The following is a 72089-nucleotide window of genomic DNA, read 5'->3' on the forward strand; positions in this document are numbered from 1 at the left end:
ACAGGGATAATGGTAGTTGGGGCTAGTTCATCTGACGGATCAGGTACTAGTTAACTGCTCTAGTGGCAATCCGCAAAAACCTACTTCAAGATCACGTCCCCGGACATGATCCCGGGATACTGGTGTAAACTTCGACGAGTGCCGCTTAAGGTCTTACCATTCGTCGAGTCCCGGTCAAATTTATCGGGTACCTAACGCGTCCGTTAGGATTTTTCTTCGTATCCGTTGATACGGATAAAAGTAGCAGAGCGCAGTCTTTGGCGATGCCACGCCCAGCAGAACGGATCTCGGGGTCTTACCTTCGCATATTTGCGGCATTCGGAAATTGATCGCAACTTTGGCGTTCGAGAATATATTGTCGAGTGCTTTTCGCCTTTGGAATAGCACATTTTATTGAGTCATATTTGATGACTTTATTTTGTCTTCTCGATGGGAGTATATGTAGAGTTATCCGTGTAACTCGAAATATACTCACTTCTGTTTCTTTATTTTTTCAAAAATTCATCGGGCACGCGAACAGCGTTCCCGATGGGAGTAGCCCCGAGGCTACAGCCAAGAACTTGTGCTTGGGTGTAGGCTCCACGATTAGCATCCTTTGCCGCTATATTTATGATCCTTCTCGATATTTTTATATTTATCGGGTGCGCGACCAGCGCTCCCGATGGGAGTAGCCTCGAGGCTATGAACAAATTCTTGAATTTGGTCATAGGCTCTCGCCATTGCTATATTGTCATACTCGAAATTTTCTATTTTTTCAAAGTAGCCCCCGAGCATTTGGGCAAAAACTTTGTATTTGATCAAAGGCTCCAGTAGTAGTCGAATAATTTACCCTGTCGCCATTCTCTTTTTGTTTTGCTTGTCGACATATTCTCCTTTGTCAAATTCTCTTCTATCAATAATTAGGATTTTTTCTGTCGTGTGGGTCCATTGTTTCCACCACGTTGACACGTCGTGCAAGTGGGGGACACACGTCCTCCGCTTTTCCTGGCGCACGTACGGTAACGCCTGTTCCATTCCTTCCCAGTTAAAATACCTTTTTACCCTTGTACCTGTGAGATCCTTTTTTCACCACACGATTTCTTCATCCAACGGTGCACTGCTTCATCCGAACCCTATATAAACCCTTCATCAACCTCCGTCCAGTCCTTCGCTTGCGCCGCACATCTATTCCCTTCTGCCAAATTTCTTTCTGCGCTCCTCGTCTCTTCAAGCTCTTCGCTTTATAGCTGCTCCTCTTTGCCATTGTTGATGCCACCGCGTCGATTGACCAGGCACAGCACACCTGACTCATCGATGGCTGCCGCGGATCTGGGAGTAGCGGAGTGGGAGAGGTCCAAGGTCACGAACCAGGACCTGAATCTTCTGAAGAAGCTGGGGATCACCAAGAAACCCAAAGCGGTTTGCTTCCCTAAGGAAGAAAGCTACCCAGCCCCCCAAATGGGGTACCGGGTAAGTTTTGTCGACCATCTGATCCGCGGTTTATCCGCCCCCATTCATCCTTTTCTCCGCGGATTGCTTTTTGTCTATGGTCTTCAGCTTCACCACCTCACGCCAAACTCAATCCTCCACATTTCCATTTTCATTACGCTCTGCGAAGCCTTCCTTGGCGTCTCACCCAATTGGGCGCTATGGAAGCGCATTTTCTTCTGCCGCCGCAATGGCTCTCACAATGTCGCCTATAACATAGGCGGCGTTGTTATCTCTATCCGCTCCACTGCCAATTACTTCGATGTTAAACTCCCTGACTCCGTTCAAGGGTGGCGTAAGAGGTGGTTGTATATTCGTGAAGAAAATCATGGATGCCTAGAGGACAACATCCCTCCGTTCGATGGTGACGAGAAGATTCTTCGTCGCCGTTCTTGGGATGCAGAGCCTACCGAAGAAGAAAAAGCTTCGACTGAGGCCTTGATGACTCGTATCCGCGAGTTGCAAAATACTCGCGGCAAAGAGTTGTCGGGTATTCAGATTATAGTGTATTTCCTCAAGAGTAGAGTTCAGCCTCTTCAAGCTCGCAAATTTCCTCTTTGGAAATATACTGGCGATGAAGACGTGGATCGACTGTCGACAGATTTGGAGGTGAAGGACTTGGAAAAACTTGTCAGAAAAATCACCTCCCTTAGCAAAAAAGATTCTATCCCTTCTTCTTGTCGCGTGAAACCATACAGCGCCACCCATGCACTTCCTAAGGTAAACATTGTCGCGCAATTTCTTACAGCCTTGCTTTTTGCATTGTGTGCTCCTTCCTGATATTCTTCTCCCCCTTTTTTTATACAGGACCACCCAAATATTGTTTCACTTCCCCCTCTTCCTGAAGGTGGGGAAGTCGAAGAAAGAGCCGTTATCACTGATGATAATCAAGAGGCCCCCTCTTTTGTGAATGAACCCGCAGATTCTCGAAAATCTGCGGGATCTGCTGAAAAGGATGCTGCCTCTGAGGGCACTGTATCGGCCCACTCTCCTCCTCTTGCTGTTTCTCCAAAAAACAAAAGGAAGAGGGAGGATGTCGAAGATTCCGGGACTTCGAAACCCGAAGAAGCTGATCCTTCGTCGCAAAAAGCAGCTTATGATCCATACCTCGGTACCCTCATCAGTTCGTAAGTCCTTTTTTCTATCTTTTTCTTGTATTTGAACATTTGTATCTATCTTGCTGTTTATATTGTCGACACTTTTCTTGTAGTGATGAGGAAGAAGAGGTACCAACCGCTGATGTGGCTGCTCGAACGAGTACATCACATACATTAGTTGCCTCGGAAGCGGCAGTTGAAGGAGAGGAAACTTCGCCTCCTCGACAGAACGTCGACACTGCTACTCCTCCTCCAAGCCCCCGGGCCCCTTTGTCGAAAAGGGCGAGGACTGAGATCATCTCGGAGCCTACTATCCAATTGAGTAGCTCCTCTACCCCTCTTTTGGAGGATGTAAGCTCTTAACTTCTTTGTCATTCTTTTGCTGATTTCTATGTACCATTATTTTTTCCTCATACCGCCATTTTCCTTCTATCTCCCCCCTTTTTTTTAACAGCCTTTGATAAAGGATCTTCTTCGCATCGGTACCCAATTTGTCGGGTACCGTGAATATGCTAATAAAGCTGAAGGTAATGCTTTACTCCTTTTGCTTCTTTTCTTTTGCTCCTTTGTTGTCGAGATTTTTAACTATATTTATCTTCCTTGGTAGAAAAACTGGCGGAAGCCAATGAACGGGCCAACACACTTGCTCAGCAATTAGAGCAAAGTGAAAAGGCTCGCAAAGAGGCTGAGTCAGATGCTGTTGGTGCTCGAGCGGAGGCTAATAAAGCCAAGGCTGATGCTGCTGGTGTCGAAGATCTCCGTAAGAGACTTCATGATGCCGAAACTTCACTGAGTGATCATATAACTGCTCAGTCTGCCCGTGAAGCGGCGATCACCAAACGCATACAAATACAAAGTCGTCGCTTTGTTAGTAAGTATTTGCACCATTGCATACCCTTTGGATCTTCTTTTCTGTACTTCTATGTTGACAAAAAATTTCTATTTTTATGTTGTCAGGTAGGACCTCGCAGGAATTTGAACTTGAGGATCCTGACAACGACGCTCTTCTAGACGCCGTTTCATTCCTTGAATTTCATGGGTCGGAAGCGCGCGAAGGCATGGATGAAGCCAGGGCGGGGTTGTCGAAGCTTTTCCCCTACTTCTTCCCGAAGAAAGAGGAGCCTGCAACTTTCCTTGGCCTTGCCAAGTGTTTTAATCCTCCCGAAGATCTTGGGCTGAAGATGCGCCATGAGAACATGAAGGTCGCCGTGGAGAGCACTGTTGCCCTAGTTGTTGACAGTCAACAGACTGTTGACTGGGCTAAAGTTGGCGACACGGATCAAATAGAGCATGCAAAATGGCGATCCTTGATCAAGGCGGCAAAGCTTAACACGAAGAGGATCCTCGCCTATCTTGGGATTAAGCCATCTTCGACTCCCAGCTCTTCAAGGCCGGAGGTCTAGTTTTTACTTTCTGTATTTCGTTTGTTGTTGTCGCCATTCTAGTCTTGGCGACAAATTCTCTACCAATCCCTTAGGAGAACTTCTTTTGTAATGGCTATGTAAATATGCTGCAATCAATGAAATTCCTTTTGGTACTATCTTTGATTCGAAGATTTTCTTTTTCTAGTTGATTTTTGATAATTATTCAACGAACCCTTCTTCTCCTGATGCTGCTCCCGCGTATTCCTTGTCGAAGAAAATAAGACCCGATGACAATTTTCTTGAAGGTTCTTCCGACACACCCTTGTCGGAAGATTTACAAGAACTTCGACAACAACTTCAGTCCACGAAGAAACAAACTCTGGCAATGATGGAACAATCTCGGAAAGCATCTGAACAAGAACAATCTGCTCGTCGACGAGCCGAAGAAACTATAGCTGCCAAGGAAGCTGCTGTATTGGAAGCAAAAGGAGCTAGTGACCGTGAAAATAGTATGCTCGAGCTGATGTTAGAAGCTAGCTCAGATATGCTAGGTATGTGTCTCGAACTTTCCAATGCCTTTTCTTTATTTTGCTGAACTGTCTTCAAAGTCTATCGCCTTTTTGTCTAATAGGCTCAGTTATTGATGCTGCGGCCGAAGATCTGAGAGTAAACGACAGAACAAATCTTCTTGTCAACCTTTCTCTAAACCACGGCTGCTTGTTTTGGGCCACTCCCGAACGAACTCAGCAGATTGTCAGGTTTCAAGATCGTGCTTGCCAAGTACGCGAATATCTTGACTTCTGTACCAAGACCCTGTCTATGGTCTATAACTCTATGTTTCCTCGGAATATTCAACCGAAAACTCTTCCCGAGTTAATGGAGAAATTTAAAGATGCTCATAGGGTCCATAACTTTATCAGAGCTCAACTAGTGGCTGGCGCCAGATTTGCCCTTATCATGGTTCAGATCTGTCACTCGAAACTTGATCTAAACCAAGTTGTTGAGAAGGTTCATGAAAAGGCACGTCGCCGAAGAGTTGGTATCGATCGTATCAACACGAAGGTTTCGCCTATAGCCGAAGAAATGATTGAAGACCTTCTTCGGATGGATGCCGACTTTTTTGCAGACGGTCATTATGCTGACTTCCTTGGCGCTGCTCCTGAGGAAAATAGAGTTACCCTTGACGATATATTGAATCAAGATTGATTTTTTCCTTTTTGGTAGATAGTTTTTCCTTGTAAATCATGAATACAACTATGTTGTGAAGTAAACATCATATTTCTATATTTTGTCTAGCCCCCGAGTATTTTCGGTAGCTACTCACTGTATTTGTATGATGTGAAGTTTTAAACCAAGGCAAGATAATATACATTGTGTACTATTTTGTACGGGTGTAAGCCCCCGAGCTTTTTGTTGATCACTATTTTGTCTGTATTTCTTTTTTCTTTGGCGAGGTATTTTTACCAAGGCAAGATGCTTCTTTTGCGTTTGTCGACACTATATTTATGTATATTGTATCATGTAGGGGAAAAACCCCTAGTCCTGTCGAGAAGAAGATATATAATTCCACTATCTTTATTATATTGCAGCACTGCGAGTCCGCCTCATTAAAAACCTTCTCCGGCCCCACTCGGTGCCCCGAAAAAGGAAAAGAGTGCGTCTGAAAACTCGCGAGCGTTTCAGTACATTGTAGCTTTACAAAGGGAGACTATATTTTCGATATTTAGGCGTAGAAACGCCTGAGCTGTGCCACGTTCCAGGGATTTGGCTCGTCAATCCCTGTCTTCTTGTCTTTGATTCTGTATGCTCCTCCTTCAATTACTTCTGTGACGATGTAGGGTCCAAGCCATGGTGATTCGAGTTTTTCGTGACTTTTCTGGTTGAGCCGCAGAACTAAGTCACCAACTTGAAAAGACCTTAGCCGCAATCGTCGACTGTGATAGTTTTTCAAGTCCTGCTGATATTTGGCGACTCGTGACAGGACTTCGTCTCGAGCTTCATCGAGTGCATCGACGTCATCTTCCAAAGCTTTTCTCGAAGTTTCTTCGTCATATTCTGTGACTCTTGGAGAATCGTGCTCTATTTCTATCGGCAGTACTGCTTCTGCGCCATGAACCAGGAAAAACGGTGTTTCCTGTGTCGCCGTATTTGGTGTTGTTCGGATACTCCACAACACGCTTTGTAACTCCTCCGGCCATGTATGCCGAGCTTTTTCCAATGGGCCTAGCAGACGTTTCTTGATGCCATTGCAGATGATGCCATTGGCCTTCTCGACTTGTCCATTGGTTTGAGGATGCGCGACAGACGCAAAGCTCAATTTAATGCCCACTTCTGCGCAGTATGCTTTGAACTCCTTGGACGTGAAATTGCTGCCGTTGTCTGTCACAATACTGTGAGGAACTCCAAATCTGAAGACGATGCTTTTCACGAACTTAATCGCTGACGCGCCGTCCGGTGAATTTATCGGCTTTGCTTCGATCCATTTTGTAAACTTGTCGACAGCCACAAGCATATACTCATAACCTCCTGGTGAAGCTTTGTGCAATTTTCCCACCATGTCGAGACCCCATTGAGCAAAGGGCCAAGATAGCGGGATTGGCATAAGTTCTGCTGCTGGCGAGTGAGGTTTTGCCGCAAATCTTTGACACGCGTCACAAGTACGCACTATTTCCTTTGCATCCTCGATTGCTGTGAGCCAATAAAATCCTGCTCTGAAAACCTTAGCCGCAATAGCCCGGCTGCTCGCGTGGTGCCCGCATATTCCTTCATGCACGTCCTTTAAGATGATCCTTCCTTCTTCGGGTGTAACACATCGTTGTAGTACACCCGAGATACTGCGTTTGTACAGTTCTCCTTTTACTACGGTAAAAGCCTTTGATCGCCTAATTATTCGCCTTGCTTCGACTGGATCGTCGGGTATGGTTTTTCTTAGGATATATGATATGTACGCCTGCATCCACGGAACTTGCACCATCATGACTAGCTCTTGCTCTTCTTCTTCTTCTTCTGCTGTGTCCTTGGTGATAGTCGAGGTTTTCTCTTTCTTCTCCTTTTTTGTTTTTGCTGGCTTTGTTGATCTCTCGCTGATCTCTTCCCAGAATACACCTGGAGGAATCACAAGGCATTGTGACCCGATGTTTGCGAGAACGTCGGCTTCATCATTACTCATCCTGCTGATATGGTTTACTTCACAACCATCGAATAACTTCTCCAGCTCATTGTATACTTCTTTGTATGCTATCATACTTTCGTTGACTGCGTCACATTGGTTCATGACTTGCTGTGCTACCAACTGTGAATCGCCGAAAATTTTCAGTCGGGTTGCACCGCAAGCTTTTGCCATCTTCATCCCATGTATGAGAGCTTCATATTCTGCTTCATTGTTAGATGCGTTTGGGAACGTCATCCGCAGAACATACTTCAACTTGTCGCCTTCAGGTGATACTAATATCACGCCTGCTCCAGCACCTTCCACTCTTTTGGACCCGTCGAAGTTCATGGTCCAAGTTCTCGATAAATCTGGGGGTCCCGTGTTTTGTAGCTCCATCCACTCTGCAATGAAATCTGGTAAGACCTGCGACTTTATTGCTTTTCTTTTTTCATACGTGATGTCCCGAGGGGAAAGTTCTATTCCCCAAAGGGAGACACGACCCGTGGCTTCTGGGTTGTTCAATATATTTGATAAGGGAGCCTCGTTGACCACTATTATCGGGTGCGCCGAAAAATAGTGTCGCAATTTTCTTGCTGTCGTGAATACTCCATATGCTAGCTTTTGATATTGCGGGTACCGCTGTTTTGACGGCGACAGTACTTCACTGATGAAATACACTGGCCTTTGAACTCCATGAAGCTTGCCTTCTTCTTCTCTCTCGACCACTAGGGCCGTGCTGACCACCTGAGGTGTAGCTGCGATATACAAGAGGAGAGGTTCTTTCTCCTTTGGCGCCACCAATATCGGTGGTGTCGAAATTGCTCGCTTGAGGTTCTCGAAAGCTCTGTCTGCTTCCTCGTTCCATTGAAATTTTTCCCCTTGCTTGATCAATGCATAGAACGGCAGCGCCTTTTCTCCTAGCCTAGCGACGAATCTGCTTAAAGCTGCGAATCGCCCCGTTAACTGTTGTATTTCTTTCAACTTTGTTGGCTTTCTCATAGTGACGATGGCCTGTATTTTTTCGGGATTAGCTTCAATCCCTCTTGCTGATACTAAAAACCCGAGAAGTTCTCCGGCGGGGACTCCAAAAGAACACTTTGTCGGGTTCAGCTTGAGGCAGAACTTGTCGAGGTTGTCGAAGGTTTCTTTCAAATCTTCGATCAGAGTTGACCCTTTCTTTGATGTTATTACGACATCGTCGATATAGACTTGTACATTTTTCCCGATCTGTGTTGCTAGGCACTTCTGCATCATCCGCTGATATGTTGCTCCCGCGTTTTTCAGACCAAAGGGCATTGTTTTGTAGCAAAACACGCCATAAGGTGTGATGAACGCTGTCTTGGCTTCATCTTCTTCTTTTAATCTGATCTGGTTATAACCAGAATATGCGTCCAAGAAGGAAAGACGTTCGCATCCTGCCGTGGAGTCGATGATTTGATCGATCCTTGGGAGGGGAAAGTGATCCTTGGGACAATGTTTATTGAGACACGTGAAGTCGACGCACATGCGAAGGACTATTGTGTGTTTCTTCGGCACCATCACTGGGTTAGCTACCCATGTGGCCTCTGTAGATATTTCTCTGATGAACCCAACATCTTTGAGTCGATCTATTTCTGATAACATGGCTTTGCGGCTAGGTTCCGAAAAACGCCGCAAAGGTTGCTTTACTGGTCGTGCGAGAGGATCCAAATTAAGGTGGTGCTCGGCAAGTTCCCTGGGTACTCCTGGCATGTCAGCTGGACACCATGCGAAGATTTTCCAGTGCTCACGGAGGAACTCGACGAGCGCGCTTTCCTATGCGACATCCATGTTTGCGGCAATGGACGTCGTTTTCTTTGGATCTGTTGGGTGGATCTGTACCTCTTTTGAATCCTTGTTTGTGTTGAAAGTTGGCTCCTTAGATCTTCCCACTTCTGGCAGCACATCATAATCAGTGAATCTTGGCGCCGCATATTCTGCTTGCATCCCGAAAGTTTCTGATAGTCGATGAAAATCCTTGTCGCATTTATCGGATAACGCAAAGCTTCCTTTGATTGTGATAGGTCCCTTAGGCCCAGGCAACCTCCACAACAGATATGTATAATGCGGCACTGCCATGAATCTGGCATATGCTGGTCGTCCCAACAAAGCATGATATTGCGACGGGAAATCCACCACTTCAAACTCCAGATTCTCTATCCTGTAGTTTTCTCGGGTTCCAAACTGGACGTCGAGGTTTATTTTGCCCAATGGGTAACTTGGCTTCTCTGGTGTAATCCCGTGGAAACGTGTGTCAGTTGGTTTCAGATTTGCTAGAGATATGTTCATCTTCCTCAATGTATCTGCATACATAAGATTTAAGCTGCTGCCGCCATCTATGAAAACTCTCGACACATCAAAACCAGCAATTACTGCGGGTAGGATGAGTGCTGATTGTCCTGGTCGGGGAACTTGCTGCGGATGATCTGCGATTGTGAAGCCGATATCTTGCCCTGACCAATTTAAGTACTCGACTGTTGGTGGAGGCATCTTCTCTGCCATGAACACTTGTCGAGATATTACCTTCTGTGCCCTGTTGGACGGTCTAGCTTTCTGAATCATCGAGACCACACCGTTAGAGTTGGGGTCAACATATGGAGGTGGATGTGGTGCTGCCGCAATTCTAAGTTGGTGTCGATTTTCTTCGGTGATTGCGGGAGGAGGTGGAAGATGAATCTCACTCCTTGGCTCCCGAGGATTTCTGTTTGCTTGAGCATTTGCAATTCCTGCGGCTCGTAGCATTGCCTGAAAATTACGACAGTCTTTCTGGAGATGTCCTGACTGCCTTTTTCTGTTGTTGTCGAGATAAAAGTGCATTTGACATGGACCGTTCATCATCTCCTCGGGAGATACGTAAGGTCTTTGAACCCTGGGTCCGCTATTTTGCCTGTTGCCGCGAAAATCACCTCTACTGTCGCCTTGTTGCTCACTACTCCTTTGGTAATCATCTCGACTATTTCCTCCAGGATTTCCTCGAAAGCCAGCCGATATATGGCCGGGAGCGTCGTTGTTGTAGAACTGGCGAGAAAATCGCCTTCTATTTTGATAACTTCGACCACGATCCTCTTCTGGCGACCTGTGTCGCTTATTATATATTGCGTCTTCTCCATCTGCCCATTTGTTAGCTATCTCCATGAGTGCTGCTATGGTCTTAGGTTTTGTCCTCCCTAAGTCCTCGATGAAATCTGATCGGCGAACTCCTGCCACGAACGCATCTATTGCCCTCTCGTCAGATATATCTTCTGCCGAGTTTTTTATGATGTTCCACCGCTGTATATACTTCCTCATCGACTCGTCGTGTTTTTGTCGGCATGCCCTCAGTTCTTCCAACGATGCAGGTTTCTTGCACGTGGATCGGAAATTTTTCACGAAGGTGTCCTCGAAGGTCTCCCAACTGTCGATGGAATTTAAAGGTAGTTTCTTTATCCAAGATCTTGCGGCACCACTCAGGTAAACCTGGATACTTTGCATAGCCGTGGATCTGGTTCCTCCTACCAGTTTGACCATCTCGAGATAATCCACGAGCCAATCCTCGGGATCTTGCAGGCCGTCGAACTTCTTGAAATTCTCGGGTAACTTGAATCCTTTCGGTACTCGAGTTTTTCGAACTCTTCTTGTAAAGCATGGGAGCCCACACATATCTTCGTCGGCAAGCTCTGGCGAGTGCTGGTGCTCCCTTCTTTCTTGTCGCGCTCTGTCTACCCTTGCTTGGACTGCTGTGTCTCTTGCCCCACTTGTTCTCGGTGGGTCTTGAACTGCTGCAGTGGGTCGTGGACTATTTTGTCTAGGATTTTCTTCGGGAGGCGGTGTGGCAAACGCTGTTCCCATAACTCCTACTCCAGCCATCGCCATATTGAACAACGGTTCTCTCGGGTCTCCAGGAGGTGGTCTCGACGCAAGGATATATGCTTGTGTGGCCATGTAACCTGCCTCTGGCGTTTTTGGGATGATGTTTCCCCTTTCATCGATCGACATAAAGGACATGTCGAGATTTTGGATTATGTTTCCTCTCTCTGCTTCAGGTATGTTTTGAAGTCGAGACATTGCTCTCCTCCGAGCTTCTCTGTGGCTATCACCTGTATTTCCTGAAAGGCGACTTAAGTCTGCCCGACGTCTGCTTGATGCAGAGGCTGCTTCTTTCCTTCTATTCAAGGATGCTGTCTGTTTTTCCAACTCTCTGCTTACTCGAGCAAGTCTATATTGGTATGCTTGAAGTTCTTGTACAGTAGCAGTGGTGGTCATAGGCTCTGAGCCATCCATGGCTTTCGCAGCCCTGTCCCACGCTTCTTGCGGGAGCTGTACTCTTGCGCGAGTTGAGGACCCGGCATATTTAGTGCCCAAGCCGTGTCGAAGATCAGCGGGATCAACGTATGGATTTCCCAATTCGTCGAAAGCCTCTGATGTTTGTTGTTCTGATGTACCTGCCCCTTCTATCACGTAGATCTGATGATATTTTGCGCATTGATTTTTTCCAGGATTGGTGACACCATCGTGTAGAGTGGTGAAGACCTTTCCGATGGCAACAGACTTGTCGATGAAGTTGAAGCTGTCGACGCTGTCGGAGTCGCTGCTTATAAAGGAGTCCGCAGACGACTCGAAGGATGTGTTGCTGAAGATCTTGGCGAGCTTTCCGCTGGCCTTGTTGTCGACGAAGTATGGCGACGAAAACTCCTCGTCACTCGACGAAAAGTTAGAATCGACCGCTGAAAATTCCGACGAGATCGGAACTTCGAGACGGTAGGATCCTTCCTTGTTGACGCCAAATCGGAATTCTCCGAACGCCATGATGATGGGCTCCTCCAGATAGGCACATGCATCCATACGGGAGGGCGGGTGAGGAATAAAATTGAATAGATCAGTTTTTTCCTTGTTACCTCGATCCATCGCGTTGCTTGCTGTTGATGAAGTCGAAGATCTTGAACGTGCCATCGAGATCAGATCCTTGCAGCCTCTAATTCTCACAGACGGCGCCAATTGACAAGGGATTAACTTGTCAATGCCTACAGATTGTAGACTAGGGTTTTGCTAGAAGTAGAGGGCAAGTAGATCTCGAAGGTTTAGGCGAAAAGTACTCGACGATTATGAAAACTAGGGTTATGTTGACAGTAGATTCGATTCTTTCTTTGTCCCTCGACTCCCCCTTATATAAGAGGTGGAGCCGAGGGTTTCGTATTGTACAAGTTACAAAGTCCGGGACGGTTTCTAACTCGTCCCACCAGATTACAAATAACACTTCCTATTACAACTCTAGCTTTCCTTAATACATCTTGGGCTCCCGAATCTTCTTATTCTTCGGATAGTGGGCCTTCAGTAAATCCCGGGTACTATCTATGGCAGGCCCATTTGGGATGCCTATGTCACCACCGCCGCCACCGCCATGTACAGGCCACCGTCGCCACCGCTGTGTACTGCCCACCGCCGCCGTCCCTTCCCCGTCGCCACCGCCGTGTACTGGCCACCACCGTCGCCGCCGCTTCCACGTGCCTCGCCCCGCTGCCACCGCCGTGCGACGTGTAGATCCCGCTTCCACGTGCCACGCCCCGCCGCTTCCCCGCGCCACCTGTCGCCGCCGCTTCCACTGATGCGTTCTTCGCTGACCTCCGGGCACATCGTAGGTCCAACAGGCGCTCGGGCCGTCGCCGTGTTGGAGCTCGACAACCCGAATACAACTTGGGCCGACTACGACCCTTGGTGGGACGACATTTGGACCGAGACAACCTCCGACGACGAGTAGATCGACTATACTACTAGTTGTTTATATATTTTAATTGTATTTTCAATAAAGTCGTTGTGGCAGACTCTGATGATGAGAAAAGTTTCCCGCCAGATACATGGAATTAAAGTACAGAGCTCAACTGAAAATTAATTAAGATACATATGGCCAGATTCGACTTGTTCGAGTCATTCGATCATACTCGTGCCTAGCCCGATAGTACTCGCCACTCGTAGTCGTCGTAGTCGCCGTCATCATCGTCGCCGGCATTGGGGTCGCGGTAGTCGAACCTCGGCGGGAGAGCACGCGTGGGCTGGGACCGAGGGTAGCACGGGCGGGGGCCACGGTGGGCCATGACGCCTCGGAGAGTCCGGCCGCGCCACCACGGCCGACGGCCGGCCTCGTTGAAGTCCGAAGGAGGCGGGCCGCCCTCCTCGTGCCACGGCAAGCGCCCTCTCATGCCGATTGATGAAGAAGCTTTCCCAAGTTGGGAAGTAGTCGGGATGCCACTGGGGATTCCTCCGCTGCTCTGGCGTGAGCTCGAAGTAGTAGTGGTTCGTGATGGCCATCTCGCGCGCCACACCTAGAGGGACAAGAGGGACCGGTACGCCTCCGACGCTCAGCAACCAGCCGGTCGGGACGCGGTAGCCCGGCGGGCAGGAGTAGTTCGACGCGCAAAGCGCCTCCGCCTCCCGGAGGGTTAGAGATACGATGGAAGCCATGGGACAGAGTGATGAGGTTTGCAGATATGAGTGTAGATGTGATATGTAAATGGAGGCCAAGCCATCATATATATAGTGAAAAAATGGCGGGAGGACGGAGGCGGGAAGCAGTGGAAAGCGCGGGAAGAAAAATAGGCGGGAACGCAGTGGCGCCGAAAACATTAGTCCCGGCTGGTGGGTACAACCGGGGCTAAAGATCATTTTTTTTGTCATCTAACAAAACTGTCGGTGGGATAAGGACGTGTGGGTAACCTTTAGTCCCGGCTGGTGGGTACAACCGGGACGAAAGATCCTTTTTTTGTCATCTAACAAAACTGTCGGTGGGATAAGGACGTGTGGGTAACCTTTAGTCCCGGCTGGTGGGTACAACCGGGACTAAAGATGTCGGCAGGATAACAACGCATGGGTGGACGCACTGCTCGATGAGATAAAGCATGTAGCGCACGACGCCTGATGCGCGTAGATGTACACGTCCGTTGGGAACCCCAAGAGGAAGGTATGATGCGCACAGTGGCAAGTTTTCCCTCAGAAAGAAACCAAGGTTTATCGAACCAGGAGGAGCCAAGAAGCACGTTGAAGGTTGATGGTCGCGAAATGTGATGCGGCGCAACACCAGGGATTCCGGCGCCAACGTGGAACCTGCACAACACAACCCAAGTACTTTGTCCCAACGAAACAGTGAGGTTGTCAATCTCACCGGCTTGCTGTAACAAAGGATTAAGCGTATCGAGTGGAAGATGATTGTTTGCAAGAAAACAGTAAACAAGTATTGCAGTAGATTGTATGCTATGTAAAGAATAGGACCGGGGTCCACAGTTCACTAGAGGTGTCTCTCCCATAAGATAAAAGCATGTTGGGTGAACAAATTACAGTCGGGCAATTGACAAATAGAAAAGGGCATAACAATGCATGTACATGATATGATAAATATAGTGAGATTTAATTGGGCATTACGACAAAGTACATAGACCGCCATCCAACTGCATCTATGCCTAAAAAGTCCACCTTCAGGTTATCATCCGAACCCCATTCGGTATTAAGTTGCAAAGCAACAGACAATTGCATTAAGTATGGTGCGTAATGTAATCGACAACTACATCCTTAGACATAGAATCAATGTTTTATCCCTAGTGGCAACAGCACATCACAACCTTAGAACTTTCATCACATCGTCCCAGGTGTCAATGAAGGCATGAACCCACTATCGAGCATAAATACTCCCTCTTGGAGTTAAGAGTACAAACTTGGCCAGAGCCTCTACTAATAACGGAGAGCATGCAAGATCATAAACAACACATAAACAATAGATTGATAATCACCATAACATAGTATTCTCTATCCATCGGATCCCGACAAACACAACATATAGTATTACGGATAGATGATCTTGATCATGTTAGGCAGCTCACAAGATCCAACAATGAAGCACAACAAGGAGAAGACGACCATCTAGCTACTGCTATGGACCCATAGTCCAGGGGTGAACTACTCACTCATCACTCCGGAGGCGATCATGGCGATGAAGAGTCCTCCGGGAGATGAATCCCCTCTCCGGCAGGGTGCCGGAGGCGATCTCCTGAATCCCCCGAGATGGGATTCGCGGCGGCGGCGTCTCAGTAAGGTTTTCCGTATCGTGGCTCTCGGTACTGGGGGTTTCGCGACGGAGGCTTTAAGTAGGCGAAAGGGTAGGTCAAGAGGCAGCGCGAGGGGCCCACACCACAGGCCGGCGCGGCCAGGGCCTGGGCCGCGCCGCCCTATGGTGTGGCCACCTCGTGGCCCCACTTCGACTCCCCTTCGGTCTTCTGGAAGCTTCGTGCAAAAATAGGACCCTGGGCGGTGATTTCGTCCAATTCCGAGAATATTTCGTTACTAGGATTTCGAAACCAAAAACAGCGAGAAAACAACAATCGGCTCTTCGGCATCTTGTTAATAGGTTAGTTCCGGAAAATGCGTAAATACGACATATAATGTGCATAAAACATGTAGGTATCATCAATAAAGTAGCATGGAACATAAGAAATTATCGATACGTTGGAGACGTATCAGCATCCCCAAGCTTAGTTCCGCTCGTCCCGAGCGGGTAAAACGATAACAAAGATAATTTCTGAAGTGACATGCCATCATAATCTTGATCATACTATTTGTAAACATATGTAATGAATGCAGCGATCAAAACAATGGTAATGACATGAGTAAACAACTGAATCATAAAGCAAAGACTTTTCATGAATAGTACTTCAAGACAAGCATCAATAAGTCTTGCATAAGAGTTAACTCATAAAGCAATAAATCAAAGTAAAGGTGTTGAAGCAACACAAAGGAAGATTAAGTTTCAGCGGTTGCTTTCAACTTATAACATGTATATCTCATGGATATTGTCAACATAAAGTAATATAACAAGTGCAATATGCAAGTATGTAGGAATCAATGCACAGTTCACACAAGTGTTTGCTTCTTAAGGTGGAGGGAGATAGGTAAACCGACTCAACAATAAAAGTAAAAGAATGGTCCTTCAAAGAGGAAAGCATCGATTGCTGTATTTGTGCTAGAGCTTTTATTTTGAAAACATGAAACAATTTTGTCAACGGTAGTAATAAAGCATATGAGTTATGTAAATTATATCTTACAAGTTGCAATCCTCATGCATAGTATATTAATAGTGCCCGCACCTTGTCCTACTTAGCTTGGACTACCGGATCTTTGCATGCCATGTTTCAACCAAGTGTCACAAAGGGGTACCTCCATGCCGCCTGTACAAAGGTCTAAGGAGAAAGCTCGCATTTTGGATTTCTCGCTTTTGATTATTCTCAACTTAGACATCCATACCGGGACAACATGGACAACAGATAATGGACTCCTCTTTAATGCATAAGCATGTAGCAAAATTAGTATTCTCATATGAGATTGAGGATATATGTCCAAACTGAAACTTCCACCATGATTCATGGCTTTAGTTAGCGGCCCAATGTTCTTCTCTAACAATATGCATGCTCCAACCACTAAGGTGATAGATCCTTCAGACAAGACGGACATGCATAGCAACTCACATGATATTCAATAAAGAGTAATTGATGGCGTTCCCCGAAGCATGGTTATCGCACAACAAGCAACTTAATAAGAGATAAAGTGCATAAGTACATATTCAATACTACGATAGTTTTTAAGGCTATTTTGTCCCATGAGCTATATATTGCAAAGGTGAATGATGGAATTTTAAAGGTAGCACTCAAGCAATTTACTTTGGAATGGCGGAGAAATACCATGTAGTAGGTAGGTATGGTGGACACAAATGGCATAGTAGTTGGCTCAAGGATTTTGGATGCATGAGAAGTATTCCCTCTCGATACAAGGTTTAGGCTAGCAAGGTTATTTGAAGGAAACTCAAGGATGAACCGGTGCAGCAAAACTCACATAAAAGACATATTGTAAACATTATAAGACTCTACACCGTCTTCCTTGTTGTTCAAAACTCAATACTAGATATTATCTAGACCTTAGAGAGACCAAATATGCAAATCAAATTTTAGCAAGCTCTATGTATTTCTTCATTAATGGGTACAAAGCATATGATGCAAGAGCTTAAACATGAGCACAACAATTGCCAAGTATCACATTATCCAAGACATTTTAGAATTACTACATGTAGCATTTTCCAATTCCAACCATATAACAATTTAACGAAGAAGAAACTTCGCCTTGAATATTATGAGTAAAGCCTAAGGACATATTTGTCCATATGCAACAGCGGAGCGTGTCTCTCTCCCACAAAGTGAATGCTAGGATCCATTTTATTCAAACAAAAACAAAAACAAAAACAAACCGACGCTCCAAATAAAGAACACAAGATGTGATCTGAATAAAAATATAGTTTCGGGGGAGGAACCTGATGATGTTGTCGATGAAGAAGGGGATGCCTTGGGCATCCCCAAGCTTAGACGCTTGAGTCTTCTTAGAATATGCAGGGATGAACCACGGGGGCATCCCCAAGCTTAGAGCTTTCACTCCTCTTGATCATAGTATATCATACTCCTCTCTTGACCCTTGAAAACTTCCTTCACACCAAACTTCAAGCAAACTCATTAGAGGGTTAGTGCACAATTAATAATTCACATGTTCAGAGGTGGCACAATCATTCTTTACACTTCTGGACATTGCATAAAGCTACTGGATATTAATGGATCAAAGAAATGCATCCAATATAGCAAAAGAGGCAATGCGAAATAAAAGGTAGAATCTGTCAAAAACAGAATAGTCCGTAAAGACGAATTTTAAAATGGCACCAGACTTGCTCAAATGGAAAAACTCAAAACTAATGAAAGTTGCGTACATATCTGAGGATCACGCTCGTAAATTGGCAGATTTTTTCGAATTTTCTACAGAGGCCTGTGCCCAGATTCGTGACAGACAGCAATGCTGTTTCTGCGCAGCGATCCCAAATATAACATCAACTTTGACATAGAAACTTTACTTGGCACAAAAACATGATAAGTAGAGGTTGCTACAGTAGTAAACAACTTCCAAGACTCAAATATAAAACAAAGTACTGTAGCAAAATAACACATGGGTTATCTCCCAAGAAGTTCTTTTCTTTATAGCCATTAAGATGGGCTCAGCAGTTTTAATGATGCACTCGCAAGAAATAGAAGTTGAAGCAAAAGAGAGCATCAAGAGGCAAATTCAAAACACATTTAAGTCTAACATGCTTCCTATGCATAGAAATCTTGTAAATAAACAAGTTCATGAAGAGCAAAGTAACAAGCATAGGAAGATAAAACAAGTGTAGCTTCAAAAATTTCAGCACATAGAGAGGCATTTTAGTAACATGAAAATTTCTACAACCATATTTTCCTCTCTCATAATAACTTTCAGTAGCCTCATGAGCAAACTCAACAATATAACTATCACATAAAGCATTCTTATCATGAGTCTCATGCATAAAATTATTACTCTCCACATAAGCATAATCAATTTTATTAGTTGTAGTGGGAGCAAATTCAACAAAGTAGCTATCATTATTATTCTCATCATCAAATATAGGAGGCAAAGTATCATCAAAGTAATTTTTCTCCTCGATGCTTGGGGGACTAATGTCATGTTCATAAAAGCCAGCTTCCCCAAGCTTAGAATTTTCCATATCATTAGCAACAATGGTGTTCAAAGCGTTCATACTAATGTGTTCCATAGGTTTTTTAATTTTTGCATCAAACCATCCATGTCTTAAATCAGGAAATAGAATAAGAAGCTCATTGTTGTCCATTATGCCTAACTAGCGAAGCCACACAACTTAGTGTTTTCAGGAGTATTCATTTTAGCAACAGTAAATAAAGCAAACTAGATAAATTAAATGCAAGTAACTAATTTTTTGTGTTTTTGAAATAGAGAGCAAGACAGTAAATAAAGTAAAACTAGCAACTAATTTTTTTTTGTATTTTGTTTAGGTGCAGCAAACAAAGTAGTAAATAAAATAAAGCAAGACAAAAACAAAGTAAAGAGATTGAGAAGTGGAGACTCCCTTTGCAGCGTGTCTTGATCTCCCCGGCAACGGTGCCAGAAAAACAGGCTTGATGCGCGTAAATGTACACGTCCGTTGGGAACCCCAAGAGGAAGGTATGATGCGCACAGAGGGCAAGTTTTCCCTCGTAAAGAAACCAAGGTTTATCGAACCAGGAGGAGCCAAGAAGCACGTTGAAGGTTGATGGTCGCGAAATGTGATGCGGCGCAACACCAGGGATTCCGGCGCCAACGTGGAACCTGCACAACACAACCCAAGTACTTTGTCCCAACGAAACAGTGAGGTTGTCAATCTCACCGGCTTGCTGTAACAAAGGATTAAGCGTATCGAGTGGAAGATGATTGTTTGCAAGAAAACAGTGAAACAAGTATTGCAAGAGATTGTATGCTATGTAAAGAATAGGACCGGGGTCCACAGCTCACTAGAGGTGTCTCTCCCATAAGATAAAAGCATGTTGGGTGAACAAATTACAGTCGGGCAATTGACAAATAGAAAAGGGCATAACAATGCATGTACATGATATGATAAATATAGTGAGATTTAATTGGGCATTACGACAAAGTACATAGACCGCCATCCAACCGCATCTATGCCTAAAAAGTCCACCTTCAGAGTTATCATCCGAACCCCATTCAGTATTAAGTTGCAAAGCAACGGACAATTGCATTAAGTATGGTGCGTAATGTAATCGACAACTACATCCTTAGACATAGAATCAATGTTTTATCCCTAGTGGCAACAAGCACATCACAACCTTAGAACTTTCCGTCACTCGTCCCGTGTGTCAATGAAGGCATGAACCCACTATCGAGCATAAATACTCCCTCTTGGAGTTAAGAGTACAAACTTGGCCGGAGCCTCTACTAATAACGGAGAGCATGCAAGATCATAAACAACACATAAACAATAGATTGATAATCACCATAACATAGTATTCTCTATCCATCGGATCCCGACAAACACAACATATAGTATTACGTATAGATGATCTTGATCATGTTAGGCAGCTCACAAGATCCAACAATGAAGCACAACAAGGAGAAGACGACCATCTAGCTACTGCTATGGACCCATAGTCCAGGGGTGAACTACTCACTCATCACTCCGGAGGCGATCATGGCGATGAAGAGTCCTCCGGGAGATGAATCCCCTCTCCGGCAGGGTGCCGGAGGCGATCTCCTGAATCCCCCGAGATGGGATTCGCGGCGGCGGCGTCTCGGCAAGGTTTTCCGTATCATGGCTCTCGGTACCGGGGGTTTCGCGACGCGAGGCTTTAAGTAGGCGAAAGGGTAGGTCAAGAGGCACGCGAGGGGCCCACACCACGGCCGGCGCGGCCGGGGCCTCGGGCCGCGCCGCCTCTATGGTGTGGCCACCTCGTGGCCCCACTTCGACTCCCCTTCGGTCTTCTGGAAGCTTCGTGCAAAAATAGGACCCTGGGCGGTGATTTCGTCCAATTCCGAGAATATTTCGTTACTAGGATTTCTGAAACCAAAAACAGCAGAAAACAAAGAATCGGCTCTTCGGCATCTCGTTAATAGGTTAGTTCCAGAAAATGCGTAAATACGACATATAATGTGCATAAAACATGTAGGTATCATCAATAAAGTAGCATGGAACATAAGAAATTATCGATACGTTGGAGACGTATGAACGCCCTGTCGAAGAACAAGACAAAGTAGAAGAGGTGCAGTGCCTATAAAAGGAGCATCGATACGCCTTGCCGAAGCAGATCAACAAGCCAAGCAGAGTTTCATTCCCATGGATGAAGGAAAGGGTTGGGAAATCTCCCGTGACACAGCTTCTCGAAGATGTCGTTGGTGCACACGCGCCCTACGGCATCTTCGTGAGGTCGTGCCTCGGAAAATTTCCCGGCAAGCCCGTGAACGACTACATCTCCTCTAACGAGCATCGTTGGGGAAAGGTTTGGGAAATCTCCGTGGCGCAGCTTCTCGAAGATGTCGTTGGTGCACACGCCCTACGGCATCTTCGAAGCTGCTCCTCGGAATTTTTCCCCGCAAGCCCCCGAACGACTACATCTCCTCTAACGATAGTACTCGTTGGGGAAAGGGTTGGGAAATCTCCACTTTTAATATCTTACATACGAGTTAAATTGATTGCCATGTTGAGATACTCATTTGTGCCATGAACATTCTACAATTAACTTGATGATGGAGCATCTTCATCATTTAATCTTCTTCAACCTTAACCATGGAGCATCTTCATCATTTAACTTGATGCTTGGATCAATGTTCACTCGAAGGGTGGAATTTCATCAAACTTATTATAATCTTCCGACATGTCCGTCTTGTCCTCCACTCCCACGATGTTTCTTTTTCCGTAAAGAACTATGTGGCGCTTTGGCTCATCGTTTGATGTATTTGTTTCCTTATGTTTCCTTTTTCTTGGTTTGGTAGACATGTCCTTCACATAGAAAACCTGGGCCACATCCTTGGCTAGGACGAATGGTTCGTCTCTATACCCAAGATTGTTGAGATCCACTCGTTGTCATTCCATACAACTTGTCTACCTGAACCCCGCCTCCTGTTTTGTTGACCCATTTGCACCTAAACAAAGGGACCTTAAAAGAAGGTCCATAGTCAAGTTCCCATATATCCTCTATGTAACCATAATATGTGTCATTTGGGCCTTCATTCATTATTGCATCAAATCGGACACCACTGTTTTGGTTGGTGCTCTTTTTATCTTGGGCGATCGTGTAAAATGTATTCCCATTTATCTCGTACCCTTGGAAAGTCACTACAGTCGAAGATGGTGTCTGGGCCAGCAAGTACAGCTGATCTTCAATATCTTTGTTATTCGAGAGATGTTTTTGCAACCAACCGCCGAAAGTCGACATGTGTTCACGTCTAATCCAATCGTTCGACCGCCCGGGTTCCGGGAGCGTAGAAAGTTCTTGTGGTCACCGATATACGGAGCCACCAAGGTGGAACTTTGTAGAACCGTGTAGTGTGCTTGAGTCAAAGAAATTCCGTCCCTACATATCATTGATTTCCTTCCTAGCGTGCCTTTTCCACTTAGTCTCCCTTCATGCCGCGATTCAGGAACACCAATCGGCTTAAGGTCGGGAATAAAGTCAACACGGAATTCAATGACCTCCTCTCGTTCCATAGCCCTTGGAGATGCTTCCTTCCGGCCTAGCACGGTTATGAACATATTTCTTTAAGACTCCCATGAACCTCTCGAAGGGGAACATATTGTGTAGAAATACAGGACCGAGAATGGAAATCTCATCGACCGGGTGAACGAGGAGATGTGTCATAATATTGAAGAAGGATGGTGGGAACACCAGCTCAAAACTAACCGGACATTGGACCACATCATTCACGCAACCTCGGTAGAATTTCCGGATTTATTACCTTCGAGAAATTGCATTGAGGAATGCACATAGCTTCACAATGGGCAGTCGAACATTTTCCGGTAGAAGCCCCCTCAATGCAATCGGAAGCAACCGTGTCATTATCACGTGACGGTCATGAGACTTCGGGTTCTCGGAATGTTTTCTTCTCCATATTTATTATTCCCTTTATATTGGAGGAGAAGCCGGACGGGACCTTGATATCGCTCGGACATTCAAAAACTATTTCCTTCTCTCGCTTTTGTAAGAGCGTAGCTGGAGAAATGACGTCCTTTAACTCTCTCATGCAGATTTTTGGGGTCTTTCCAACGTTGCTGGTCCTCCCATGCTTCTGGTGTATCTTTTGTCTTCCCGTACACGCCCAGAAAGCCTAGCAGGTTCACGCAAAGATTCTTCGTCATGTGCATCACATCGATTGAAGAGCGGACCTCTAAGACTTTCCAATAGGGTAGATCCCAAAATATAGATTTCTTCTTCCACATGGGCGCGTGTCCGGCATCGTCATTCGGAACAGACCGTCCGCCGAGACCCTTTCCAAATATTACATCTAGATCCTTGACCATACCAAATATATCAACACCATCACGATGGGGAGGCTTCCTCCGGTGATCAGCCTCACCGTTGTAATGCTTGCCTTTCTTTCTTACGGGATGGGTAATCCTAAGAAATCGACGATGCCCCTGGTACACGACCTTCTGACCTTTTTCCAAATAATCACCTTCGAGCTCATGTAAACAGTGCGTGCATGCATTGTATCCCTTGTTTGATCTGTCCCGAAATGTTACCAAGAGCAGGCCAGTCATTGATGGTTACGAGCGCAGCGCTCTTAGGTCAAATTCCTCCCGCTTGTGCTCGTCCCACACACGTACACCTGCTAGGGACCACAGCTGTAGAAGTTCTTCGACTAATGGCTTCGGGTACACATCAATGTCGTTCTCGGGTTGCTTCGGGCCTTGTATGAGCACCGGCATCATAATGAACTTCCGCGTCATGCACAACCAAGGAGGAAGGTTATATATACAAAGAGTCACAGAGCCAGGTGCTATGGCTGCAGCTCTCGCTCTCCAAAAGGATTCATGCCATCCGTACTTAGACCAAACCTTAAGTTCCTTGCATCCTGTGCAAAGTTTGGGAACTCTCTATCGATTTTTCTCCATTGGGAGCCATCGGCAGGTGCCTCAACATCACGTCTTTCTTACGGTCTTCTTTGTGCCATCGCAACAACCTAGCATGCTCTTTATTTCCGAACAAGCGTTTTAGCCGTGGTATTATAGGAGCATACCACATAACCTTGGCGAGAACCCTCTTCTCGGGGCGCTCGCCCTCAACATCACCAGGGTCATCTCGTCCGATCTTATACCGCAATGCGGTGCACACCGAACATGCATCCAAATTCTCGTACTCACCGCGGTAGAGGATGCGATCATTAATGCATGCATGTATCTTTTGCACATCTAATCCTAGAGGGCGGACAATCTTCTTCGCTTCGTACGTATCGGCGGGCAATTCGTTACCCCTTGGAAGCTTCCTCTTAATTATTGTCGGCTAACTTTCCTAATCCCGAGTCGGTGACACCGTTCTCCGCCTTCCATTGCAACAATTCTAGTGTGTCTGCCTAGCTTTTTATGGCCATCTTCGCAAGTTGGGTATAACAATTTGTTGTGATCTTCTATCATCTTGTCGAAGGCCAACCTTTCCTTTTCGGCTTCACATTCTCTCCTTGCATCAGCAATGGCCCGACCAAGATCATCATCGGCGAGGCTCATCTCGGTGCCTCTTGATCTTCTACTTCATTGTCTTCATTGCCTTCTGCAGTATCATCGTATTCGGGGAAATTGGGATAACCGTCATCATCCTCTTCCTCTTCTTCATTGTCTTCCATCATAACCCCTTTTTCTCCGTGCTTGGTCCAACAATAGTAGTCGGGCATGAAACCTGCCCGCGTAAGGTGGCTGTGAATGAGACTCGAGTGAGCGTAATTTACGATATTCTTGCAGTCGACACATGGACAATACATGAAGCCACCATGTTTGTTTGCCTCAACCACGGCGATGAAATTCTCCAGGCCCGAAGTGAACTCGTCAAACCGTCGGTCAATGTACATCCATTGCCGATTCATCTGCATGATATAATTAACATTATCAAAAACCATTACAGAAAATCACGATGTATATATACACATGCATTTTATCAATTACAGATGAAAAGGATAAAGTTGTTAACCTCGATGAAGAAGAAAAAAACAAGTTAAGTGTGGCTTGATTTGTGTAAACTCAAGTGGCAAATCCTCTTAAGTATTTCATCGAACACCTCTTGTGCATGTGAAGAAGAGAGGAGAGCAATACACCCCTCTTGTGAAGAAAGTGAAAAAGTGGCCAAGTGTGGCTCACACTTGGGCAGGGGCAAGGTCATATAGCCAGATTGGGGACTTTGTCCCGGTTTGTAATACAAACCGGGTCCAGAGGGGGGGCCTTTGGACCCGGTTTGTAATACAAACCGGGACTAAAGGTTTCCCACGCCTGACACGGCCTGGCGCGCCCTGGCGCCGATCCTTTAGTCCCGGTTTGTAGTACAAACCGGGTCCTAAGGCCACTACCGGACAGGCTCTGAGCCAGTGGGGTCGCCCTGGGCAAAACAAACCGGGACTAATGCCCCCAATGGTCCCGGTTTGGTTCTGCACTGGGTTATTTGCTTGGGACCAAAGGCCTCTTCTCCACTAGTGTAATGAATAAGTATCTAAAGAATAATCATGAATAGTCTAAGTAAAATGATGAAAGGAGATAGAACCAGGATAGTTGAGATACGAATATAAAGCAAGAAAATGCAGAAAGTATCGAAAACTAATATTTAGTTTATTATATGTGAAATAAACCATATGTATCATATATTTATATGTAAATTAATCGAAGTAGCATCTTGACCTAAATACATTTTATATGATAATAAATCTAAAAACTTTGCCCTCAACTAAAGATTCAATTTTTTTTATTTTCCCAGCATGCTAATATCACTAGAGCATAGAATTTTACGGATTCTTACTATAAATAAATTTATAAAAATAATAATAGAGAATTATGATGTTGCCCGAGCATATGCACACGCCACCATGCTAGTTAGATTTAAAATAACAACATCAAGATGCTAGCAAGTCAAAAACTCTGAAAATCTCGTCAAGACGTACGGCCGGGCATGCATCACACCTGCCATCCGTATTCAGAAGCCAACCCACTAGTCGCCGCCTGGCGCCCTGCCCGGCCGCCGCCATTGAGGCCTTCTTATCCGCTACCGTGACAAACACTGACGATCAAGGCGGTTAATTTGACGGCACCTGATGAACAGATCGCTGCAGTGATATACATCCCTGGAGTCTGGAAGAAGCATTGTCGCCTTGTCGTACTTCTTATTCAGGGGTGTTGCACAGAATCTTACCGGCAGCAGTTATCGGAGCATCATGGCGGCCAATGAGCTCGAAGAGAAGTGGCCTGCCTTATGGACGTGTGACCGTTCGTCGTCGCCATCCCTAGACGCTTGAAGTTGGGTGTCGCCAGACGGGGCTCTACCGAGTGGAGGTCATGGCCATGAGATGTGTCTCCTGAAACAAACAACGGCGAATCTTACTACATTGAGGATGAAGGGCAATGACAAATGCGAAATTACCCCAAGAGAAGAGCATGGGGGACAACGTAGGTCGATCGTCACATCTTATATGCGAGGAAACACGAGAGGAGGTGGGGAAGGCTTGAAACGGTCCTCCACCACCACCATCGGGGAGAAAGGGAACGGAAGACGGCTCATCCTTCTACGACATTAATCGCACGATAATGGTGGTGTCTCCAGCCTGCAACTGCAAGGGAAGCTAACGAGAAGGAACTGGGCTGACCAAACCACATAGGCCCATCCAAAATCTGTTGCGCAGTTCTTGTGTTCTTTTGGCCCGGTTAACTGCAAGCCATCCAAGTCAGTTTCCAGAGAAGCAGCCCAGTTATATTGGCAGGGCGGTGCCGCTAGGGCCTAGGGTGCGTGTCACACGCTGCACTTAAACTATGCACACACATTGTGTATACTACGGTGTATATCAATGTATATCCTACATCCTGAAGTCAAGGGTGCGTGTGACACGCTGCACTTAAATTATGCGCACACACACTGTATATGCAAGTGTCTGTTGGCTGTGGCTATAAAAAGGGCCTCGCCTTGTATAATTGTATTCATCTTACTAGGGAGCATTGGCGCGGCGGCACGCCGCGCCCGTGATGCTTATCTGTTGGCATAAATGGTTAGTGTTATCTATTTTGGAGTGTGCTTTTAATAGTCTGTAGAGCGATGGATCTACAGAGTAATGCTTGATACGTGTAGTAGAGCAGATTGTTTTTCTTGTCGGCACTACAATGTTTACCTCTGATAAGCAGGGTGACTCATGAGCAGAGGGTAGTGTAGCTTTAATAAGCAGCAGATGCTCCGTGTTGGGACATGTTGAAGGCTCATGCTAGCTGAAAGCTTGGAACAGTAATTAGGTCAATAATATACATAACATTCAGAGTGATCAACTCTAGCAAGCAGACTATTACAGGAGAAGAGTGCATCTGAGAGAATTATACATAGTTAATTAACAACTATTTAACTTGCAGTACGTCGAGAGCACTTGCTGGCTAGGACGGTTGGCAAGTTCGCAGTACTACTTTTTTTGCCTTGGGTTCTCAAGCTGAATTGATCTGTTCTTGTAGACAGATCTCCGGTGTGCTGTGAGAAAAAATAAAAAAGATAAATCTAGCATGTTTTGCAAAAATGATGATTGATGTGTTCAACTTGTGGTTAACTGTAGTGTTTACCTCGGAGTGCTAACAACTTTATTTGTGTGGGAAGAGTTACTCGTTGATCTGCTTCTTGGTTGGTGTAGCAGCTGATGGCTTGGCCTTTCTCTTCTTATTTTCAGTCGTGGAGTCCTTCAAAGATAATCATTGTTGTAGATGTGTTTATGTAGAAATTGTATGGTGAGAAAGTTTTAGTCCAAGAAAATCCAAATAATGAATAACCCAGTAATCTTTACTTATTTCTACATCCGAGGCTGCTGTCTCCATGATATCTCTGGCCGGCTGATGCCTTGGCCTTCCTCTTCTTTTTTCCAATCGTGGAGCTGACATCCTTCAGAAAAAAAATTGTTGTTTAGTAGATGTGTTTATGTATATGCTGGGCAAATTTTATTCCTAGAAAATCCAAGTAATAAATAACCCTGTAATCTTAATTTACTTCTACATCCAAGGCTACTGTCTCCATGATATCTCTGGCCGGCGCAGCTCCTCAAGCTTTGCTATCTTCTGGTGCATTTGGCATTTCTTCAGGCGGAGAGAGTACTGCAGATTTTTTTCTGGGTATGTCGGGGTTTGTGTGCTGCTTCATGATGCTACTGCTAGAGAAGTAGTTCCGATTAGTTCAGATACTGAAACACGAAATGTTCGGTATGCGCAACTGCTATGATACGAATAGTTCATTAGATGCAAGATGCAAATAGGGAAGCTAACTTTCTGAATATGCCAAGATCAGTGTTTATTTCCTGCAAAACATTAAAGCAAATGCATATATCATACTGTAGGCATTGCTTTAAGGATCAGTTGAATTTTTCAAGAGGAAAAATGTATGCACAAATAGGCATTGAAGGGAACCTTGTACATCAGAACGTATAAATAATTTTTTTCTGGCCCTGTCAATGTTCACTTCTTCAGATTTCCGTTCATCTGCATAGACCAACAAAGTCTTGAACTCGGTTCATGTCAACCACAGCCAACTCAGCATTGAATATTCTACATCAAGCAAAATGACAGCCTAACAAAACTAACCTCTAAACAGGGAAAAACAACATGTATCTGAAATGATAACCAACCTACACAGCAGCCATTGCTCCATGAAACAGAGCATTACAAAATTAAAACAGTAGCACACACACAAGCATATATATAGTAACTCAACAAACCAATCTTACAAATGTATCTTATAATTCCTCACCTCCATAGCCAAAATAAAACAGCAAATACCGATGAATGCCAAGTTGAGACATGCAGGCAGAAGCTTACCTTGTCTTATAAGATGAACTCAATAATACAGCAACAGGAAATAATAGGCATGCACAGAGGTTGACATGGCATCATTTATAAAATCCAATAGCTGAGAAAAAAATTCGATTATGATGCATAACTGTGAAGCATAAGCTAACAAAAGAAAAAGTATGCCAGAACATACTAAGAACAGATCAAAGTTACTCCAAATAATCATTCTGAAGGTATGTCCGTTGTCATTCAGTTCAAGTGAACTAAAAACCAACAAATATATTACTGTGGAGTTATAGTTAATCATAGTTCTAAACAACATATCCTAGACTGTTATGAGATTAGTGAAAATGACACATAATCAATTCCTTGATCTATATGCGCTTAGTTCTTTTATTCATGTTAAGCAATACAATGATTTAAACTTCTAAGCTTTACCGAAACAGCCTCTATGCCCAAACAGCTGTTCGAAACAACCTTATGACAATGCAAACTATTTGCTACAAATAGTGCGGGTGCAGCCTATTAATTTCCAAGGAACTACGCAGTACAGTATACATCGAAGCATTAAACCAACTTTGCCTCTGCAGCTTTTATCCGTTTTTCCCCTCTATATGGACCTCCTGGCTTTAGGTCTAAGTTTGATCCTCCATATCTCCTCATTGTTCTCAACCATCCTACAATACAAATTAAGCCAAATAATACCACCAGGTGCAGCTACAACCATGGTATGGCATTTGCTCACAGTAAGAACACACTCACAGACTACAATATCTGATGATGATAATTCGAGGAAAACATATAACCTGGTATTGAAAAGTTTCAGTAAGAAGGTTAGCAAGTGCACACAGGTTTCAGCTGACCTTCTGAAGTGGTATTCTAGAGGAGGCAGCACGTCATCCTCCAGGACATAGTCGACGACTACCTAACGCTGTAGCCCGACTGCCGATCTCGACGCCCAACAGCAGACCTTACAGCCTTAGTCGACGACAACCTGCTGCTGTATCCCAACTACCGATCTCGGCGTGCAACAGCAGACCTTGCAGACCAACGAATATATCAAGGCTCACACTGGTGTCTTCCCACATATAGCAAACCTGCATCTACTCCACTGAAGAAAAAACTTGACACTGTATCAGTTGAACAGACAGTCAATAATTGATTTGCACCATCCATCATGTAATCATTGCTGGACCAAACCACTCTAATTCATCGAACAATCACATATTCAATTGAAAAAAGAGGAAGAAAATAAGAAACCGAAAATACTGGAGCACCGTGATTCTCTCTGCCTCTCGAGATTGTTGAACAGCCTGCTGACATTGGCGGTCACCTCTCAAAGGTGTTCTCCACACTTACAGCGCGCCGGCCGTCCAGCGTTGTCCCGCGAGATGGAAGTCCTGATCCTCCCGCTGTATCCAAGGAACTACCTCGACACGCCCAAGAGCGCGAGCCCACTGGACGAAGATGAAACCTGGCGGACGCAACCGCGCAGCCAGGATGAGGTAGAACAGACAGTGACGCACTGCGCTACCGTCCACACTGATTCAATTGTAGAAAAAGGAAGAAAATAGATTCAGTTCCAAAAGGAAATGGAAAGGAGATGAGAAATTAAGACCAACCTTTTTCTCCAATTTGCTGCCGGCGCAGCCAATGTCAGCCACCCCCTCTACCTCTACATGAGGAAGCCGCGACACCATGACCGACAAAGAAAACATTGGGCCCGGAGATGTTCTTCCATGGCGTTGTGGTTGAGCACAACCAGGTGAGCTTGATGCCGGAAGCGGGCTGGGGCAACATCACCTTCGCCGGAGGAGGGTAGGCACGTCTCCTACTCCGCGTCAGGCTCCGGGATTCGTGTGCATCCATGATGGATACCCATGGAGCGGATCAAGAACAGAGGCACTTGCCCAACCACGCACGAACTGAAGCAAAATAGACGAAATTTAGGCAGAATTATGACGCAAAAATGGGTGAAAGAGGCATCTAGCTTTAAAGAACCCGAGAAATTATGCAGAATTCAAGGGGGGCATGGACGACCCGGACGTTTGAAACCTGGCAACGCGCGAGGTCGAAATCGTGTGCGTTAATGTGTGCTATGTGATTAGCACTTAATATAGCACGAAATTAATACAGATGATTTACCTTTTCGTATCTAGTTGGATACCTGATGAAATACACAAGCAGGTCGGTGTAGAGTTATTGCACATACAAAGTTATTGCGCATGCATGCTTTTGATCCGTTTTCTCCCTCAGTCATTAAACTCTGCGTTAATCCATAATACTACTCGAGTACTTACACAATGTGTCAAACTAGTGAGACACGGGTGATTTATGCGCAAGATGCTATAGAATTCACCGCTAGTGTTCTTGGAGGGATTGTGACTTGAACAGAAAAAAGTCAGCAATGAAAACAATATTTAATTATCAAGCTAGGCAATCTGAAGGTACAAACGTAGCCATTAGGATAACAACTTAAAGATCAGACCTGAGATAAGTGATCAATTCATTCCTCAGCTGTGATCCTTGATACTCATAACACTAGCGTGCTACTATTAGAGTTGACCCAGCCTTATTCCCACCACACAATGGTTGCACCCAGGAAGTAAAATGAAATGATGGTTTCTTAAAAGAATGAATATATTGCTCGGCTTTGCACATGAGAAAAAAAGGCATTATCCATGCTAGATTCAGAATGCGCATTCAATTTTTTTGGATTCGATTGTTTTATGGGGATTCAACATGCACATATCATTTCATACCTGTATATAAACAAAGATTTAGCAATCTTTTTGACAGAAACAGAAGCATAAAAATCTACACAAGAAATCCGAGGTCAAGAGTCGCACAAAAAATCTGACACCATAATTCGTACAAGGAAGCTGATGCTTCAACGGGGACATATACACGGGAGCAACAATGATTCATGGGAAATCTGTGACACTATCAACAAGATAATTTCATTTTCGTAAAGCAATCTAAACACTCCAAGAACATGAATCAGATGCAAATAGGATTGAACATGGACAGGATGGGCGGAATGCCGGAATCAGATGCAAAATAGAGCAGTCTGAACACTCTAGGAATATGGATGGAATGAAAGAAAATCAAGAACAAGATCAAAATCGGACATGTCAATTTTTTTTTGGCAAAGAACATGGACAGAACGGACGGCATGAATCATAGCCAGATGAGATCTGCTCGTGCCATGGGCAGATGAAGTTGACCGGAACGTCGGGCAACAATCCAACGAACCTGCTCGAGGAGCCCTCGTTGAAGGCCGGCCTAACACAACGACTGATTCTCAGCCCCGCCATAGGCGTGATGCGGTTCTTCAAGGAGCTTGGCCGGAGAATCTGAAAGAGGCCCCGCCCCCACCGCGGCCAAACGCCTCCTCGACTCACCTTCTTCGGCACGGGCCGGCACTGCCGCCGTGGTGGTGGTGGCCTGGTGGGTCTTGTTGCCGGGGGCCAGTGGGCTGAGGAAGACAGAGCCGGCGCCGCCCCCACAGCGGCCAAGCACTGCATCAGCTCCTTGAGCGACCGGAGCGCGACGACGAGCGCGGCCGGGTCGGCGTCGGCGGCGGCCTCGAGCACCGCCGGGTTGGACGCCCTTAGCGCTGCTGTCCTTGGACAACCGAAGCGCGGTCGGGTCGGCGTCGTCGGCGAGCTAGCCCGCAGCACCGTGGTGGGCATCACTGCCGGCCAGGAGGCGTGCTCGAGCTCGACGGTGCGCCAGATCCTTAGGGTCGGGGTCCGCAGCGCCGCACTGCCGCTGCCGCCAGATCATCTTCGCCTACACGCCGCGAGCACTTCGGCCGCCAGATCCTGAGGGTCGGGGTCGCCCTCTTCTCCGCCTGGCCTGGGGTCGAGCAGGAGTTTCAGGGAGAAGGCCATCCCCCACTCGGTGCGGAAGAGAAGGAAGGTGGAGGCGCTGGGTGGCGATGGGGAAGAGATGGAAACGAGCGATGCGGGGCAGCCTGGCAGGATTTAATGCCAATCAATGTGAGCGTTGGTGAGCAGACAAATACACACCACATACCGCATATACCTGCTATCAAATACACATGTAATTAGACAGCTGTCGCTCTCAGATTGGGTGCACTTTCATCCTCGCCCGTACCCGGGTTCCGATCGGCATTTTCGGGGGCATGGATCCCTAATAAACGACCTCCTGAGACGACGAACTCGCCCAAATTTTGGATCCCAATATCTGCAAACTAATCCTTTTCTCGAAGAAAACCTAGCCGCGGAGGAAGAAAGAGAGGAGCCTGAAGTCTGAAGAAGAGTGGACGTGGAAATCAAGAAGGCGCAGGGAGACAAAGTGGCACCAATTTTTTCTAGAGAGGACGCGTGCAAAGAATATATACTTAGTTAAAGCGGTGGGAGAATTCCTCCGTTCTCTCGGCTGTTCCATGGTAACCGGCAACCGGGAACCGCCCAAGAAAATAAACAACGGAAAAAAAAGTTACAAATGAGAAGTTAGGGAAGAGATAAGGAAACAATCCAGAAAAGACCTACGTGTCACGCAATAATTGAAGGAAGGAATGGATAATTCACCTATCTACAGTGCTCAAATCACTATGGGGTAGTAAATTTGTTCAACTTTTATATAGTGTATAATGTGCACACGGCACCAGGCACCACTTATTAGCATATCTTCTTCTTCCTCCTTGTCTTGGCTCCCTCGATCCCCCAACTATTTCTTGCTCGCTCGGCCTTTACTCTCCGAGCTAGATATATAGTATTGTGCAATATATACATGGCTTCCGGCGGTGCTAAGGTGGTGGTGGTGGTTGCCGCCGTTTGCTTGGTGCTGCTTGCCATGAACACGTAAGGGTGTCAAGTGGGATCCCGCTTTTGTCCCACTTGTAGTATAATTTGATTTTTTTAGTACAAATTTTGACATCAAAATTTGAACTACATAGTACAAAATGACATCCCACCGGAATCCCACCTTGACACGCTATGAACACGGAGCTGGCGGCGGCGCAACAAGACTGCAACGCGTGCAAGCAGGCCTGCGTGACCAAGTGCGACTGTACACCCTATTGCAGAGACCCGTCATCTCGTATTTGCAGTGAATGCGCAGTCAATACCCCAAAGAACTGCGAAAAGAACTGTAAATCCACCTGCGACCAGGCGTGTTTCAGCCCTGGGCCATATGATCTTGATTCTTGAGCTGCAGCAGGGAAAGTTCCAAGCACTCTTGACTGTGAACGGGGGCAGTGCATCGAAATTTATTGCGTGATCAACGTTCCGGTTCTTTCCTCCGATTGTTCCTCCCATTCAGCTGGGAGTATATCTTTTTCCCTTCTTATTTCCCTTTCTACCAACTTCGGTACTACAGTATATGATGATGATATCTGGATGTAATGTGATGTTCATCATTTATCATATCTCTACTTCAATATGAATGCCACAACATTATCTACATACGGATATTTTAAATTGCAGATACATCCATATCCATAAAAAAATATGACACTTATTTTGAAATGGATGGAGTATATTTTACGCTCGTTGTGCTCTCCTGCGATATCTAACCATCTTTGTTAGTAGCGAAGTGAACCCATTGGCAAAATTCCTAGCTCCACATTATAAATGGACACACATCGGGCGCTGACGTTTGCTCCAAAGTGCGCGTGATTCTGTTGAGTTACCGGGGATTGTAAGGTTTGGGACCGTAATTTTATCATTTGGCAGTCTTTTTTTAGAAATATCAGAAATACTGGCCGAGAATTCTTTTTGGTTGCGCCTCAATCAGCCAAACGGTCTGATTCTTACCCCTAATAATGTTTTTAAGTAAGATTATTTGATATGACAAAGTGCTTGGCATGTACAATGGAGCGGTCTCGTCTGCCTTTCTTTACGTTTGCTACGTCGGATTTTTATTGCTTAGTTGGAAGAGAAAATTAAGAAAAAAAGATTATCTCCCTTAGCTAAGGGTTGATCTCTTATAAAATAAGAGAATGCTATTTTCTTCATTGTACCATTTATCTTCTGTTAGTAATGCAATTTATCTATTAAAAATTAATTATTTTCCATTTCTTGCTAGGGAAGACAATAATAGATAACACGTTGTGCCACTTATATACGTTATCTTCTCTAGATGATGTGGAGTTGCTGAGAGAAAGAGTGCATTCTCTATCTCTATTCTCTAGCATTGTACATGCCCTTATCCCAAAAGATAGAAAATTGGCGAGTAAGAATTAGTAATAATTAGAAACATTTTGGTAAGTAACGATTAGTGATAATTATAATATTTTGGCAAATTATGATTTTACAACAAGAAGGGATCGGATGGAAGATATTTTACTTCCTCCATTTTTATATATAAGGCCATCATATATTTCAAGGTAGAACTTTAATTAATAACTTCACATAATTTGAGTTATATGTCAACAAAAATATACAATTGAATTCGTATTTAAAAGATGATGTTATATAACTTATAAATTATTGGTCAAATTGTTAGTTAAAGTTGGTATACTTAGTGACTTTATGTATAAAGAAACTGAGGGAGTAAGTGTTGTCGGAAACTTTGAACAGGTCAAAACGAATCGGATCAAAAGGGATGAGATCGAATCACGAAAAGATCGTTAGAACGAATCGGATCAGAACATACAAATATATAATCGTCGTGGAGTCAATAAATCGTGCATGGAACACACGTTGCACCTACTAGTACTCCTGCACATGCATGTTAGCTGGCCAGTCAAGTATAGCTCTTCATGCATCTCGCTCTGCGCGTCGTACGTGTAACACGCTACACTTAAATTATTCGTTATACACTCTGCATACACATGCAAGTGTTTGTTGGCCGGCTATAAAATGCCTCGCCGGGCTTTCACCTTATGGGCACGCAGCACTCGGCATATCTTCTTCTTTCTTCATCCCTCGATCTCCACTCTCCAAGCTAGCTATCAGATACTACCATACAATGGCTTCCAAGGTGGTGGTCGTTGCCGTCGCCGTTTGCTTGGTGCTTCTAGCTGTGAACACGCAGCTGGCTGCGGCGGCAGAGACGGAGTGCGAGACCTGCATGAAGGACTGCAGAACCTCCCGCAGCGAGAGCTGTAAATCCAAGTGCCAATCAGACCCGTCGTCAGGCGAGTGCGACAACTGCCGGTTCTTCCACGCGGATTGCGCCATGAATTGCTACACTCGCAACTGTCAGCGTAAACCTGCTTGTAGTGAAGGCGCGCTATCCGCGTAGCCGCTAGCTCCTGTGTTAGTTTCAACGGAGAATTTTCACTAGGCAGTTGACTTGAGCTACACTCAGCCATGTGTCAGCAGAAAATAAGCCACAGATGACAGATGCTTTGTTTGCTACCTGTAGAATATGCTGTGTATGGATGCACTGTATTTGTATGGATGTATTGTGTGGACGATGTCCTGTTTATTTATCCGAGACTTGTTTCAGTTTTATCTCATCAATCACCTATTGTTTTCCTTACCATTTTCGTTTAATGAAATTTCTCCCCTTTACGGTTCTGCGAAATCAATCTAACCGCAGTAGTTGTGGTTTGTGATGAGGAGACAAAATACAACTTCATGATGAACACACAGACTGGAATCAGTACTGTATGATAGATGCAGAAACACAACTCGAGATTTTAGTTCCGTGTGATCCATAATACTCCCTCCGTCTCGGTTCACAGGGCTCAAATTATTTTGCATCAGGACTAAGACAATTTTTATTGGACACTAAAAACTCTCTCAAGCGATTCCCGAGCTATTAGAGACGCATGCATAGGTTCAGTGGTGTTTCCCATCCACATGCACCAGCCCTGCATGCAAACTTGTTTCAATTCCCACCCTAAACCGCGTGAATCAAGCTATTTCTAGTGAGCTAAAAAATAAGAACGGGAAAATAAAGTGTAGTTAGAGAGGGTTACGACTCCTAATTAATTGCATGCATGCCTTAGAAGAGAGCTACTATGGGACAAATGTTTTTTTCAAACTGAACCCTGTGAACCGGGACGGAGGGAGTAAGTATCATAGTTTCGGTCTAAAACCATAAGACTTATTATGGATTGGAGGATCGGTACTAGTACCATCTCAGAGTCAACACACTAAGATGGGCATCACCCATTTAACTATAAACTCTTACGGTACCCATGCACGTTACTCTCTCTGTTCGAGATTATAAGGCCTGAGGGCCAATTTGCTAAGACCAAGAAAGTCATTACTTCCTTCATTAATTAGTGCATGGACCAATAGCTTTATAACCCTAACGAAGGGAGTACATGCTCATCTTGATGAGCGTGCTGTCTCTTGTTTCCACATATCTTATTTTAGGGTTAAGCTAGTCATAGTGGGTAGTATCATATAGTAGTATCACACATATGATACTTATATATATGATACTACCTCTATAATGCATGGTGTCATGATGGATTAGTATTATAGTCTTGCTATATTTATTGATTTGTAGAATTTTAATGTAAATTTGTGTACATTTAATATTAATTTTTCTCGTAATGCGCTATGATATAGTATCTACTTGTGTTACTCTAATCTCATCTCTCCTTTTTAATTAACTATCACGTCAATATTTTGGTGGATCTAAAGTACATGATACTAATTAGGATACTAGCACTATGACTAGCCTTAAAGGCAGGCATTATGTACCCCTCTCTCCCTCCCTCCCTCCCTCTCTCTCTCGTTTACACAGATATCACCAACATATTTAATTAGTGATCTAAAGCGAGGCTCACGAATCTCCGCTTAACAAAACACGCTGATAAGTAGGCATCCGACGGTCATGTATGTACTTAGGCTATGATCACATAGTATACAAAGTTACAAACAAGTACATAAACTATCTAATAAAATGGTTTCAGTTGAGAACCAACCTGTGATTGGATGGTTAGGAGAGCAGTGACACTCCTAACCCACTAGAGTTAATTTAAATCCTAGGTTTTACACTTTTTGATGTCTCATTATAAAGACGGAATATTCTTCAGTGGGAGGCAACGTTTCCGTCGATATCGAGGCGCCCATGGTGACTTCGTTAATCTCAAGACCCGTCGAATCGGTTTCTTCAGCTCAGTCTCTCAGAGGTGCTCATAGGGATAGGGTGTGCGTGTATACATTCATAGGGGTGAGTATATGTGAATATATGTGAGCATCTGTGAAAGTGATTAAACTAGTAAAATTATGGATGTTTACAGTTTTAATTGAGAAACTTGCGTAGATCAGATCCCGTAAACTAGTTTGAACCGTAAATATTTTTATAGGCGCCGCGAACCGATGTCCACGAACCGTGTATATGAGGTTTTGGAGGCCAAACCCAGTGAAATCCACTGGCCCCCGTGAACCCACGTCCACGAACCGTGTATATGAGGTTATGGAGGCCAAACCCAATGAAACCCACTGGCCCTCGGTCAAACTTCGTTGGAGCAGACGAGCCGCCATACTTCTGCCGCGGAACTCACCGGAATCCGCCAAAAATGGCCGGAATCGGACAACACAAGACGGAATTGAGCTGAACTACGGAGGCGGGGCCGGACTAGGGCCGAATAGAGCTCGCTAGGCCAGAGCTCACTAGGCTGGGGAGGATCGGAGCCAGGTCTGGGCGGGTCGAGGCGGGGCAGGGGCGGAGAGGACGCAGCCGGGCAGGGGCGGGCGTGGCTGGGCCGAGGAGGCAGCCCAGGACCGTGCGGGGCACGACAGGGTGCAGACGGAGCTCTGGTGGGAAGAAGATGGTAGTGCGGGAAAAAAGAAAAAAGAGAAAGCTGACATGTGTGCCTTTTAGCATATTTGGGAATATTTTGTTTTACGGTTTTGGTATACGGGATTTGATCGGCTGTAGCCCGCATGAGTACATAATTCACGTTACTGTGGTCCCTGTACTCTCGTTTTTATAGGTTGCAAAATACAAGATCTGTTAGAGTTGCTCTAATTGTGTTTTTTTGCAGGAGGTACGACTAGTGGCTTAGAAAATGAAGAAAAAACATGTACAATCTTTCAGTCACAAGTTTAGTTTAGTCTATCTCTAGCTTTGTTGAGTTTTTGTTAAGAGTTGCTCCCACTCTTTCATGTAATTACTTCGTGATTTATATAATTTATAAAATTACAGTGGGTTTTTACCCACTGTTTACCCTAAAAAAAGTGTGTTTTTGCAATGTCATATCCGTCAAAACAAATATGGGCTTCTGACCCCAAAAGGTCACTCTGGCTAGGTATTATTTTACGAAAGCTTCTCGGGAGTAGTGTTTTGGCACCCGGGATATATCCTCCGGTTTTTAAACTTCGTTTTAAATGCACTTTTAAAATGTTAAAAAATTTGAATACAAAATTTAGTGGATTCATCTCGAAATTCTACACGTTCACAAACTGATTCCACAGAGAACCGACATTTTAAGTGCCATCTGTAAAAAAAGAAAAAAAATTGCTGTAAAAGAAGGTTGTGTACGAGACGTTTTGTTTCTCCTTTTCACACAAGTCACAAAAAATGTCAGATTTTTGCAAGACTTGATGTGCACACGTAAAATGTTGATACGTAAGCGATAAAAAATTTGTTCGATTTTTTTTAACATATCAAAATATTTTTCCGATGGCAGGAGCATATGCTCCCAGTGTTGAATTGAATTTCGGAAGCTTCACAGGCTAGATATTATTTTAGGGGAGCCACTCAGGCTAGATTGCAATGACCCATTGAAGCCCACAACTAATTCGGCCTAGTTCAAGCCCATCAAAACTTTACCGGCACACGTTGGAGAACAAACCCCCAGAACTCGTCACGCTCCCATCTCCTCGGCCTTTGCCCTCGCCGCCGCCGTCCTGCGCGCTCAGCAGCTTCAGTTCGCCGACCTCCACAAGCAATCTCTCTCTTCCATGGCGGCAGCTGCGGAGGGAGACGGTGGTGGCACCTTCGTCGCGCGGTTATTCGTGGGCGGGCTAGCCGAGGGCGTCACCGCGGCCGACCTGGAGGGCGTGTTCGGCTCCATCGGCCGCGTCGCCGGCGTCGAGTTCGTGCGCACCAGCGGCCGCCGCTTCGCCTACGTCGACTTCCAATGCCCCTCCGACAAGGCCCTCACCAAGCTCTTCTCCACCGTAAGTAGCGGCAACCCCACCCAACCATATCGTTGTCTCTCCACTTCCTTAGCAATTAGTCGTAGCAGATTGGTGGTTTGTTGATTCTGTCTCTTCTTTCTAATTAGTGGCGCACTGGGCATGAATGAGATGAGCAGATTTTTATCGTCTCCTATAGCTGTTTGTGTAACATTTTAACGGAGAATGTTTGAGCCAATGTTAATTTGTGTGCAGTACAATGGGTGTAAATGGAAAGGAGGGAAGCTTAAGCTGGAGAAGGCCAAGGAGCACTACCTGGTTCGGCTGAAGCGAGAATGGGAGCAGGAAGCAGCAGCGGCGGCAGCGGCACAAGAAGTGCCAGCAGAAGAAAATGTGGAGAAGCCGGAGGATAAGGAGAAACTGAAGCTGGAGAGGGATGCTTTGCTCAGTTCAAAGGTCAACATCTACTTCCCTAAATTGAGGAAGGTGAGCTGTTTCTCGTGTTGCTGCGTTACTCTTTGGTTCGACTGTTTGAGGATTGAGGAATTTTTCAAATGTGCATTCTGTTTTGTCGTTGCAAGTAGACTGTACCAGCAACAGTATGCTGTTCCTTGCGATGATCTATAGTACGGCACTCCCTCAGGACACATTTACATGTCACACACTTATTCGGAGGTTCAACTTTGACCATTAGGTTGACCAATGAAATGTAGGTTATGTGCTGTAAAGATTATACCGTTGAATTCGTAATAAAGTTTCTAACTTTATAATTTTTGTAAATTGTAAGATCAGGTTTTGAATCACAAATAGCAATTTAGTATGAAATTGTGTGTAGATTAACATCTTGTTGAAACTGTGATTATAAAAAAAACCTGACAAGGTTAAAAGAGTGATGTATCATGCATTATATTCATCAAAATAACTGGTGTGCATTTCCTACTGAAATGGTTATTAATATGTCGAATATTTCATGGAAATTCAATCTCGTAACCAAGGATCTGTTTTTACAGCTGAGACCTTTGCCTTTCAAAGGCAGTGGAAAGCACAAATATAGTTTCAGAAATATTGAAGTCCCTTCCTACCCGATTCATTTCTGTGACTGTGAGGAGCACTGTGGACCTCCTGAGAAAGCTAATGAGGAATATGCTGCTGCTCTGAATCGTGTTGCATATGAGAAAGAGCGCAGCATTATGAATTCTGTGATGAGTAAGCTCTTGGAGAAGGACAATGAACAACTAGATACAGAGGAAGTGCAGAAACGCGATGATGATGTTAACATCACCGAACCCTCTGATGCCGAGACAGAATCCTCTGATTCTGACACAGAACCCTCTGATGAGGAGAATGATCTGCGAATCGAAGAAACAAAAGAGACTGCTGAAGAAGATTTGGATGACCTCCAAATGGAAGAAACGGATGATCCTTCTGAAGAAGAATTGGATGATGACCTTGTGATCAACATTGTTCCTCGCAAGGCGAATAAATCAGTTGTCCAGTCTAATGTGGCAACCCAAGCAGTGAATAAGGTATGCATATTGCAATTACTTGTTGGGTAATCTAGCTTATTCTTCAGTCTTAGGTGTCAAATAAGTTAGCATATCTGTCAGGTAGTTTCAGTTAGTGCCATTGGGTTCATCTGCTAGCGACCAGGTCTTGGGATGGCAGGACCGATTCCAACGGCAGGTAGTTGTTTACCCTCAACGACACGATCAAGACGTGGGATGGCATGCCTTAGTAGGATCGTGGAGCGGTGTTTTAGCTTGCGTTGTTGAGTTGCTTGTTGTACGCGGCACAAACACTTGTCTCTCCTCTCTGTGTGAGTTCTTGCATTGTCTTTGTGAAACTGTGCGAGAGTGAGAGAGATATATAGGCCACATTACTTATGTGAACAATTTTTCTGTGGCGCATAAATTTGTTATGTAATTATGTGCAGTAACACTCTGAATTAATTTCAGGACGAGCAGTTCAGAAAACGGAAGCAATTTGAAGATGCTTCTGCACAGAATAAGAGACAGAAATTAGAAGATTCATCTGAACCTAGAAATAAGAAACAATCTAGTTCAGTGATTTCAGAAAGGAAGACTACAACGAAGTCTTTGTCTGCTATATCAGGAGCCAACCATAGCAAACAAAAATCCTCTGCTTTGCCACTAGGAGGAACCCATGGTTTCTCCTCCGTACTTGATAGAGCTAAAAGCTCTGGTGGTCTTCAAGGTGTTGATGCTCTAACAGATCCTTCTACCAAAAGGAAGGTTCACAAAGTGAGCTTGCTACTGAACCGAAAAAGGGTTCCTTGTGGACTCAGAAATCTGCCTGGAGAGACCTTGTAGGAGGCATGGGGGCTGCATCTTTCAGTTTATCACAGGTATTGCCGAACACCAATCCAGCACCAGCGAAACTTCCAACCGGTTCCGAGACCTCTTTTGCACGGGCTGAATCCAAGAAGAAAGTGACATTCGTTGAGGAATCTTTGAATTCTGTGGAGGCTGTAACTGAGCCCTCGGCTGGACAGAAGTTGCTGCCGAGTTCAATGGGAGCGCCATCTACTGGAACTACAGATGGTTCAGCTGGCCATGACTCTGGGGAGAGCAGTGAGAACAACAAGGTAGTAGAAGCGCGCGTGGTCCCAAAAATTACCATCAGTGAAGTCTGCCCGTTCATGAGAAACAAAGAATCGGAGCAGCAATGGTCAAAGGCGAAGAAGGTTCTGACTGGGTTCAACAAGAGGGGCGAAGAGAAAGCGGGATCAAGCAACGCCGGGAGAGGAAAGGCACCTTCAAGGAGAAGATAACCACATGTTCTTGGGACCTACCGTGTACCGTCGTCAAGCCTTACCAGATCACAGTAGCTCTTTGATCTGAAGGTCGACTCCTGCAAATTTTGTTTTTGATTCTGTGCTGAAGCCTCTCGACGAGATATTGACCATGGCTCCTTGTAACATGTACTGATCCGTGGAACCCTCGGATATAGCCACATTATTTATGTGAAACTTCAGCAAAGAAAGTATTCTAGAGCTGTTTTAAAGGATCGACTTCATTTTTTAATCTTGCAAAATGGTCTTAAATCTCCTACTGTAACACTTGCACAATGCACGCTACTATTGATATTTTCCTTTAATATGGAGGGCTGTGATGCAAAACCTGCTCTTGACACTGCACTGTTCTTCCACGTACGGACAAACCTGTTCAGCTGTGTCCGTTGGAACCAACGTTCTCTCTCTAGGCTCTCTTAATAATCTCTCTCTTTCTCTCTCTCTTCCAAACCACGACCTAAACCAAACCTGAAACAGAGGGGATGGATTCGGTGGGGACGAGGTGGTGCCGCACCTGTCTCTGACCTAACCAAAAACCATGCATGCGTCTTACCTCTCATCCTCCCCTTCTTCATCTTGATGGCGAGCGCCCTGATCAGGATCAGGTTTTGGAGATAACCACATTTCAAGAGATCAGGAGGGGAACGGTAAAGCTTTTCTCTACCCCGGTGCATTTCTATTTCTGCATGTCTCCTAGTGATTATCGATTGCAATCTCCATTCCTGAATGGGGCTTCATCCTTGGATCAGGACATATGGCGTCAACGGCGGCGGCCGGCTCCGACTCCCGGCGGCTCTTGCCCGGCCATCAGAATTCCCATCAGGTTCTTATTCCCTCATATGTATCTATTCTTGTTCTGTAATAACTTCCCTTCTACCCAAATCAAACCAACAAGTAATTGTGAGATTGGCACAATTAATATGTCAATCAAGTAAATAACCAATTGATATTAATCAACTATAATTGTTGTATATTTACTAGTTTTTATTTTGATTCGCAGATGGAAAGGATTAACGGGAATAGCCTGAAGTCTACCACTGCAGTGAGTGATCATAATATGACAGTTTTTTTTATTGTTTGAGTGAAATAACATAACAGTTTCCCTTGCCGTCTGGCCTATTTATCATGCTTTCCCATTTGCAATATGGTTTTATATTCTTCTTTTAATTTGGCGTCCCCATACTTATTCACTGGATTTTTTTCTTAATGCTTTTCCTATAGAACAGATATCTCCATTCTCTCTTGGAGCAGACGAATTTGAGGACGACACGCTTATTGCCTCGCAAGCACCATCACAGAGAATTGGTGGCTTTGAAAGAAATGCAGGCTCTGTGAGCTGGGGCATTTTTCATAGCCTGAAGATCGTGCTGCTCAAGTCAAAGCTCAACCTGTTGATACCGTGTGGTTTTCTGGCCATCATCGTCAACTACTGGACCGGAAATCATGTATGCGTGCTAAATTTCGTAGCAGAGTTGCATCCGTTTGTGTTGCATTGGGACTTCGAATTTTGCTTTATGTTGCATTGTCATGTTACATTATTACTGCTTTGTTTCTTTTGAAGGGTTGGGTATTTCCTCTGACCCTGTTGGGCATTATCCCTTTGGCCGAACGATTGGGTTTCTCCACCGAGTAATTGCCCCACTTAATTATTTGGTTGATTCTTGTCAATCTTTTTGACTAAACATTTGGCACTTTTCTTCTTACTGCAGGCAGTTAGCATTCTTCACAGGCCCAACAGGTATCACTCAGTTGGTCTTCTAGCAAGCATTCTGATCCAGGTTGCATTAGGCATCGTTGTTGGTTTGACACATTTCATGTGCCTGCAGTTGGAGGCCTTCTGAATGCTACATTTGGCAATGCAACAGAGTTGATTATATCAATCCATGCGCTAAGGAGTGGAAAGTTAAGGGTTGTTCAGCAATCCTTGCTAGGGTCCATCCTGTCAAACTTGCTTCTGGTTCTTGGTTGCGCATTCTTCAGTGGAGGGATCACTTGTGGAAAAACAGAACAGAACTTCAATAAGGTGACCATTCTTGTCTGTTCACAGATTTTCATGATATAGATCTGAGTTCTCATTCTGTGTTTTTGCAGTCAGGTGCAGTAGTGAGCTCTGGACTGCTTTTAATGGCGGTATTGGGGTTGCTTCCTCCTACTGTGCTGCATTACACTCATTCAGAAGTTCACTCTGGAAAGTCAGGACTAGCATTATCAAGGTTCAGCAGCTGCATTATGCTTGTTGCTTATGCTTGTTACATTTACTTTGAATTGTCAAGCAGTCGCCGTCGCGGGGAATTTAATGAAGTAAGTATCTCAGATGAAGTTTTACTGAACTTACTATTTTTCCAAAAAAAAAATCAAGTTTCTTAATTAAATATGTGCATTTGAACCAGGTAAGAGTTGCGAATTTAGGGGATGCCAACAATGATGAAAATCCCGAGATGTCAAAATGGGAAGCCATTGCCTGGCTTGCAATTTTGACAGTTTGGATCTCAGTACTCTCTGACTATTTAGTTGATGCAATCGATGTAAGCTCTATATTTGTTCTATTAGATGATTATATGCACCTTGTTTCAGTTACTTATGTTGCTTGTGACAACTTAACAGATACATATATGCATCTGTTCTCATGGAAATAGATTCTATAATTTGTATAAAGTTATTACTTTTCTTTCAGAAACAATGTTTTGAGTTAATGTTGCAAATTTATCAGGGGGCTTCCCAGGCTTGGAATATACCAGTTGCATTCATCAGTGTTATTTTGCTTCCAATTGTGGGGAATGCTGCAGAACATGCAAGTGCTGTCATGTTTGCAATGAAAGACAAATTAGTAAGAGAAGCTAAAATTGTTAACAGTCCTTCGCTTCAACGCAGATCACATAAGATTCTTGTACTTCTCTTGTAGGATCTCTCCCTTGGAGTTGCAATAGGGTCATCCACACAAATGTCCATGTTTGGGGTAGGTTGGTTGAACTGTTGTACCTTCCTGACGTTCATCTGAATCCATCATATTGAGGTATGCCACATTAGCTATTGTTTTGCTCACTGATCTCTCTGCATCACATTTTGTAGATACCATTTTGTGTAGTGATAGGATGGATGATGGGCCAGCCAATGGACTTGAACTTTCATCTCTTCGAGACCGCAAGCCTCTTAATGACAGTACTGGTAGTCGCATTTTTGTTGCAGGTACTAGTCATATACCGACAGCATTCTTTGAAACCCCATCTTGCTTTTCCAAGATCTTACTCCTCTATTTTTTTTTTCCAGGATGGGACTTCGAATTGCTTAAAAGGGTTGATGTTGTTTCTTTGCTATCTGATAGTGGCTGCCAGTTTCTATGTACATTCTGATCAGGATCCTGATGGCAAGTTGTTCACTTCTGAAGTCTCTGCTGCTATTATCCCTTCCATAAAACATAATTTATGCATTGATTAAAGCTGCGGGGTTTGGGTACATGGTTGTTTAGTGTTTGTACTGCATGAGCTTTCAGTAGTTACACATTTAGGTATATACATGTTTGTTCTATTAATACTATTTTCATCAATCTCAAACTACAAAAATAAATTAAGTGAGAAAGATCAATAGTATGGTGACTTTCTACAATTCATTAATATAATGATTTTTTACCTGCAGGTAATAACCCTTCTCAAAACTAGGAGTACCTGGAAGATCCCACAGATTATGAAGAAGATTTCTACCATGTGACAACATTTGCAGTCAAGAAAGGAGCTATTTATGTACTTTTGACTGATAGAGGTCTTTCAAGTGCATCCATTCTTGAAATCTTTTTTTTTCAAGGAGACACATCCAGTTTTGTATATACGCAGAATCCCCGTAAAAATATGGAGTTGTGTAGGCAGAAGCTTTCTTGTTATAGCACCGAGAGAGAATAGTAAAACATCGAAACAAATCTTTTAGTTTCAGTATTAGCTCTGTTACTATGATAATCTGCTTGAAAGACAGTAAATTCCTGACGGTTTGCGGTGTACGGCACGTGCACATATAGCAGGAGCAGCTGCTTGCGGCGTACGGCATCTACCAACGACCACTCACGACTCACGATCAGCAAGAAGACGTGACTGGGGCGAGTATGCGTGTGTGTGTGCAGTGGCGGCGGCGCGGCGATGCAGGAGGGAGTACTTGCATTTTGACTTGCAGCCGGAGTTCGTGGAGACAACTTTCGAACTACATATCATATCAAACTGGAGGTGCCAAATTGCACTTCTGGATTTGAAATGTGCCGAGTGTCCACTGCGTGACCGGTATTTCCAATCAGTCAAATGAAAGAAGCTACCCTCGAGTCGCTCCTCTCCCGAGCGACTCCGGGGGAACCCTAGCCCGCCACCGCCCGCCGCCATCCTGGCCGCCGCTGCTGCCCTCCCCGGCGGCGGTGGCGGCGCCCATCCCGTCGTCTGATGGTGGGCAGGGGAGGCGTATCCCGGTGGCTCCTCATGGGAGGAGGTGGGAAGTCGGCTCCAGGGCGCTAGGGCGGCGCGGCTCTTCCTGGCCGGCGCCTGAGGTTCTCCGGCGGGAGGCGTGAGGAGGAGGGGTGTGGCGCCCATGGAGGCGCCCTGACCTGCGTGATCCGGTGGAGGCTGCGGCCTGATCTGGTAATCGTGGGGTTAGGCCGGTGCTCTGCTCTGGATCCCCTTGTTCCTCTTCTGCCTTCTCAGCTTTGGAGACGACCAGCGGTGTGGGGACCTGCTAGTCTTGCGAATAATGGCGACGGTCCTTAGATTTCTTCTCGTGCCAAGATGCAGATCCGCCGGTTCATGTCCTCATCGATCTGGCGGATGTGTCGTGTTCCGGAAGGCTCTGTCGACGCTCCATTGGGCGAAACAAGCCTGGAGGTTGCCGGATCGGGTGAAATTCGGTCGAGCGCACCCATTTTTTTCTATGCCCATTTGGTTACAGAGGGAGCGATTCGAAGCTCTGCTAGCAGTTATTATCATGGAGCACGTTTTCGTTCCGTGGTGCTGACGGAGAATGACATGGAAGCCGAGATCTGTGGTCTTGCAATGGTGACTCAAGTCTGGGTGGCGAGGAGGAATTGGCTTCGTGATCGGTGTCTTTGGAGCAGCGGCATGCGAGTGGAGGCGACTGCATAGGAGAAATTTAAAGTCTTACCTTTCAGGATGAAAATCCAAGGTCTGGCCTTAATTGATTGTGCCTGGCAATGTCCTTGTTGAAGGCATTGTTTTGAGAGTGAGGATTTTCTTCTGGGTGAAAACCTAAGATCTATGATCGGGTGACGACAGCGTTGGTGCATTGTTACCTTCATGGAGGCGTCGCTTTTGGAGAAGCTGAACTTCTGGTGCTGTCATGGTGGTGTTAGTGCTGTTGTTTAAAGGATTTGATTACTGTAGCGGGGCTTTTCTTATTTCGTAATTCTTCTTTTTTTTGGTTGTGTGCATCCGTAATGTCGCTAGGACAGTGCGTTGTTGCCGAGGCTGAGTGTAATTGGTATCTCTGTGATATTAATATATACTCTTTGTAAAAAAAACATGTTTTTATAATCTAGAGTGTTTCAGACAATTCCTCAGTTCACCGTGTAGTAGGTTTGACAACAAACTTTGACAACCAGCCGAGTGTCCACAGCAGCATTGACAACCATCCCAAAACAGCTTTTAAAGCACAACAAACTCACATAAAGAAGGCCGGCCTAAAACATGCATTGCTTCCAGTAATTTAGTAGTGACCACACACATGCAAATGTAGCTTCAGTGTAAGGATCATAGTTTGTGAAACATGATTTTCTTTTCTGGAGTTAACACTTAACACACCCATTCGGGGATATTGTTTAATTCTTTACGAGGATAGTGAAAATTAAAAGGGGCGACAAATGTGACATAAAAGCATGATCTTACATGAAACTGCATACTCGCATGTTATCCTTACACTAATTAAACAATATCCTTGATAACTCATAGGACAAATGATTGTTTTTATGGATGTTTTCTACATTGCATGATGTAGTTTCTAACAGGCAATGCGGGATGTGGTTTTTGTTCTTACCTGGTTGTCAATTTTCTCTCATGCAACTTATATACCAATTTCGATCAATTTCTTATGATACTAACACAAAAATGTTACATTTTCAATACTTCTGCTATCAAGATCGACTTGAAATCAAGTCCCGTGTTGCGATACCAATTTCAAATGTGGGTTGAGTACTATCTGTTGTGGCTTCAAGGGAAACACCCTCTTGTCTAACTGCAGCTGCAGCTACAGTTTCCTCTTGTGTTTCAAAATAATCATCCCCATTGTCTGGAGGTGGATTGTTAAGATCAATTCCACGAGTCCCTTCACTGGGATCCATCACCCGCAAATCTGCGAGACAAAAGTAAAGTTATGAAAAGCATGACAAAACAAGCACTAACACATTAAAACTTGACAACAACGAATACAAACATAGGTCCTTTTCTCCATTGATATTTTATCTATGGTTTTTTCTTAGCGTCTGCATTTTTCAGCTACGTTAGTAATTGGTAATGTACGCATACACAACTGGCGACAACACCTGCAACATCAACCTATCATCAGGCTGAAACTTTCTTCAGGGGCAGCAAGCAATTAATTAAAGTGTTTCACGATTCATTTGACATCACTCAAGGAAGCAAGTGTTGAGAATGAGCAACTAGTATTCACAGGGGGCCATAGGCCAGTACATGTACAGGTGTGACAATGTGCAGGTAAGCCCCTCATACACTGGGGTATAGCGGAAAAGGAACTATACAACTCTAACACCCCCCCCTCAAACTCATGGTGGATCAACAACACTGAGTTTGGAGAGAAAGAAACCATGCTGTGCTCGAGTCCGGGCCTTGGTGAAGAAGTCGGCAAGCTGAAGCTCTGAAGGCACATAATGAAGAGCCATAACCTGATGCTGCACAGCATGACGCACATAGAAGGCATCAACACCGATGTGTTTGGTGAGCTCGTGCTTCACCGGATCACGCGCAATGCTGATGGCACCAGTACTGTCCGATAAGAGCGGAGTCGGAGCGTCAGCAGAAACACCAAAGTCCGCAAGTAACCAGCGTAACCAAGTCACCTCAGCCGTCAAGAGTGCCATCGCTTGCAACTCAGCCTCAACACTCGAACGAGAGACTGCAACCTGCTTCTTGGTCTTCCAAGCAATGAGAGAGCCACCAAGAAAAACACGAGTAGGCGAAAAGAGACTTGCGATCCTCTGGATCGCTAGCCCAGGTAGCATCTGAGTAGGTGTGGAGTTGTAAGGAGCTGGAGCGAGGAAAGAAAAGCCGACGGGAGATAGTGCCACGAAGATAGCGAAGGACACGAAGAAGATGACTATAGTGGACACTAGTGGGAGCAGCCATGAACTGACTCAGAATGTGGACTGGGTAGGAGATGTCAGGACGTGTGACATCAAGGTAGACAAGACTCCCAACCAAGTGACGATAGCGAGTCGGGTCCGAAAGAGGATCACCATCAGTGGAACGGAGGTGGACATTGAGCTCCATAGGAGTCTCGACAATGCGCTCATCACCAAGAGCGGCACGAGTGAGAAGGTCCTGAATGTACTTCTCCTGGGAGATATAGAAGCCATCGGAGGTAGAGGAAACCTCAAGGCCAAGAAAGTAGCGGAGAGGACCAAGATCGGTCATGAGAAACTGATCGCGAAGACGAGCCTTGACAAAGGCAATGTACTCAGGGTCATCGCCTGTGATGATCATGTCATCAACATATAGAAGAAGCAGAGTCCGACCACGAGAGGATGTGTGGACAAAAAGCGCAGGGTCATGTGCGCTAGGGACGAAACCAGCAGCGATGACGACAGAGGAAAACGCTGAAACCAGGCGCGAGGGGCTTGCTTAAGGCCATAGAGAGAGCGCCGGAGACGACAGACCATGCCATCGGGAACAGAGTAGCCAGGAGGTGGCTGCATGTATACCTCCTCACTTAACTCACCGTTAAGAAAAGCATTCTGCACATCAAGCTGAGAGACAGACCAGTGGCGAACAGAAGCAACAGCAAGAAGAGTACGAACAGTGGTCATGTGAGCCACGGGAGCAAAGGTCTCGTCATAGTCACGGCCATGCTCCTGCTGAAAACCGCGAGCGATAAGTCGAGCCTTGTAGCGCTCAAGAGAACCATCAGAGCGAGTCTTGATCTTGTAGACCCACTTGCAGGTGATGGGACGAACAGAGGAAGGAGGAGTGACAACATCCCAAGTGCCAGTACGCTCAAGAGCAGCAATCTCCATCGGCCATCGCTAGCTGCCATTCGGGATGAGCAAGGGCATCCCGATAAGAGGTCGGCTCAATGACAGCAGAAAGACCGTAGTGAGTGGGAGAATAGCGATCAAGAGGAGGACGAGGACGAGCACGAAGATGGTGAGTCGGCTCGGACAGAGAGGGCATCGCATCAGAGGTAGATGGCATGTCAGGAGAAGCAGCATCATCCTCACGGGGACGACGGGAGTAGTGGAAAGGGTAGGGAGGGACGACTGTAGGCGAGGAAGGTGACATGGGAGGGGAAGATGTGGAGGGTGGGGACGGTGGTGAGGGAGGAGAGGGGGGTCCGGCGGGTGAAGGAGGAGAAGGTGGTGAGAGACTCGGCAGAGTAGGGACCGGAGGCACCGGAGGAGGTGAGTCGGGAAACATGAGAAAAGAGATATCATCCACCGAGAAGGAAGAGGAGGAGGGACGCGGGTAGAAGGGGTGGGACTCATCAAAAGTGACATCCCGAGAGATGCGCATCCGACGACCAATAGGATCCCAACACTTATATCCTTTGTGCTCAGGGCTATAGCCAAGGAAGACACACTCAACCGATTGAGCACTCAGTTTGGTGCGTTCACGAGGAGCAAGAAGAACATAGCAAACGCAACCAAAAAGACGAAGGGTCGAGTAATCAGGAGTGCGACCGAGTGAGACGCTCAAGAGGAATACCACCACGCAAGGTTGTGGAGGGCTGAAGGTTGATGAGATAGGTGGAAATAGACACAGCCTCAGCCCAGAAGTGAGGAGGAAGAGAGGCAGCGATCATCATCGCATGTGCCGTCTCAAGCAGGTGGCGATGCTTGCGCTCAGCCACGCCATTTTGGGCATGGGCGCCAGGGCAGGAAAACTGGACAAGAGTACCCTGCTCAGCAAGAAAACCACGCAGCAGCTGGGAGATATACTCACCGGCAGAATCAGCCCGAAAGACACGTACATGCGTGGAAAACTGAGTATGGACCATGGCAGCAAAGCGCTTATATATCGAGAGAACCTCGCTGCGAGAAGTCATAAAATAAATCCAAGTGTGGCGAGAGAAGTCATCGATAAAAATAACATAGTAGCGGTGGCCCCCTTGGAAGCAAAGGGAGCCGGACCCCATACATCAGAATGGACCAAATCAAACGGACGCTAAGATAGAGACTCACTAGTAGGATAAGGTAACTGATTCCGTTTACCAAGCCTACAGCCCTGACAACCCTGAAGCGTGACATCTCCTGAGACAGGTCCTAGAAGACCTCGACGAAGTAAAGACGACAAGCGAGAACCACAAAGATGACCAAGACGGTGGTGCCACTTGCTGAAAGGAGGCGGTGGTGGAAGCGGCAAGCACGCATGCGAGCGGTCGATGGAGTGTGGGAAGAAGGAACATGAAGCCGAGTCAAGCTCCCAAAGTCCACGGGAGTCACGGCACCGAGGGCCAGCCCCAACCGGGGCCCGAGTGTGAGTGTCCCGAACAGAACAAGAATCAACATCAAGAATGACCCGACAACCGAGAATCGGTGAGTTGGGCAGCGGAAAACAAATTCATGGTAAGACGGGGAACATGAGAAACATCGGGAACGGAAAAGGAGGAAGTAGAAAGAGTGCCACGACTAGCAACAGGGAGAGAAGTGCCATCGGCGGTAAGAACACCGACGGGGAAGAGGAAGAGGTCGAAGAGAAGAAAGAGAGGAAGAATCGGGAGACATGTGAAAAGAAGCTCCAGAATCCGGAACCCACGAAGATTGTACCGATCGTGGAGAGGAAACAGCCGCGGAGGCGGCAGCCGTCGACGAGCGGAGGAGGCAAGGAGGCGCTGAAGTTGCACTATATCCTGCTCAGTGAAGCCGGTGGTGACAGGTGCTGAGGGTGAAGCACGAGGAGGCACACCACGCTGCTTCTGGTAGCAGTCGGACTCAAGGTGACCGGAGCCTCCGACGGTGAGTGCGAGAACCGAGGAGGGCGAGAGCGACCCCCACCGCGAGAAGAGCGGGCTCCTCCGGAAGCGGCGAGCACGCGGTGTAGGAAGAAGTGGCGGGGCAGGAGCGGGGGGACCTCGAGCGGCAAGAACAGAAGGTGTCCCAAGCAGGCCCAGCACCACGCGAGACGAGTCTCCTCGGCACGAAGCTCGGTCGAGCACCTCTGAGATAGGAACACGGCCTCGAGCAAACAGCCGAGCACGACGAGGCTCAAACTGCGGGCGAAGTCGAGACGAGGAACTCATGGATCCTCCGGAAGTCCATGTCCGAACGTCTTGTCCGGCAACAACGGCAAGTACCACATACAGCACTGCGAAGGGAGTCAAGGCGGCGCCGGATCGCCGCACTGCGGGTGTAGAACTCATCAACGGTAGAGTCACCCTGCTGAAGATCATGCTCCCGACGCAACACGGATAAGTACGAGAGAATCCCCGGAGGGCTGATAGCGGCCGACGAAGGTGAGACCACATCTCGGCGACGGTGGCGAGGCCCATAAACTCGAAGCAAGCTGTGGCTGAACACTGCGCGAAAGAACGGCGGCAGCTCCGGCATCCTCATCACACCCGCGAGTAAAGGTAGCCAAGCTATCCCGGTAGGAGTCAAGAGCCTCGGAATAGGCAAGTACCTGCTCATCATAAGCCTCATCGACGGCAGTCTCGGCGCGACTTGGCTGCGTCCCGATCAGCCTGCGTAGCATCCTCAGCAAGGGCCTGTGGCACAGACGGTGGAGTAGGAGGCACAGGAGCAGTGGGATGCGGCGGTGTTGACGTCAGAAACCCACCGGCGGGCAGTGACTGGCCAACACAGTAGAGCCGGGAACAACTAGGGCTGCGGCTGGCCCCAGTCCCTCAGAGCGACGGCCCGCAAAGCCTCCTGGTCGCGCGCCGATGCAAATTGCAAGGGCGTGCCACCGACCTATACACGGTCGGGAAGGTGTGGATGATGCCTCGCTTAGTTTCCTGCAGGGCACACACGTACACGTTAAATACGAGCCTCGATCGGCTCTCGAGGTTGTCCTGTGAATCGGCTCATGGAGCCGATCCACCCATGATTCGTCCAAGGTGGCCGAATATATGGTGGTCCTGCTTGATCAAGATAAAGCGTATGAGATCCACGACGATGTGGGGTTTTCACCGCATAATCGGATCATCCTACTCACGATTGGGCCTCGCGCTCACGCACGGTGATCGTAAGCCAGCCCTAGACAAGGCCTAAAAACCAACACTAGGTTGATCCTCGGAACGTCCTGTCTAGGGGCAGCAAACTACACCCTGCATGCCGCTGGATCCTCCAACCCTTTGTAAGGCCTAACTATTGCGAGATATTAAACTAATCCTTGATGAATCAAGGAGCGATCGTAACGGATCAGATCTACTAAACGATGATCAAGCGGGGTGCCGCCCTGCACCCATGATGAGGTACAGGGACGGCTAGATGCGCAAGGGTTGCACTACGAAAGCATATGATACTAGGAACAATGCTAACCCTAACACATCTATGATAACTACGTTGCTCGCCATCAAAAAGGCTTCGGCACGAGCAACGCATGAACAACTAGGCAGGCTCGTGCTGCCTAGATCGCGAGATGCGATCTAGGCAGCATGGTGCTTACGGAGGAACCTTCGAGACGAAGGAGTTGGCGATGCGCCGAGATTGGTTTGTGTTGAACGTTGGTTGTTGTTTATTCCATAAACCCTAGGTACATATTTATAGTCCAGGGGACTTTCTAATGTGGGCGTGCACTAAACCGTGCACGAGACAAACTCTAATCTCTACGTAACCTACTATATAAAGATACACGGGCTAACAAGCCCAAACTTGATAAATAAGGCCGATTCACGTATTTCTTCCACGTACAATCTTCACGTCCATCTTGATCGCGGCCCATCTACGACTTGGTCAAATTACGGTGATAACACATGCCCCCCTGGTTTTGGAAATGATATTTCCAAAATCATTACGCCTTTCCTTCGCCGGGTCATGTCGTGGCAGAGCAGAACCGTCGCAGAGTGCTTCATCATGATAACTTGCTTCTTCAACTTCTCTGCACGATTTGACAGTTTTGACACCACTTCCTCGGAAACTGCTGTGGCATTGAATTTCTATCATGCCCTCTTTTATTTAACCGCCCCAAACAGTTCTCCTCCGCATCTCCTCTGCATTAGCACCCAAAAACCCTCCTGCGCCACCATGTCCTCTTCCTCCTCTACCTCATCGGATCTTTCCACCCAGTCCTCTTCGTCTCGCGAGCCGACGCCGGAGCACAACCCGGCGGAGGTCCATGCGGCCAACACCCGCCGCGCCATTGCGGCCGGGGAGGAGTCAGACCATGACTTCTCCATCTGGTCAGAGGACGACAAGTCCCTGACCGATGGGGAAAGCGATCTCCGCTTCCTCGCCGACAAGGAAGCGGTGGAAGAAAGCGAGGATGATCGCTTCCCCTGGGATGGGGCCTCCTCCGAGGAGGTGAAGGAGGAGGAAGAGGAGGATGACGACGACGACAGCTCCCCTGACGAGCCGCCGGCCAAGCGCCATTGCCCCTGGCCGGGGAATCTGAGTGACTTCGACAGCGACGACAACGACGATGACGAGGAAGATGAGGACAATGAAGGTCCTGCCGGCGGCCGCTGGAACAGCGACGAGGAGCCGGTCGGGAGCAGCGCCGACAGCGGCGATGACGGCGACGACGAGGGCAGCAACGGCCCGTAGATAGGGCCCCTAGCATAGGATCCGTAGAAGTAGGCGGGGCATTGTATCCCCTTTTGAGGGCAATCAGCCCTACTATGTAAGAAATCTCGCCTATTAATGAAGATCTTTTCCTCAATTTGATTTGCCGATTTCTTCTGAGTTCGATTGAGCCGATTCCCTCTCCTACTGACCTTGCCGATTCGTTCCCTTTGCCAATGCGTGATGAGCCGATAGCACCGCATCGGTCCTTCAAAATTAGCCCTTCCCTTCTTCAACTGATGATTTTCTAAATTTGGCAGAAAATGCAGGATCTTCAAAAAAAAAAACCTTTGAACTTTCCCAACCAAACCTAATAACGCTCTTCAATACTCATCCTTTGTGAAGAAGGTTGCAACGAAGGACCAGCCGATGGCATCCCTATCGGCTTTTAAACAAAGTGAAACAGAGCCTCCACCAGGCCTGCTGCCCCCCGGGCCTTACTCGAGGCGAGACTGTCAAAGAGAATGTGCCAAAGCCGATCCCCTTTCTTCCTCAGACAGCCAGAATTTGGTTCAGGAACCCAGATCGGCTCGAAGCAACGGAAGGCACCACTGCTGGCCTGAATTTAGTGAAGACTCGACAAATATCGCATAATTCCGCTAGAGTCGATATCCTTAAGTCGATGTCTGCTGCATCGGCTGCGCTCGAAATTTTTTGAATTTTTTAGGCCGATTTGTGTGTCGGCCCCCATAATTGATAGTATTATCTCATATCCTCGTGTTTTATCCATCTAGGTGCCCCCCCGAGCCGATTCTGTCAAGAGAATTGATGGTATCGGCTCTTCAGGTAGTCCCTGTTGGGTCGAATGTTGATCCCCGAGCAGAATGGATGGTGAGGATAATTTTGGCCGATCGCAGGGATCGGCCTCCACGTTGCTTGCTCGGTGAAGGCTTAGTAATACCCCTTCAACAGTTTCGGAGGGCCGATCGCAAGGATCAGCCTCGCCACGTTGCTTATTGACGTAGCCTTGCTACTCGCCCAGGCCGGTAGGCAAAACCAGCCCAATCTCTGACTTTAGCACGTTGGTGCGCCTGCTGTCGTCTACCTCGAGTGCGCCGTGTAATTGTGGAGCTCTACACTTCGCCGGACGAACGAGCACCATGTTTGTGCCAGCCGACGTTTCATCATCGGCTTTCCTTTGCTTGGGGCGCCACTCTTTTCTTTGCGGCAGTCCCTCTTCATCCAGGGTCCGCTGGACTTTCGCAGCCAAATCAGGTCGTGCCTTCCTCAGCGTATGCAAATATAACCTTTCGGCCTCCTCCGGACCGCGCAATCGGCTGAACCCTGCGTTTACGTGAATGGCTGAGACCATCGGGGCACCATCTTGGACGGTGACACCTATCTTCTTCGTCTTCCCCCTCGTCTTCCGAATCCTCGAGATCTTCCAACCGAGGGATCTCAGCACGTCCGTTTTGTGGTGGGAGAGGGCCTAGGCGCTCGAATACGGACACGTTGGCTGCCTCCTTCTTTTTCCGGTTGCATTCTGGGCGAGTTGCCGATTGTTGGTAATCGGCTCATTCCTGAATCCCAGCAGTGTCTGAAGAAGGGGCAGTCCCAATGCCTGTCCGTGTCGTCCTGCTCCCTGGCGTGGCGCTCCCGCCGCTCCTCATCGTGACTATGCCGATGATGTCTTCGTCGTTTACGGCCGGACGGCCTCTTTCATCATCGTCGCCGTGTCGCTGGCGTTGATCATACCGACTCACGTACTTATTGAGGAGGTGATCAGAGAGGGGTCGTTGATATCTGATGTTCTTAACTTCCCCCTCTGTGACGTAGCGCTTGCCATCTTGACGGAGCCGATCGCATGGAGCGGCCCCTCTCGTGTCCTTGCTGCGAGAGCAGTTGTCCTCATCCCCGTCCTTCTCGGAGCGGTGTCCAAGCTCTACCATGCTGATGTTGGCTGAGAAATCAGGCTGGCACCCTCCGAGGTGGGCGAACTCCACCATGTTGACGGCGGGGAAGGGGTGTGTGTCGACCTTCATGGCATACTGGTTAAAAATTAGGCGTCTATTTTCTATTGCCATCTGGATCTGCTGACGCCACACCCTGCAGTCGTTAGTGGTGTGGGTGAACGTGTTATGCCACTTGCAGTATGGCTTTTCGTTCAGCTCTTGCACCGTGGGAACTTTGTGGCCTTCGGGAATCTTTATATGCTTCTCCGCGAGTAAGAGATCGAAAATCTGCTCGGTTTTCGTCACGTCGAAGTCGAATCCTCTTGGAGGTCCTGGTGGCTTCACCCATTTACAGGTTACTGGACCTGCAGCTCGAGTCCACTCAGCTACCGCGACCTCTTGTTCTCCCTTAGCGACTTCATCTTCGCCTGCGTCAACCATGGTCACCACACGCTTGAATTTGTCTTGGTAGACATCTGGGTGACGCTGTTCATACGCTGACAGTTTCTGCACCATGTGTGCTAATGAAGGGTAGTCCGCTTGGGAGGTCACGTCCTTGATCGATGATGATAGACCCACCACCGCCAATTCGACTGCTTCTTTTTCGCTCACGTGAACCGAATAGCATCGGTTCCTAACGGTCCTGAAGCGCTGGATGTATTCGACACTTGTTTCCCCGCGCTTCGTCGCACTTGTGCAAGATCGGCAATGCCGGCCTCGGAAGCCTGCGAGTGATATTGCTCATGGAACCGTTCTTCCGAGCTGCTTCCAAGTACGGACTGAGTTCGGTGGCGGCGACGTGTACCAACCGAAAGCCGATCCTGTGAGGGACTGTGAGAAGTACCTCACGCGCAGCTCGTCGACGCTGAGATCATGCCCAGCTGCGCCAAATATCGGCTCACATGCTCGATGGAGCTGGAACCATCTGATCCGCTGAACTTTGTGAAGTCCGGGAGCCGATATTTGGGTGGTAGTGGGATCAATTCGTACTCGTTGGGGTACGGCTTGGTGTAGCCGATCGCTTTCCTCTTCGGCATCATGCCGAATTGATCTTTTAGAATCGTACAAATCTGATCCGCGGTGATGGCTGAAGGCGCTGAACCTTGAAGGTTCGCCGGGGTGGTGTACTTAACCAGCCATGCTTGCTTTTCCGGTTCTGAGCCGATCGCGGGAGGCTGGGCTCGGGAGTTTTGTCGGGGTGGCGTATTTAGCTAGCCACGTTTGCTTCTCAGGATCTGCCTCCGACGTTCCTCCTGTTGCCCCAGAAGTCCCTGCTATAGCAACCTGGTTCGAGGGTGCCCAGGTGCTGCAGTCTGGCACGTATGCGCATGCGTATCCGTGCGGGATCTCCTTGGGCGCGTCATGTAGGAATTGGTAGTCACTGGGGTCACCACCAATCTTGGAGACGACGTAGGCCGATGAGTTCGGCGCTTCGGGTGCTGCCAACGCGAACGGCAGCGGTGGACGGGACTGGAGCGGTACCGCTCCTTGGTGCGTCCCTAGAGCTGGCCCTGATGGAGAGTATTGATGGCTCATGACCTCCTGGATCACGCGCAGCGCAACGCGCTCCAACGTATTCACCAGGCTCTCAGAATGGCGGTGCAGCGAATGAGCCACCATGAAGTTTATCTCCTGACGCAGCGACCTGGTGCGTTCCTCGACGGGGTGGATAGGTCCACTCCATCAAGCGCGCCTTCAGGTGAGAACCCCTTCCATCTGATGCCATGGGAACGGGTCCTGTGGAAAGAGCCGATGAGGTCGGCTTCGAGGAAGGCTTTGACCTCGTCATACTTCTTCTTGAGCTCGCCATTGAGCTCCTCATAGGTAACAGGAGTTTCTTCAGCCATCTCTGAGGTAGATGGCGAGGTGGTTGTCGTTGAAGATGGTCCCACCGGGCGTGCCAGAATGTGTTGACGTCAGAAACCCACCGGCGGGCAGTGACTGGCCAACACAGTAGAGCCGGGAACAACTAGGGCTGCGGCTGGCCCCAGTCCCTCAGAGCGACGGCCCGCAAAGCCTCCTGGTCGCGCGCCGATGCAAATTGCAAGGGCGTGCCACCGACCTATACCTGGTCGGGAAGGTGTGGATGATGCCTCGCTTAGTTTCCTGCGGGGCACACACGTACACGTTAAATACGAGCCTCGATCGGCTCTCGGGTTGTCTCGTGAATCGGCTCATGGAGCCGATCCACCCATGATTCGTCCAAGGTGGCCGAATATATGGTGGTCCTGCTTGATCAAGATAAAGCGTATGAGATCCACGACGATGCGGGGTTTTCACCGCATAATCGGATCATCCTACTCACGATTGGGCCTCGCGCTCACGCACGGTGATCGTAAGCCAGCCCTAGACAAGGCCTAAAAACCAACACTAGGTTGATCCTCGGAACGTCTGTCTAGGGGCAGCAAACTACACCCGCATGCCGGCTGGATCCTCCAACCCTTTGTAAGGCCTAACTATTGCAGATATTAAACTAATCCTTGATGAATCAAGGAGCGATCGTAACGGATCAGATCTACTAAACGATGATCAAGCGGGGTGCCGTCCCTGCACCCATGATGAGGTACGAGGACGGCTAGATGCGCAAGGGTTGCACTACGAAAGCATATGATACTAGGAACAATGCTAACCCTAACACATCTATGATAACTACGTTGCTCGCCATCAAAAAGGCTTCAGCACGAGCAACGCATGAACAACTAGGCAGGCTCGTGCTGCCTAGATCGCGAGATGCGATCTAGGCAGCATGGTGCTTACCGGAGGAACCTTCGAGACGAAGGAGTTGGCGATGCGCCGAGATTGGTTTGTGTTGAACGTTGGTTGTTGTTTATTCCATAAACCCTAGATACATATTTATAGTCCAGGGGACTTTCTAATGTGGGCGTGCACTAAACCGTGCACGAGACAAACTCTAATCTCTACGTAACCTACTATATAAAGATACACGGGCTAACAAGCCCAAACTTGATAAATAAGGCCGATTCACGTATTTCTTCCACGTACAATCTTCACGTCCATCTTGATCGCGGCCCATCTCTGACTTGGTCAAATTCTGGTGATAACAGGCGGACAAGAGACCTCGCCAGTAAGAACACCCCACAGCCGAAGGCCACGCATGTGAATGCGCATAAAGGCAGCAAACTCCCCATAATTGGTACCATCAAAAATCACAGGGCACCGGGGAATACTGACATACCCAGATGAAGATGACGCCATCTTCCTGCTTTTTTTTTTCTCAGATCACGATCTGGATCGGGATCTCAGGTTGGCCGCCCGTGACCGCCAAATACAGGCAGCAAAGGAGGCGCTAGAGACGGGCGGCGTGACCGGCGGCGGTGCGACGCCAGAGACGGGCGGCGCAGCCGGCGGCGGTGCGGCGCCGGAGATGGGCGGCACAGCCAACAGCGGGCGGCGCCAGCAGAGGACGGGGCGGCGTCGGCGGAGGTCGGGGCGGCGCCGGAGATGACCGGAGATGGCCGGCAACAACACCGGAGATGGCCGGATTGGCTCGATTTTGAGCTCAAAATTTGACGAAAAAGGGGAAGAAAGAAGAAGGAGGAGCAGCGACGGCCGGAAGGATCATCGGCGGCGGCGGCGTGGATCGAGCACGGAGTTGCAGCGTGCAAAGAGCTAGACCTAAAGCTCTGATACCATGTTGAGAATGAGCAACTAGTATTCACAGGGGGCCATAGGCCAGTACATGTACAGGTGTGACAATGTGCAGGTAAGCCCCTCATACACTGGGGTATAACGGAAAAGGAACTATACAACTCTAACAGCAAGCAGTCAGAGTGCTTTGAATATTCATCCGATGTATATTTCAGGGTAGCATCAACAATACGTCACAAGTTTGTTTTGGGTGCCGGCATGTAAATCTTTACTGCAAAAAATAGTCTGTTTGCGTGGTTTTATTGATGTCAATTTGGGGGGGGGGGGTATAAGTGAATTGCCTAGGTCTTCCAATCAGTTCAACCTTTTGCTTGTGTTGGTTAGTGCTGCAGCTTGACATGGCATCAGAACCAAGGTCTCGAATCCAATTCATGTGTGCCGCAATTTATCTCTAAATTGTTTGTGCCCCTCCGTCCATGTACCAAGCCTCTTGTGCCTACCTCTGATACCAGGTTTATTTTATGACATGTTGAAAGTGAACTGATAAAAGTATCAAAAAAGGAACATCATTTTTTGCACAGAGATTTACATGCATAATGTGCATGATCTATAGGCTGCTATAATTTTTGCTGTATTGACTGGATGTAAGTAATGTGCTACTAGAAGACCCAGGGTGTTGTTTTAATACTCATCTATGAGAGGGCTTGGGTAGGGGAACCGAGCACCTAAATATGCTCGATGGTCTCATCAACTTACCTGCATTGGTCTTTGCTGTCGCTCCAGAGCTTCCAGCACGGCTTGTCACCTTCCATATTGGAAGATCAGGAGAACCTGCAACTAGTAGGGTAATTAATTAGCAACGACAGCAAGTATAGGTACGTACTGATGCAATGGGAGCGCAGTTCTGAATTATCATGAATACACGAAAGGCACAACAATGTGAAGTGGAGTTTACTCAAACTCCACTTTTACCCGGAGTATTGACATGCCAGTGAGGAAGGAGAACCCAGTACATGTGAGGTTACCTTCCTTCCCATCTGTCTGAATTACATAGCACCCTACATGCAGACCACCTCGTAAACTGTCATCTGCAGGTTACACATGTTGATCAGTCCCGACAGAATGCACATACATGCATGTAGTCTACTCTGCACATTGTAATATTAGTATTACCAATGATAGTGGCCAGAAATTCCTTGGACTCATCAAAGGATACTGCACATTGGAAAAGACACGTCGTTACATATTCACTGCCACACCCATATATAGTTCAAGCCGAATTCACAACCTACACATTTTAAGTTTTCTTCTTTTAACAAGATCATATTAATCATACCAAAAGTTGACGACTTGAGGCGTCTAATATAACGTCGGCTGCAAAATTCAAACGTATATAAGATTATGTATAAAATAAATTAAACAGAGGGGATCGAGCTTGCTCCATCCATCTAAAGATGATTAATTGTGTTATACCTCCTCCTGACAACCCTGGCGACATTAGCTGATTTTACCTGGACCGTCCCTTGTTTCTTCATGGGTGGCCTCCGACTCAAACTATATATTGATGGATGTGAAAATAAATTAATCACAGTAGAGATTGTAACTGTAATGAATTTTCGGTGGGCTCCGATAGTGTTTACAAAATTTTGGGACCACATTCATGAAAAATTAAAGTGAAATTCAAGCTTGGCTACGTTTAGCTAAATTTGTAGGAATTTGGACAATATAATTCCCAGAAATCCCAAAAACTGAGATTTCGGTCGGCCACAGATATTTTGTAAGCGAAATTTAAAACCCTATCACACTGACCACATGACACTCTAGTGACTAGATCAACCGATGCAAAGGCTGAGCACCATCCTTTTGGGGAAAAAATGTGAATTGCGGCTGAAAATAATAATCCTGCAGCAAACTTATTATCCCCTTCGCTAGTTATAAAAGGAAGTGGGGATAGGAGGATGGTAATGTTACCCAAGACCAACCGGGAGTAGGTCACGCGGCACCACTTGGCGAGCCGGCAACCTCAGCTTGCTCCTGCTCAGCTCGGGCGTCAGCCAAACCAGTCTGTGAGAGTGTCCGCTGCAAAGCTCCTCACCTGTTCCCAGTTCATGCACGCCCTGACGTCGTCCAGGAAGAGGACGGAGCGGGCCATGACGGGGTCGACGACCCGGTTAGTGTAGACGGCGTGCCCGGCGTAGACGACGTGGCGCATCCACTCATCCGCCAGGATCGCGTCGAGCGCGGCCCGATCGCCGGCCACGACGGCGGCGATGTGGCGGTGCATCAGGAGGAAGTGGCGGAAGACCTGGGCGCCGAAGCTCCTCGCGCAGGCCGGCAGGAAGCCGTCGAGGTGGTCCAGGGCGTCGTCCCACAGGCCCTCCGTCATGAGCAGCTTCATGTGCTTCACGCTGAACTCATGGCGCGCCTGATAGAACAGCCTACATGGATCGATCGGCGGTGTTAATTGCCAATTAGAAAGTGTTGCAACAGCCTACATGGATATTGATTCCATCGCCACCAGTCTTGCGTTATGTTTCAGACGTGTGTGCTTAGTATATACTTACCGGGCAATCCAGGAAAACCCCCCAAAGTTGGCGCGCACTTTTATCATAACCCCCCTTGTGTCACTGACATGTGGGTCCGGACCCCACATGTCAGCGACACAAGGGGGGGGGGGGTTATGATAGAAGGCGCGCCAACTTGGGGGGTTATTGTGTATTTTCTCTATACTTACGCGTTGAAGGCGGCGGCGTAGCCATGGCCCCGGAGGAATGCGAGGAGTCGCGTGTGACGAAGCCGCGTCAAGCGCTGGTTGCCGGAGGCCATCAGCCCATCACAGACGACGATTAAGATGATGCTGGCCGATTTCAGCGGAGAGTTGGGGTCTCAATTCTATAGAGATTGGGGGAACATGTTTATAATTGTGGGGCAAAACCTCTTTGTGGGACCCACCTTACCCTAGAAACATCAAGTACCGGTGCCTCTCTTTTTTGGAGCAACCACCTCCTTCACGGGAATCCGGTCCACGGAGGAGTTCCTATCCCAGTCCGGTTTAGTTCTCTATAACCCTTCTAGTCTCGCTCTCACGCTCCAAACAGCTCTCCGGCCCGTTCTAGTCAAGGGACCGGCTAGGGTTTTAGAGGTTTCTTCACATTTTTGCCATTGGTGCGCGATCTTCGTCGAGCTTAACCAATTAGACAGCATGAGCAGGCAGTAAAAATCGGAAACCCTGGATGCTTTGCTCAAACGATTAGGGATCGAAGAGGGCAAAATTGATGATCTAGTCTTTCAAGAAACTGATGTGCCGAAAGAAGGGATGAAGTGGATGGCGCTTTGCAGGTTTCACAGAACAAACTTTTTCAACCCACAGATGTTTGAGCAACATATGCGAGTAGCTTGGAGTCTAGCGAAGGCAACCAAGATCACTCCTTTGAAAGATAATTTATTTTCAATCCAATGACTGACTGAAGGTAGAAGAAGGTGGCCTTGGTTATTTTGTCAGAACACTATGAGCATCGAGCCATATGATGGCCTTTCGTCCCCTAACCATGTTGATCTAAATTCGTTTTCAGCTTTCATACAAACCATAAGGTTCCAATTTTTCTAGAGAGAAGGCGTTGTCAAGAACATCACCAAGAAAAAGGTGGGCAATGTGATCGATATTGAAACTGAAATCCGGAGGGTAACAACTTTATTCGGGTCAGAGTAAAGATTGATTTTCGAAAGGTGTTAGCTTGGTTTGTGACAACTTTTAGTGGTGCTTCAGTGTTCCTTGGCCACACTCATCTTGATTGTGGATCGGGAGAACATGATGAAGATAGTTTGGAGTGGGGTGAATTGTTAAAGGCGGATTGTTCGACACGACACGGCCGAGATTCCCGTACTTTGAAGGGGAAGGGTGGTCGAATGATTTGAAGGATATGGGTACTAGCCCTATCAAAAACACACAAATAGACCTTGATCGGGTGGATAACTCTGAAAGTAGTGCTAATAAGCGACTAGTAATGGAGCAGGAAACAAATGATACATGCCATGGTGTGGAGCATAAGGAGAATGGCAGAAATAGTCCCACTGAATGATCATGGATGGAAATGTACCGCCTGCTGGTGTGGCTCATGATAACACGGAGAAGGATTGGACAAAGCGCTCAAAGAAGACTTTAGATGACTCCCCTTCAAATGAATCGGCGGGTCCTTCGAAAGGTCCATCCGGCCGCAATGAAACTTTTAGATTTGAACTGGGTTTCGGAAACGCCCCGATAGTTCAATCGCTTTTGAATATTCAAAGGTTTTATGATCCTTTTTTTGTCGGAGACATGTCTAGAAGACTATCCAACTAATTTTTTACGTAGAAGGTTACAGATGGACTCAAATAGTGAATCCAAGTGAAAGAAGAAGTAGGCAAGTTATTATGTTTTGGAAGAAAGAAATAGTGATTCAACAACTCTTCTCAACTCTTAAATACATTGATGCTCTGGTGGAAGAGAGCCTTGGGAAAATCTGGAGATTAACTAGCATTTATGAATAACCTCGATGGGGAGATAAATAGTATAAGAAATAGGATAAGCTCGGAGAATTAAATGATAACCATGATCTGACATGGGTTATCCAATTTAGTGACCTCAATGAGATACTCTACTCGCATGAGAAAGAAGGGGTAATCCTAGAGGCATTTCGAGATGCCCTAACATACTGTGAGGGAACGGTTGGATCAGGTGGTGGCTAATGAGGCCTGGAATGCAATGAAGTCCCACCACTGGATCGTTGTTTGACACCGAGGAGGTTTGAAGTTAAATATTTTTGAGAGAAAGGCTTCAACGACGTGGTTCAACATGCGTGGGACGTGGCAGCTGCAGCAAATCCAACAGCTGGTGTGCTAGACAAGCTAGGGCACATGCATAGTCCTGAATGCATGGGACCCATCGTGCGGTGACCCAATGATACGTCCAAAACGTATCTACTTTCCCGAACACTTTTGCTATTGTTTTGCCTCTAATTTGTGTATTTTGGATACAACTAACACGGACTAACGCTGTGGTGTCTCGTTTTTGTGCAGAAATCCAACTTTCGGGAAAATCCTCGGAATTTATGCAGAAGGCCCTATTTTACCAGAATATTGACGGAGCCAGAAGGGCAAGAGAGGTGGAGGCCCGAGGGCCCCACACCATAGGGCGGCGCGGCCCGGGGGCCGCGCGGCCATGTGGTGTGGCCCCCTCGGCTGGCCTCCGACGCCCCCCTTCGGACTACTTATCGGGTTCGACCTAAAAACGCACGGAGAGAAGTTGAAGTCGCCAGAAACCCTCCAGAGAGCCGCCACATCGCGAAACTCCGTCGCGGGAGCCAGAAGTCTCCGTTCTGGCACTCCGCCGGGACGGGGAATTGGAAGAGATCTTCACCGCCATCACCGCCAACGCCTCTCCATCGACCAGCCATGTTTCCCCCATCCATGTGTGAGTAATTCCCCCGCTGTAGGCTAAAGGGGATGGTAGGGATTGGATGAGATTGGTCATGTAATAGTCATAAGATTGTTAGGGCATAGTGCCTAGTATCCAGTAGATGTCACTTTTATGATATTGTTGCAACTTGTTATGCTTAATGCTTGTCACTAGGGCCCGAGTGCCATGATCTCAGATCTGAACATGTTATTGATTCATGAAGATATTCGTTGTTTATGATCTTACACCGCAAGTTGTATACACATGTCGCTGTCCAGGAACCAATGGCCCCGAAGTGACAAATCGGGACAACCGGAGGGAATGGTAGCGATGTGAGGATCACATGTGTTCACGGAGTGTTAATGCTTTGCTCCGGTACTCTATTAAAAGGAGTACCTTAATATCCAATGAGTTTCCCTAGAGGCCGGCTGCCCACCGGCTGGTAGGACGAGAAGATGTTGTGCAAGTTTCTCATTGCGAGCACGTACGACTAAATATGTAACACATGCCTATTGATTGATTAGTACTTGGATACCCTTTTATTATTATCTGCAAATGCCCCTGCTTTGATTGTTACATGAGTTTCTCTCATCCATGCAACGCCCGTTAAATCCGTCCCTGCGCCTACAGTATTTTAATCCTGCTGTTTACTATAATCACTACTGCTGTCTTTATTTCACCGTTGCTGTTATTTCACTATTTCCACTGCCATAAAACTGTTACTACTGATAAACTCTTGCGAGCAAGTCTGTTTCCAGGTGCAGCTGAATTGACAACTCCGCTGTTAAGGCTTACAAGTATTCTTTGTCTCCCCTGTGTCGAATCAATAAATTGGGTAATACTTCCCTCGAAGACCGTTGCGATCCCCTATACTTGTGGGTCATCAAGACTATTTTCCGGCGCCGTTGTCGGGGAGCATAGCTTTATTTGGAAGTTCACTTGGATTGATATTGTTCGCTGCAAATTCTCCATCATGGGTAAACCTCGCGATACTAAGATCGCCATATTACCATCCACTACAAGAAAAGGTACAACTCTTAGTACCTCTGCTGCTCTTGATTCACCATCCGTGATAAGTAAACTTGTTTCACCACCACAAGCTTCAAATGCCGGTACTTCTACTCGAATCTGAAAATTCCTCTCATAATTGTGATGATGCTTCTGTCTGTGCTTGATAATGATGGTTCGTTAGGATCTTTTCTAGATGCTACAATTGCTAAGTCTAGACAAATTGAAAATACTGAAACTCCTAATGAAAATGCTGCTACACCTGTTAATTCACTCGAGTCCGTTGAATATTCTAGTGATGATCTGGATGAAGATTATGTAGAGCTTGATGATGATTTTATTGAAAAATGCAATGCTACTACTGATGCAAGGAAAATTAAAAATTTGCTTGCGGAACATGCTGTTAGATATAAACTATCTCCTGATCCTAAATTTGCCACATCTCCTATAAACATTAGGGATAAAGATTATGATTTTTCTCTTGATTTATCTCATATAGCTATTGTTGAGAAAACACCCTTTTGTGGTACTGAAAAAGAAAGTGTTGTTGAACACATGACTGAATTATCTACTCTTAGTGGCTTGTTTTCTGATGATATTAAGATGCGTACTTATTTTGTCGCTAAAATTTTTCCTTTCTCATTAAAGGATGATGCTAAAACTTGGTATAATAATTTGCCTCCTGGTTCTATTAAAAGTCCAAAAGAATTGCTTGATGTTTTCTTCCGGAAATACTTTCCTGCTAGTGCTCAACATGCTGCTTTGCAGAGAATTTATAATTTTGACCAGGAAGATGGAGAGAAATTGCCTGAGGCTTGGGCGAGATTTTGCTCTCTTATTAGAGCTCAGCCTACCATGATTTGGAAAAGCATGATTTACTTGATATATTTTATAGTGGACTAACCATTGAGTCTAGGGCATACCTGGATAGTTGTGCTTGGTTGTGTTTTCGGGAAAGAACTCCGGACAACGATGAAGAATTATTGGCTAAAATAGGCCGGAATCATGATGATTGGTCTACACCTGAACCAACCCGACACCGATAGTGAAGAAGAGGGGTATGATTAAATTAAATGATGAAGATATGAGGGAAGCCAAGAAGTCTCTTAAAGAGAAGGGTATTAAACCTGAAGATGTGAAGAATTTACCTCCTATAGAAGATTTATGTGAGATAACTCCCCCTTCATCCATGATTGAGGTACACTCTCTTCAACGCTTTACTAGGGAAGATATTACGTATTCAAAACCTCCTGCTCAATGCTTAGATGAATTTGATAATTATATTGTTAAGCAAGAAAACTTTAATATGAGAGTAGAGAATCATTTAATGGAAAATTCTCGAGCTATTAGTGAATTGCATGGTATTGTGGAGAGAACCTCCAATGATGTTAAGATACTTGTTAAACATTTTCAAATGGTTCAAACTCAAATTGATCAACTTACTAAAGTGCAAAATGACTTGTTGGGAAATAATTCTAAAGAAAAACATGCTTATGAAGTAACAACTAGAGGTGGTGTTTCTACCCAGGATCCTCTATATCCTGAAGGGCATCCTAAAAGAATTGAACAAGATTCTCAACTAATTAAAACTAGTGCTCCATCTAAGAAAAAGAAAAAGAAACATAAGAATGTTGTAGAATCCTCTGAACCTGTTAATGATCCTAATAGTATTTCTATTTCTGATGCTTTGAAGCTCGAAAGTGGTAATGAACATGAGGAAGATAATGATAAGAATGATACTCCTGATAAAGAAGAAATTGAAAAAGAACCTGAAAAGCTTGCTAAAAATAAAAAGTACACTAAAGAAGATTTTATTACTGAGAAACATGGTAATGAAAGAGAACCTTGGGTTCAAAAGCAAATGCCTTTTCCTGCTAAGAAACTAAAAACAAAGGAGGAGGAACATTATAATAAATTTTGTGATTGGATGAAACCTTTATTTTTGCAAATCCCTTTGACTGATGCTATTAAATTGCCTCCTTATTCAAAGTATATGAAAGATATTGTTACTAACAAAAGGAAAGTCCCCAATGAGGAAATTTCTACTATGCTCGCTAATTACTCCTTCAATGGTAAGATTCCAAAGAAGTTGGGCGACCCAGGTATACCAACTATTCCTTGTTCCATCAAGAATAATTATGTTAGAACTGCTCTATGTGATTTGGGAGCAGGTGTGAGTGTGATGCCTTTTTCTCTTTATAAGAGACTTGATTTAGATAAGTTGATACCAACTGATATATCCTTGCAAATGGCTGATAAATCTACCGCTATTCCTGTTGGTTTATGTGAAAATGTTCCTGTTCAAATTACTCAGCATTGCTTGATATTAACTGATTTTGTTGTGTTGGAAATGCCTGAAGATGATAATATGTCCATTATTCTTGGAAGACCCTTTCTTAATACTGCAGGGGCTGTTATTGATTGCAATAAAGGCATGGTTACTTTCAATGTTGATGATAAGGAACCCACTGTCTATTTTCCCAAGAGGATTGATAAAGTATGTGGAGTCAATACAATTTTTAATGTGAAAACTATCAAAGTGGGATCCATTGATTGTCCTATATATGAGCCTAAAGAAGAATATCAAACTCTTGTGATTGGATCCATATCAATTCAATATAAGGTAACATGATTGATTTGAGGTTTATTTCTTCTTATGTCATATAAAATTTATTTGGTAGCAAGACTTGATCAACCTTGTTAACAAGTATATTTTATTGCATAAAAGAGCTAAACAACATTTCTTTCTTTCTTTCTCCCTCCACTTATTTTACTTCATTGTAGCACTTTTGTTTTGCAATATGCTTTAGTTGTTTAAGATTTTGGAAATCATTTTCTGCATGAGTAATCATTAATTTAATACCCGAAATGTGCATTTTTCGAAGTTCTCTAAAAATTACAAAAATTACACCGTTGGTCCTATTTTTCGACGAGGCACCTGGGAGCACCAGAGGATGACCTGTGGGGCACCAGGAGGTGCCACACCACAGGCCGGCACGGCCAAGGAGGTGGGCACGCCACCCTGTGGTGTGGGCCCCTCCTTGCCCCACTACATCATCTCTTCCTCCCAGCATCTTCTCTCTCCCAAAAAAACTCGTACCAAGTTCCTCTCACTCGTGTTTCTGCTCAAGAACTCGCGATTTTTCGATCTCCTTGCTCAGCCCAGATTTCTGCTTGAAATTTGGCACTTTTACTCCTTGGTATGTGACTCCTTTGATTGTCCAATTAGAATTTCATTTGGTTGAATATATCTTGAATATTTTGCTGCTGTAGATAACATGTTTAGTGAGCTTGCATGCTTGTTCTAAGAGGAAGAAACTAGTTTTAATGCATGTTTAGTACTCTAGCAAGTTCCTATAGTAGTTCCCTTCAATTATATACCTTGAAATCAAATTTTATAATGATTGATGAAAATTTCAGAAGGGGAAGATGAAGAAATTTAAATTTGGAGAATTGTTCAAGAAAGCAACAACCAGCACCGGTAGGCCCTCGAGGGCGTCTACTCAGATTAGGCGATCCTACAATGAGGATGTCATCGCGCCTAGCTTCGCGCCCGAGGAGGACAATGGGGCTCCTAATGCTTCATCCTTCCCATGTTATGATTTTCCGACAAATGCAGGGATATTGGATGATTTCTTCACCCTTGTCAACGGGGCAGGCTTAGCCACCTACGTGGGAGATGAAAGGGAACAATACTACGGGCTCACCAAAGTTTTCGTTGAGAGCTTCAAGTTCCACAACGCGCAATTTGAGCCGACAGTTGCATTCAAGATCTATGATATTCCTGTTACTATGGAATTGGAAGAATTTTGTCGTGCATTGGATATTGCCCTGTGTAGGTACAGCAAGGAGGATTGATGACAACCCCCGGGACCTGTTGGAGCTCTACCGAGGGATCACCGAGGATGATTGCCGCACCATCCAGCGAGGGAAGATAAGAAACATTCAACTCCCCGCTATTAAATATTTCGCATATTACATTGCTACTAGCATTTTGGGTAGAGAAAATACTAGCAATATCTCTAGCTACCATCTTGCTTTCTTGAATGCTGCACTTACTGGGAGAGACATCTTATCATCTTGGTTCTCTTATTGCTCGCCGCTTTGTCTAGCGGGGGCCTATTTTTGGAGGAACTATTGCCTTGCGCATTTTAACACATCTAGAGATTCCTCTTGATTCTAATGATGTGCCATTAACCCCTAGGAGACTAGATATTGCTGCTATGAAGAGCCATCATTTTGTTACTACCGACTCCACTATAGATAATATGGTCTATAGAATGTTGTTTGCTGATGGGAATGAGAAGGAAATTCCTCTTCCCCGGCCAGGTTTGTTCAATATTGACAGAGCAATCATGGTCGCTCACTAAGGAGGCGGTGGAGGAACATATGAAGATACAAGAATTCCACCAGCAACATGACTCCGAGAACGCCGAGCCCTCCTACGACTACACCGTCACATACCCCGACGTTTCCTCCCGCACATACCTGGAACCGGGTCGTTCTTCGTCGTACTACGGAGACACCACTTCATGGGGACCGTGGGAATGAACTCCACTTAGGCCAAAAGCCTAAGCTTGGGGGGAGGTATACCGGCATCACTCATTCTTTGCATATTATTGTTGCTGGATACTTGTACATACTTGCTTAGTCTCTTAGAGTGATTTTCTAATGAGGGGGAGATAATATTTGGGGAAGTGCTGATGCAGCCCGACCTTCGGTCTTCACCGCATCATGTGCTTCATCGCCAAGACGGCACGCTAAGGTGAATCTTCTCCTTTACGCGTGCCTCGAATCGCCTACTTGGAACGATATACTACTTCATACCCCGTCATATCTTGATGATAGGAACTCGACGACAAGTACGGGGAGAAGGAAGGATGGCACGGAGACCCGAGGACGCAAGGCCGATGTCACGGAA

At 46.2% G+C, this 72089-nt stretch overlaps 1 protein-coding gene, 1 long non-coding RNA gene and 1 pseudogene across 3 annotated transcripts; 2 read left to right on the plus strand and 1 right to left on the minus strand.

The window, feature by feature from the left end:
• Positions 1 to 27260: 27260 nt before the first annotated feature.
• Positions 27261 to 28017, minus strand: LOC124686403. Of its 2 annotated transcripts, none has more exons than XR_006997818.1 (3): positions 27668 to 28017; positions 27468 to 27562; positions 27261 to 27363 (listed from the first exon to the last, which is right to left on the minus strand). It is a non-coding gene; the product is annotated as an uncharacterized LOC124686403 (long non-coding RNA). The 2 variants fall into 2 exon arrangements; XR_006997819.1 differs by having other exon boundaries at positions 27650 to 28017.
• An 11288-nt stretch (positions 28018 to 39305) lies between these two features.
• Positions 39306 to 42284, plus strand: LOC124689703 (annotated as a pseudogene).
• Positions 42285 to 43048: 764 nt separating this feature from the next.
• LOC124686404 (putative vacuolar cation/proton exchanger 4) lies at positions 43049 to 45950 on the plus strand. Its single transcript, XM_047220352.1, has 13 exons — positions 43049 to 43117; positions 43295 to 43336; positions 43521 to 43739; positions 43856 to 43923; positions 44004 to 44032; positions 44121 to 44317; positions 44386 to 44595; positions 44685 to 44819; positions 45005 to 45121; positions 45197 to 45250; positions 45364 to 45480; positions 45562 to 45658; positions 45928 to 45950. The coding sequence occupies exons 1-13, from the start codon at positions 43049 to 43051 to the stop codon at positions 45948 to 45950; spliced, it is 1377 nt and encodes a 458-aa protein (XP_047076308.1).
• Positions 45951 to 72089: the final 26139 nt, after the last annotated feature.

This window comes from Lolium rigidum, chromosome 2, assembly GCF_022539505.1.
Source record: "Lolium rigidum isolate FL_2022 chromosome 2, APGP_CSIRO_Lrig_0.1, whole genome shotgun sequence".
NCBI classification, from domain to species: domain Eukaryota; kingdom Viridiplantae; phylum Streptophyta; class Magnoliopsida; order Poales; family Poaceae; genus Lolium; species Lolium rigidum.

What these genes read in the sequence shown, in the direction of transcription:
- LOC124686404 (XM_047220352.1), top strand. Translation starts at nt 43,049, where the DNA reads ATGGCGTCAACGGCGGCGGCCGGCTCCGACTCCCGGCGGCTCTTGCCC. An exon ending in GTCGCGGGGAATTTAATGAA is followed by an intron (nt 44,596 to 44,684) that starts GTAAGTATCTCA and finishes CATTTGAACCAG; the next exon opens with GTAAGAGTTGCGAATTTAGG. An exon ending in ATTTAGTTGATGCAATCGAT is followed by an intron (nt 44,820 to 45,004) that starts GTAAGCTCTATA and finishes CAAATTTATCAG; the next exon opens with GGGGCTTCCCAGGCTTGGAA.